The sequence below is a fragment of the Lathyrus oleraceus genome, chromosome 5 (genome assembly GCF_024323335.1).
Source record: "Lathyrus oleraceus cultivar Zhongwan6 chromosome 5, CAAS_Psat_ZW6_1.0, whole genome shotgun sequence".
Classification (NCBI taxonomy): Eukaryota; Viridiplantae; Streptophyta; class Magnoliopsida; order Fabales; family Fabaceae; genus Lathyrus; species Lathyrus oleraceus.
The window spans coordinates 337,282,205-337,354,293 of record NC_066583.1 but is presented as its reverse complement, the minus strand read 5'-3'; the positions used below and the strand labels follow the sequence as shown (position 1 = coordinate 337,354,293).

The following is a 72,089-nucleotide window of genomic DNA, read 5'->3' as shown; positions in this document are numbered from 1 at the left end:
TTTAATAATTCCTTTTTACCTTCAAATAATCATATTAAATAATATTTAAATTATTCTAACGATAATCGGGGTGTTACAACTCTCCCCCACTAAAAGAGTTTTCGTCCTCGAAAACATACCTCAAGCAAATAGAGCCGGATACGACTCCTTCATCTGATCTTCACGCTCCCAAGTCAAGCTCTCACCAGCTGGACCTCCCCAAACAACTTTCACTAGAGCGATCTTCTTACCTCTCAGGGTCTTCTCTTCTCGGTCATCTATCCGAATTGGCAACACCTCAACGGTCAAATTATCCCTCACCTGGATATCATCTAACTGAACAACATGCGAAGGATCCACAATATATTTTCTCAACTGAGATACATGAAACACATCATGCAGATTAGAAAGCGACGGCGGTAAAGCTATTCGATACGCCACTTCCCCAACTCTCTTCAAAATCTGATACGGACCCACAAACCTCGGAGTAAGCTTTTTAGACTTTAAAGCTCTACCCACACCTGTCGTCGGAGTAACTCTCAAGAACACATGATCTCCCTCTTGGAACTCAAGTGCCTTTCTCCTCTTATCATGATAACTCTTCTGACGACTCTGAGAAATCTTCATTTTCTCCTGAATCATCTTAACCTTTTCAGTCGTCTGCTGCACAATCTCAGGTCCGAGTATAACACTCTCACCTGATTCATACCAACACAATGGAGTTCTACACCTCCTACCATACAATGCTTCATATGGAGCCATACCGATACTAGCATGAAAACTATTATTATAAGTAAACTCCACCAACGGCAAATAACTATCCCAAGAACCACCCTGCTCCAACACACAAGCCCTCAATAAATCCTCTAAGGATTGGATAGTTCTTTCAGTCTGACCATCAGTCTGAGGATGATAAGCTGAACTCAACCTCAACTTAGTCCCCAACGCTTTCTGCAAACTTTCCCAAAATCTAGAAGTAAATCTGGGATCTCTATCAGACACAATACTGGATGGAATACCGTGCAGCCTCACTATCTCTTCAATATACAACTCCGCCAACTTCTCTAAAGAGTGATTAATCCTCATCGGCAAGAAATGCGCCGACTTAGTCAATCGATCCACAATCACCCAAATAGAATCATTACCTTTCACCGTCCTCGGCAATCCCGTCACAAAATCCATGGAAATGCTATCCCACTTCCATTCAGGAATCTTCAAAGGTTGCATCATACCTGCCGGTTTCTGATGTTCAATCTTTGACTTCTGACAAGTCAAACAGGCATACACAAACTTAGCAACATCTCTTTTCATACCAGCCCACCAAAACAACTTCTTCAAATCTTGATACATTTTAGTTGCACCTGGGTGGATACTCAACCCACTCCTATGGCCCTCTTCAAGAATACTCTTTCTCAATTCAGACACCTCAGGAACACAAACTCTACTTTTAAATCGTAGGATGCCATTCTCATCAATCTCAAAATTACCACCATTACCCTGGTTAACCATAGTAATATGATCAACTAGAGCGACATCAACTTGTTGACCATTCCGAATATCTTCCAGAATTCCACTAGTCAACTTCAGCATACCCAACTTTACACTATCAGCGGAAACTTCACAACCCAAACTCATATCACGGAACTGTTCAATTAACTCAAGTTCCCGAACCATCATCATAGACATATGTAGAGACTTCCTACTCAACGCATCTGCAACTACATTAGCCTTACCGGGATGATAACTCAATTCGAAGTCAAAATCCTTCAGTAATTCTAACCACCTTCTCTGTCTCATATTTAACTCTTTCTGATCAAACAGATACTTCAGACTCTTGTGATCACTGAACACTTCGAATCTGGAACCATACAGATAATGCCTCCACATTTTCAACACAAATACAACAGCTGCAAGTTCTAGATCATGCGTAGGATAATTCTTCTCATGAACTCTCAACTGTCTAGAAGCATAAGCTACAACTTTACCATTCTGCATCAAAACACCACCAAGACCCATCAACGAAGCATCACAATAAACAACGAAGGACTCACCAGGATTAGGCAAGATCAACACTGGAGCACTGGTCAACCGCCTCTTCAACTCAACAAAACTGGCTTCACAAGCTGCATCCCACACATACACTTGACCCTTCTTAGTCAACTGCGTCAACGGCAATGCCAACTTAGAGAAGCCCTCAATAAATCTGCGATAATAACCAGCTAACCCCAGAAAACTGCGTATCTCAGTAGCAGACTTCGGAGTCTCCCACTGTAATACAGCATCCACTTTAGCAGGATCAACAGAAATTCCACCACTCGAAATCACATGGCCAAGGAAACTCACTTCCTTCAACCAGAACTCACATTTAGATAACTTTGCATATAATTTCTTTTCCCTTAACACCTGCAAAACAATTCTCAGATGTCCTGTATGCTCTTCTCCCGTCTTAGAATATATCAATATGTCATCTATGAACACCACAACAAAATTATCAAGGTACGGATGAAATATACGATTCATATATTCCATAAACACACCTGGAGCATTAGACACACCGAACGGCATCACAGTGTATTCATAATGACCATACCTCGTACGGAAAGCAGTCTTCGCAATATCATCTGACTTCACTCGGATCTGATGATAACCCGACCGCAAATCAATCTTACTGAAAACATGAGCTCCAACCAACTGGTCCATCAAATCATCAATCCTCGGCAATGGATACCGATTCTTGATAGTCACCTTATTTAACTGCCGATAATCGACACACAACCTCATCGTACCTTCTTTCTTCTTCACTAACAATACTGGTGCACCCCAAGGAGAAACACTTGGACGCACAAACTTCTTCTCAAGCAATTCTTCAAGTTGCTTCTTCAATTCAACTAATTCAGTTGCCGACATTCTATAAGGAGACATCGACACCGGACTCGTACCTGGTACTAAGTCAATGGTAAATTCGACTTCACGTTCTGGAGGTAAATCACTTACATCCTCCGGGAACACATCTTGAAATTCACAAACGACAGGCAAATCTACACTCACCACTTTCTTATCCGCTTGCAGAGACGCAAATAAAGCGAATATCTGAGCTTCATCTTTCACAAAATCCCCCACCTGCCTAGCAGATAGAAATCTTGCCTCATCATTCTCACCAACTTCAGAAAACCGTACCGTCTTCCTATAGCAGTCGATAAACACGCCATAGAATTCTAGCCAATTCATTCCCAGAATAATATCAATTTGGTGCAAGGGTAAGCACACCAACTCCACCACGAACTCTCCCTCAAAGATCGTCAAATGACAACCTCGACAGACAACAGAAGTCTTCACAGAACCATTAGCAGGAGTATCTATCACCATACTTCCGTCTAAGGACGACATAATCACACCAATCCTAGTCGCACACTCATACGAAATAAACGAATGAGTAGCACCAGTGTCAACAATAGCAAGCAATTCAACATTATTAATCAAGCAAGTACCTTTAATCAGATTATCTTCCTTAGGAGCTTCAGCCCCACTCAGAGCAAACACCCTACCAGTAGTATGAGCTGCAGTAGCCGCCTTCTTCGGTTTCGAGCACTGCGAACTGATATGGCCTTTCTCGCCACAATTAAAACATGTCGGACCAGCATCCTTACATTCAGTAACTCTATGACCAGCCTGACCGCATCGGAAACATCTCAGCACTTTCTTGGTACAGCTATCAGCACGGTGGCCTGGCTCGCCACACTTGAAACATTTACCAGCTATGGGAGATCCTCCCCCACTTGGCTTCTTCTCATCTACTACTTTCTGTTTACCTTTACCATTCGGAGATGCATAAGGACTACCACGATCCTTATTCTTCTTCTCACTAAGACTCTTGTAATGAGCAGTCCTAGCCTTGCTATCTTCATCAAATATCCTGCACTTGTTAACCAATGTAGGAAACCTACGAATCTCCTGGTAACCAATGCCTTGTTTGATCTCGGGACGCAACCCGTTCTCAAACTTGACACACTTGGATCCCTCAGCATCAGCATTATTGTAGTGAGGACAATACTGCACCAGCTCTTCAAACTTCGAAGCGTAATCAGCAACAGATATGTTACCCTGCTTCAGTTCTAGAAATTCCATCTCCTTCTTACATCGCACATCAGCAGGAAAATATTTCTCCAGAAAGGCCGTCTTGAACCTTTCCCAAGTCATCTCAGCACCTGGTACTTCAATCCTCTGACGAGTGTTATCCCACCAGTGTTCAGCCTCTTCAGATAACATATGCGTACCAAACTGCACCTTCTGTGCTTCAGTACACGTCATCACCCGGAAAATCTTCTCAATTTCCTTCAGCCAAATCTGAGCACCATCTGGATCATAGCGCCCTTTGAATGTAGGAGGGTTATTCTTCAGAAACCTTCCCAAATTCCTAAACTCGTCGACCGGCGGATTCTGCTGCGCCTGCATAGCCTGCGCCATAGCCGTCAGAGCCTCAGCAATCGCACGGTCATTTTCTCCAGCCATACTCTGCACAACACAACCACAACCGTTAAATATCAACAGTGTCATTTACACTAATCGACCAACAGGGAAAACCTCACATTATGACTCGACTGGACTGACCATGCTCTGATACCACTAATGTAACACCCTTCTACCCCAAACGACATATTTAAATAGATTATCAGAGTACAACATGTAGAAGAGTTTACATTTCTTAAAACATAACACCTATCGCATCACAACATAAATCATAATATTTATTTTAGTTAAAACTTCGCAGCGGACAACAACATAATTATTATAAAAATGTTTCAATATTATCTCAACAATTAGTCATCATAAACAACGTAAATAATAATAATAATTTAGCTATCGAATCCCATAATCCCCGGTGTCACATGACCAGAGCATTTGACTCGACTCTGTAGAATAACTCTACACTTATTCTTCGAACCTCAACAATAGCTACTCCACTTTATCTCCACATTGCTCATCATAGATGAACATAAACACATGCAGAAGGGGTGAGAATTACATTATTAAACAATAATATAACGACAGAAATATAAACATAAATATAATTCACACATGCCAACACAATTCATCATAATCATCATAATCCATAAACTCATGAACATCAACAACACAACACATCAAATGCAATGCACGCACCCATGCATGACTCAACACGACTCGGTATACCCATTTTGTGACCAACTACAGGATCACCACTCCCAGATTCATCACCATAGAATCCGAGTTCCCCGCAAGGAACCAAGCCTCTCAACAAGCCCGGAGTCAACAACATCATTGGAACTCAGTCCGTTCATCACTAGGCATCGGCCTTTCATGAATGCATGCACACCAAGCATACATCATAATCAACATAGCAACAACAGCATCATATAGTCATGTTATCATCATCATTAACACATTCTATCATAAGAGCATATCACATCATGCCACATAATCAAACATAGTATTATCGCACTCTACTAATATCTATACCACTCAAGCAACGGGAATTGATCCCTCGTATACTATGCATCAGCTAAGTTACCTCGCTCAGCCTAAACAACCGAAACTGCACCACAACAGCTAGGAAAGACCACAAGTCTGCCCATACGCGTATTGCCCATGCTCATACGCGTATTGCCCACGCTTGGCCAAATCGATACGCGTATTGGCCATTCCCGTACGCGTATGCTACGCGTATCACTTCCCCATACGCGTACCACCAGAGACCATTTCACGTTCAAAATTCCATCTCTTTCACTCATACGCGTATGGCATACGCCATACGCGTACCACTCCAGGAATACGCGTATCACACGCGTATGGCGCGTACCAGCGCCAAAACCCTTTTTCTAAGCCATCCCATACGCGTATTGCCTAGTGCCATACGCGTATGACCAGAATCCAGTCTTCCAGATCTGCTATGGGTTTTCTCTACTACGAACCTGTCCAATTCAACCGTTCACAGTCCCAATTTCACACAAAATCACTCATATCATCTAACACGAATCATTCCCCTATTCGATTTTACAAATCCTAACATCATTACATAAAATCTCTACGAATTCCTTCGATAAAAATCCCAATTTCGTTTATCCAATATTTCACCATTTTCAGCATATTATTGTTTAATAAGGTTCAGACCCCTTACCTCTTTGGATTGAAGGAAGCTCTGAGCAATCTTTGGCCTTTTCCTCTTCCTTCTCTTTCTCTTCAGCCTTTCCCTTTTTCCTCTGACTCTGAGACACAATACGTGAAAAAACCAACTCTGAGTTCTCCTTTGGAATCTTTTATCCACTTTCCACTTTTACCCTTCCACTCTTCATATTCCACTTATTTTATTATTTAATTATTATTAAAATAAATAACACTTATAATAATAATAACAATAATAATTCCCAATATTATTTAATAATTCCTTTTTACCTTCAAATAATCATATTAAATAATATTTAAATTATTCTAACGATAATCGGGGTGTTACACCAATCACTAAGGATGAGGTGAGATTTACATCAACCACTATGATAACTAAAACCTATGAGTAATGTTTTTGAAAAGTTTTAATAAGATGGCCATTGGAACCACAAAACAACTTGAAGTGAGTTGTATTTACAAGTTAAAGTTATTTGCAAAATGAATTTAAAATTGGATTATGATTTATTCACAATGAGTATTGATGAAAATGGTTTTGAAAAGTCAAAGGCTTAAGGCCTAGGTTTCTAATTTGAAACAAAGTCAAAGTTTAGAAAAATTATTTTGGCTTGGTTATAATGGGGAGAAGAAGAGAAGGGCTAGTCCTAAAAGCATACAAAGATAAGAGGGGAAAGATAAACCCTTGGAGTTCCTTTTCTTAAAGTCATAGAGATGACTCAAGATGCTCCTTTCCTTTGGACTTAGCACACAAGCAAGCAATCAAACAAATTGAACTCAAGCTCCTAGGATCTCCATTTGGCTTGTCTCTTAACTTGGCTACTCATGACAATGGTTCTCTTTTCACAATCTCAAAGTGGGATCCCTATCACACACAAGCAAACATCAAAAAGTTCACAACACAATAAAGGGAATGGACAAAGAATGAGTTTGGAGAGAAATCCTTTGAAGTTAACTTTGGATTTTAGCATTCTAAAGGCATGAGGCCTAGTTGCTCTTCAACAAATTTTGCATTCTAAAGGCATGAGGCCTAGTTGCTCTTGAACTCCTTTAAGCATAGGTAAGTCTTAATTGTAAGTCCTTTCTCCTTTTTGCATTTGGTTCACACAAAAACAAACACAAAAACAATACAAAATAGCAATATATTTATATACAATAAATGGGCTCAAATGAGCAAAAGAAAAATGACATAAACATAAAATATGTGCTCAAGTGAGAAAAGTGAAAATCAATATGAATAAATGAGCAAGAAGTAAATGACATTAAAAGTAAATGACAAGAAATTAAATGCTCAAATTAAAGTTAGTAGTTAGTAAAGTTATGTTAGCTTGTCATAAGACAATGTAGCGCTATGTTAAGCAATCGTAAGTGGACTAATGTAGTAGTCACACCTATCTGAGGCCGATCAATAAAAATATAGGCAAAGAAACACAAGTTAGAGATCATGACTAGTAAGTCAAGCTCCATAAACTTGCCATGCCAAACAAAAGGGGAAGGGCCTTGTATTGTCTTTGAGTTATTTTCTTTACCAAGAAGCAACCTATCTTGGACACAAAACAACTCACTTGATCATGGATCAAGTTAAGTTTGGTTTGGATTAAAGAAGTTTAAACCTCTCATTTGTCAAGACCAACCATAAGAACTTAACTCATTGGCCATTGATAGAAAGAATGGGATGAAGATGAAAGGGAGGGGAAAAGAAAGAAACAACCAAATCCAATTGATCTAAGGTGAATCAAATCATCATCAATTAACACCAAACAGAAAAGAAATGAAGATAACAAGTCAACAAGTCAATGGTATTTTTTTGGTATTTTTTGAATTAAAATAAAATGAAAATAAATAAAAGACAAATAAGGTCAAACCTCAAATTCAATTCAAATCAACTTCAACAAGTCCAATTAAATTCTCATAGGTTCAACATGGTCAAGCAAGCTTTGACTAATTTTCTCATCAATTTTTGAAATCAGAAAGCAATTAACAACAATTAAAAACAATTAAAAATAGCACAAAATGGATTAAAATCTCAAATAATCTCAAATCAAATAAGAATTTGATGAGACTATTTTTCATAAACTTATCATGATCCATAAATGCTAGGAAAATATTTTTGATTTTTTAAAAGTCAGAAAGTATTTTAAAATGAATTAAAACTATCAAAAATAAAATAATCCATGAAAAATATCAAATGAAGTCACAAAAATAATTAAAAATCAAAATATGAAACTAGATTTTTCAAGAATTTTTTTGGAATTGGTCTCATATTTTTATGACTTCCAATGAATTTTTTTTATGAATTTTTGAAAATCAAATGAATTAACTGAAAATAAAAGAAAATAGAATAAGTGAAAAAAAACACAGCCGCGTGATCCAACTCATCAATTGACGTGGCATCAGTCAATGGCTCAGATCATGGAGAACACGCTACATCCAAGTCAAAAGCGTAGCAACATGTATTAAATGAAGTAAACACAATGAAGGATCAAGATTAAAACGTGGTATCCAGATCCAATGGCCAGGAAGCAAGACACATTGTGATGGTGGTGGAAACCACCGTCTTCTCCGGCGAGTCAACAGAATCCGGCCAACAGTTGCAGAGAAAAAAAGTTTAATGAAAATGGAAAACAAGGACATGGAAATGAAGCTTGTGTGATGGAGGTCATCACTGTATCCATGGATCTTCCTCACTTTTCCTATATTGAGAGAAATGTGAAGGAGAAGATCATGGAGTTCAAACTGAAAGTTCATGAAATGGAAAATTGAAAGCATCACAAGCTTGCCTCAAGTGTGAGGACTTCAAAAAACCACACAAACACAAGAATTCTACATTTAATTGAGGGTTCTAGATCCAAAAAGTTTGAATGTATACCTCTGAATTGGAGCACTTCAGGCCACGAATCCTTTAAGTTTCTTGCTCCTCTTTGATCTATGGATGTAGAGGAGGTGAAAGGATAAGGAATTAAGCTTTGAAGATCAGCTAATGATGTTGAATTTCAAGCTCGAAAGTGAGAAATATTTCTGAAAAATTCCTTTGGTATGGCTATGGTTTCAATGCTGCAGCAATTCAGATCTCCAAAAGGTTGAAGAATGAATGAGAAGGAGTGGTTATTTATAGCTGAAGGTAGATGAATCCCAAGCTTTTTTCATGTGCATGGCCATTTGAAATTTGCTTGCATGGGCCTGTGAAAGCGTGTAGCAGGCCTAATGATGGTTGCAATAGCTAGCTGAGATCATGTAGAGAGAAAATGGTCGTGTGCATTGGATTGAACAAGCTTGCAAATCAAATTATAGCATGATATAACCAAAATGCACATAAATGGAAAGGTCTTTGAAAATCCCAAATGGTAAGTCCAAAAGAGGATTGTGAGTAATGGTTGGAAAGCCCTTGAAATAAGGAACAAAAGTTATATTGGACAAAAATTCATTTGGATGTGAAAATTAATGAAAACTGGCTTGGAAAATCCAAGTACAAAACATGTTTAAGTCACATTTGAAAAATTTCACCAAAAGCAAGCCTAATCAAACCCCTCTGTTTTCATGATGCAAGCTTCAAATGGAGAAACCTCCAAAATCAAAGTTGTATATATTTTCAAGATGATCAACTTAGACTAAAAGTTTGCATCATTTGTATTTTCTATGACAAAGTTATGGACATTTGAAGTTGGGTACTTTTTCAAATTCAATGAATTAGGTCCAATATGACCTATAATGTTTTGTATTATTACATGTGTTTCTTTTTGAATTATTAAATTTTGTCCAACATAACATTTGAAGTAGACATCTTAAGTTTTCCAATGCATTTGGTCTTACCTTAAAATCATAAAACTTAAGGAGGTTATTCCCTTGGTAAGTTGACCCAAAATTAGGGTTTCAATCAAAATGACCTATAATGTTTTGAAATTAATGATGACCTTCCAAGTTTCAAATGGATTTTTGATGAACATGAAAGTTGTTCATATGGCTGTTAGGAACACTTTTTCTCTTGGGGTCATCTTCATTTGACAAACACATCAAACGTTATATCTCAGTGATCCTCAGTTTAGTCAGGTGACTTGACTGATCAACTTTTCAAGGCCAAACTTCCAATCTTGATGAATAAATGATTGAGAATTCTCAAATAGGCTCATATATGCATAAAATGATGAATGAAAGAACTTCCCTTCAGTGGCGGGGCCAGATAAAAAGATTTGGAATGGCCGCTAACGTAAAATAAAGATTATAAATAAAATGTAAATAGTATTTTAAATAAAACATTAAAGTTAAAATAAATACAAAGTTAATTACTAAAAATTTAAATTACATGACTTAAAACTACCTTAAAGTAATGCTTTACGCATTTCAAGTGACTTGAAATCGTCAATAATTGACTCTGAACTAATGCTTGCACTAATCTCCCTTTCAATATATACTGTCATGTTATCTCCAAGAAACCCATCATCCATCTTGTTTCTCAACTTAGTATTAATAATTTTCATTGCTAAAAAAGACCTCTCAGTTGTGGCCGTAGAAACGGGAAGAGTCATGATAAGACGAAGTAGTCTATCAATTAAGAAGTAAGTTTCAGCCTGTCCATATGCAATCAAACATGAACATAATTCTGGAATAGTTGATAAATTATTCAAGTTTGATGCTTGACGAGCAAAAAATAGAAAATGTTGGAGTTGAAATTACAAATTATTCTTCTCTTGATCACTAAAATCCATAGGATAATATTTTTCAACTAAAGAACAAATAGTATCAATGCTAAAAGCTTTATATCCATCCTTAGGAGATAAAGAACAAGAAAGAGTTAACAACTCCATTACTTGCTCACTGAATTTGCTATTCAACTCTTGTAACTGTTTGTCAATGGTAGTGAAAAAGATTTCAACTTTAAAGTAATGTTGAATTGTGACTTGATTCTCTTCAAGACGGGAGCGTCCAAATCTTGTTGTTGAATGAACATCATTAAGATCAGGAATCTCAATATCATGCTTTTCACAAAAAGATACCACTTTAGTAAACAATATATCCCAACCATTTTCTCTCAAACCTTGAATAAGATGTTTTGTTGAACAAACCAAGTTCATAGCATTAACTACATCTTGATTTTTTTTGTAAGGCTTGACAAAGCATATCTGTTATTCCCATGATTTCTTTCATCAAGAGCAAAATAAATATAAAATCAAATGCCTTCAAGTAATTGTAACAACTATCTGCATCCCCACGTGTAGCATAACTCCCTCAATCTTTTGCAATTTTTTTTAAAACTAAACAAGTTGCTTAATACATGTTTATCAAGCTAGAAATTGAATCGTAATGTAATCCCCAACGAGTATCTCCAGCTCATTTCAATGTACCAACTTGATTTGCACCTTTCCCAGTTACAATCTCATTAATCTTTAACAAATAAGCAATTTCTTCTAATTGGGCAGCTTGTAACTCATCATGACGCTTTGTAGAAGAACAAACAATATTCACAATAAAGATCAGCTTCTCAAAAAATTTATGAACAAGTTTGACTTCTCTTGATGATGTAACTAATGCAAGTTGCAATCGATGAGCAAAACAATGAACATAGTATGCATAAGGACAATCCTTCGTAAAGAGGGCTTGTAAACCATTCCATTCTCCTCTCATATTTCTAGCACCATCATACCCTTGGCAACGAATGTTAGAAACATCAAGGTTATATCGAGAAAGTATATCACATATTGCTTCCTTAAGAGTTAAAGATGTGGTGTCTTTAACATGTGCCACATCAAAAAATCTCTCTTGTATTAAACCAACTTTATCAACAAATCTTAATACAAGAGCCATTTGTTCCTTTTTTGACTCATCACGAGCTTCATCAACAACGCTACAAAATTTGGAATCACCAATTTCCTCACGAATACTCTTTCTCACCCAACTAGAAAGAATTTGCAAGAGCTCTTTTGGAATTTGATGTGAAGTATACTTGCAATTTTGTGGAGCATTTTCCAACACAACTTTTGCAACTTCATCATTGTAGAATGCTAAAAGTTTGTCAAGAAAGTTACCTTGATTTCTTGATTTGCTACTTTCGTCGTGACCCCTAAAAGCACAAGCTTGTAGTGTTAACCAATGAACAATGTCAATTGAAGTCTTGAGTCGTAACCGATTATTCATTCTTTGACTTGAACTTTGCACTTGAATAACATTTCTAGTATGACCATCTTGATTCAACAAGTCTTGACAAGCTTTCATTACATTATTGTGTGGTGAGAAAGGATCCTTCCCTATGTGTTTAAGAAAGGAACAATGTTTTCCATTCCTAACTTTCTTCCAATTTCTAAAACCCATAGAAATAAAGACAAGTGATCCGGGACGTCCACTTAGTTTTTTGCTAAAAAGGTAACATGGTAAGCAATATGAAGCATCTTCAGATGGTGAATATTCTAACCATGATGGAAATATGATAAACCAAGTATGTTGAAACCTTCTCGGATGATCCTCGTTACCGAAAAAGGATAGTTTTCTAAATGAATTTGATATGGATCCCATTTTAGATAAGCTCTTCGTATTGCATCCACTTGATTTGGTGGATATTGCCAAATCGGAGGACACTTTCCAGGATCGCGTTCCAAAGAATTTTCAAAACCATGATGCTCTTCAATTGTTGGATTCTCAAGAATTGTTTCAGATTCGGATGTCGGGATTATAATTTCTTCATCTCTCTCTTCTCTTTCAATTTCACATGCTTTCCTTTTGAAAAAAGAATCAATTTTCCTATTATTCATCTTTACTCTTTCTATAATATCATATTAGATCCAAAAATCAATTTAGAGAACATAAAAATTAAATGAGAAAAAAATTAATCAACTTTAATCCGTTTTCAAATACCGGTAACTTCACTATTACAAATTAGCAGCAACAATGATTAAATAAACCTTATTATACTGTATAATTATATTTGTAAATTATAGTGTTACGAATTGGCTTAATAAACCTCATATAGATTATTTTAACACATCAAGAAAGAAGAACCCTAAAAATCTCAAAAACACAAATCAAGCAATCACTTTAATTTGTTACTTTTTATAAAAGAAGAATGAATAAAGTTTTTTACCTGTTAGATGCCGATCACTTTAATCTGTTCCGATTCCGGTGCCGGTAGCAAACCCATATGAGAAAGAAAGGAAAGGTAGGAGCTTTTTACCTTATCTGTATTTTAACCTAACTTTGAATGAAAAAGATAAAATAAAAATTAATTTTAATTTAAAATAAGGGTGTTTTAGTAATTTAATATATATGAGTTAAAAAAAATAAAAAGTTGAGGGGTGGTCGTGGCCTTCCCACGTCCCCCCTCAGTTCCGCCACTGCCAATGGGATCCATAATGCTAGGAACTATGCCAAGTTCACTAATGAACTTTTTGATCCAAACAGCTTCCTTTGCTGCACTTGAGGCAACAACATACTCAACCTCAATTGTAGAATCAGCAACTGTATCTTTCTTTGAACTTTTCCAGCTCACAGCGCCACCGTTTAAGCAAAACACATAACCATATTGCGATCTAAAGTTATCCTTATCTGTCTGGAAGCTAGCATCGGTGTATCCAATTACAACAAGCTCTTCCTGACCTCCATATATCAAGAATGAGTCCTTAGTCCTTCTCAAATACTTAAGGATATTCTTGACAGCTACCCAATGAGCATCATCGGGATCATATTGGTACCTACTCGTTGCACTTAAAGCATACGAGACATCTGGCTGAGTACATAACATGGCATACATGATAGATTCTATTGCAGATTCATATGGAATCTTATTCATGTGATCCCTTTCTTCCTTAGTTAAAGGGGATTGTATTTTTGATAGACACAGGTCATGTTGCATAGGTATGAATCCTTTCTTGGAATCATGCATATTAAAGGGTCTTAACACTGTATCTATGTATGTATTATGACTTAGGCCAAGCAGTTTTTATGATCTATCTCTATAGATCCTGATTCCTAATATATAGGCTGCTTCACCCAGGTTCTTCAAAGAAAAGCATTTCCCCAACCAAGACTTTACTTGTTGTAGGGTAGGGACATCGTTTCCAATGAGTAATATGTCATCTACATAAAATACCAAGAAGACGATCATGCTCCCACTAACCTTCTTGTAGACACAAGGCTCATCTTCATTATTGATGAATCCATATTGTTTTACTATTTCATCAAAACGAAGATTCCAGCTTCTGGAAGCTTGCTTCAATCCATAGATTGATCTTTGTAACTTACATATCTTTTGGGCTTCTTCTAGTATGTCAAATCCTTCAGGTTGTGTCATGTACACATCCTTAAGAAGATTCTCATTAAGGAAAGAAGTTTTAACATCCATCTGCCATATTTCATAATCATGATATGCAGCGATAGCAAATTAAACCCGAACAGATTTAAGCATTGCAACTGGTGAAAAGGTTTCATCATAATCAACCCCATGAATTTTTTTATATCCTTTTGCAACCAGTCTTGCCTTATAGGTATGTACCTTACCATCCATGTCAGTCTTCTTTTTGAAGACCCGCTTGCATCCTATAGGGTTAACTCCTACATGAGGCTCTACCAAGGTCCAAACCTGGTTTGTGTACATGGAATCCATTTCAGATTTCATGGCTTCTAGCCACTTCTTAGACTCGGGACCAGTTATGGCATCTTGGTAGGTCACAGGCTCATCTTGATCCATCAATAATACATCACCTTGATCAGTTATGAGATATTCATATCTCTTAGGTAGGTGATGTATCCTACTTGACCTACGCTGGTCTTGTTCTACTTGAGCAGGTTGCTCTTCCACAACTACTTGTGTTTCCTGCTCTAATTCCTCCATAGGTGTATCAATGCTTTGTGATTATTGAATTTATTCAAGATCTACTTCCCTCCCACTGATTCCTTTGGAAATAAAATCCTTTTCTAGGAAAACTCCAGTTCAAGCGACAAACACTTTGCCCTCAGAAGGATTGTAAAAGTAATACCCTCTTGTTTCTTTAGGATACCCCACAAATAAGCATTTGTCAGATTTGGGCTCAAGCTTAGTTGAAATTTGTAATTTCACATAAACTTCGCAACCCCAAATCTTCATGTAAGACATAAGTGGTTTCTTACCACTCCATATCTTATATGGTGTCTTCTTAACCTTTTTGGATGGAACACGGTTAAGTGTGTAAGCTATTGTCAATAGTGCATGTCCCCAAAAGGAGTTTGGAAGATCGGCGTGACTAATCATGGATCGGACCATGTCTAACAAGGTTCGATTTCTTCTTTCATATACACCGTTCCATTGGGGTGTTCTAGGAGGAGTAAGTTGGGATAGGATCCCACACACTTTCAGATGGTCAACAAACTCTAGGCTTAAATACTCACCACCTTGATCTGACCTAAGAGTTTTAATATTCTTACCTAGTTGGTTTTGTACTTCATTTTTGAATTCCTTGAACTTTTCAAAGGACTCTGATTTGTGTTTCACTAAATACACATAACCATATCTACTGAAATCATCAGTATATGTGATGAAATACTGAAAACCTCCTCTGGCTGGTATGTTCAGTGGTCCACATGCATCAGTATGTATGAGGGCCAAAAGATCATTAGCTCTTTCACCTTTTCTTGTGAATGGAGACTTTGTCATCTTTCCAATTAAACAAGATCTGCATGTCTCATATGATTCATAATCAAAAGAGTCCAAGAGTCCATCGTTATGGAGTTTGTAAATGTGTTTCTCATTTATGTGGCCTAATCGACAATGCCAAAGGTAAGTTGGATTTAACTCATTAAGTTTCATCCTTTTAGTATTAATGTTATAAATAGGCATTTCAATATCAAGGACATATAGTCCATTGTTCATTTGTGCAGTAGCATAGAATATATCATTCAAATATATGGAGCAACAATTGTTCTTTATTATAAATGAAAAACCAAACTTATGTAAACAAGAAACGAAAATAATATTCTTGCTAATTGCAGGTACATAATAACAGTTCTCTAACTAAATTATTAAACCACTAGGTAAAGTCAATACATGAGTTCATACGACTAAAGCAGCAGCCTTTGCTCCATTGCCAACTCATAGGTCAACTTCACCTTTTTCCAAATCTCTACTCCTTTTTAGCCCCCGCACATTGGTACAAATCTGAGAACCGCGTCCAGTATCTAATACACATGATGCAAAAGTAGATAAATTAATTTCAATAACAAAAATACCTGAAGTTGAAGTCTCTACTCCATTCTTCTTATCTTCCAGGTACTTTGGGCAGTTTCTCTTCCAGTGTCCGGTCTTATCGCAATGGAAGCAGGTGCCTTCCTTTATTATGCCTCCACTAGGCTTCAAAACAGGAGCAGTGGGTTTGGGTTTGGCAACTTCCTTGCCTTTCCCTTTATCACCCTGCTTGGTGGGTCTTTTGTTCTGTCTCTTTCCATTTCCGATCATTAGAATTGACTTCCCTTTTGACTTCAAATTCTACTCAGCAGTTCTTAATATGGCTAGTAGTTCAGGAAGAGATTTGTCCATATCATTCATATTAAAATTAAGGATAAATTGAATGAATCTATCTGGCAACGATTGCAAGATCAAATCAATCGCAAGTTCCTTTCCGAGGGGAAAACCCAACCTCTCAAGGTTCTCCACATACCCAATCATCTTGAGCACATGGGGACCTACAGGGGCTCCCTCAGCTAACTTGCCTTGAAAAAGGGCTTTTGAAACTTCAAATCTTTCATGCCTTGCTTGCTCTTGATAGAGCATCTTCAGGTGTTCGATCATATCGAACGCTGCCATGTTCTCATGTTGCTTTTGAACCTCTGAGTTCATGGTAGCTAGCATGAGGCAAGAAGTTTCATTGGCATCATTGACATGCTTCTTATAAGCATCTCTTTCTTCCTTAGGTGCAAAACTAGGAGGTTCCTCTTCAGGAACAGGTTTCTCCAAGACATACATCTTTCTATCATGTTTGAGGACAATCCTCAGATTTCGGTGCCAATCCAAAAAAGTTATCCCATACAATTTTTCCTTATCAAGGATTTATCGCAAAATGTTGTTAGAGGTGTTTATTTTCATGGTAATATACATGAATATAATGAAAATATAAGTATCAATAACATATTTAATTAGACCTTTAATTAAATATGCTCCCACTATTTTACTTAAAACAAATGACCCTCACCATTTGATTCGGAAAATCCCGTTGGAAGATTTTCTAGTGGTTCGAGATCCACATTTCAATTTGTTTTAAGTCCATGTAGGCGGATTACACAAAACTAGGTTATTTAGGTAGGAACTCCTTCCAATTGTATCTAATACAACTCTCGAATATTTTAGTTGGGTGAATAACTCCTTATTCCAATCCATCACATGGATCATTTCCAAATTTTGCTTCTAAACATATATAATCTTATTATAATTTGTTTATTAAGTTTGACCCATTGTTTTAGCAATTGGATATTAAAATTATCCCACCGCACCTTACTAATATAGAATATGCACCTCGGGTAGGCAAAACCTACATTATTCGATACTAGTCTTGATGAGTGCTAAAACTTGGAAAGCATAAACTTAATATTTAATTTGAGGGAATTTGCAATTATTCTAATCTCACCGGCTTATTTATCATATAAATAGTCTCTCACATGCATCAACATACATACAAAATGAAACAGTTATGGCCCCTAGCGCAATTGTTCTCCCAAGCCAGTGAGAGAACCTAAGCTAACCTAATAACGATCTAAGCTTCTCCAAGCAAGATCTTCAAGGTTGTCCTCGTTTGATATTGTATTCTTCTTTTTCTTCATAACATTACATTACATAAAAGAAACTCGTTTTACATACGAGGGAGCGAGATGAGAAAAGAAGTTACATTAAGTGATTAAAAAAGAGGCACGACACGCAGGTTATATTTTAAAATCTCAAAACAAAATAAAGGAAAACTAAGGCCATAATCGATTACCACAAGAAAATAATAATAAACATATTATTATTATTAATTTAAATTCTGTTAATTAAATAAACCAAATTAAATTTCGGCGACCGATCACACTACGCAGAGTTAGCTGGGGGTTCCGCTGCCTGGTTAGCGGACGGTGGTTCCGACGCAAAATTTTAATGAACAATTCATTTGAAATCGACGTCGATTTTCGCATCAACACTTCAGGCTTTAAAGCGCAACTCTTACGCAGTCAAAATCCTAATCGCCTAACTCTTTAACAGCCTAACCCTTGTACCGTCATGAACCCTAATGCACCAATTTCAAATTGTCAAACACACCTCGATTGTTAATTCAGTATGATTTATCAATGCATCATTGCTTTACCATACTAATGTCGGATCAAGAAGCAAATGACCATTGATCGCTCAAAGGAAAACAACCATTAAGTGTTTGAATGAACGAAACAGAAACAGTATATCATATATACCGTATTTTGCATCATAGTTACTTATATCATATATAAAACTTGATCGATCTCAATTGTGTAACCTATGGACGATCGATGTATCGCTGCTTCACCATACTAACATCGGATTCTTAAGCATAGTCAACATCAATCATCCAAATCATACACACATGATGCCAAATTTAATTACTCGTTTATTCTTTGATTCATTCTATCTTTTAATCATATTAATACAGAAAATACAGAAAATAAACAGCTATCAGATGCATGGTTTCGTAAGTGACTCTGATACCACTGAAGGAGAATAGCGATCCAAAACGCAATGGAATTTAAAAATTTCTCCTTTAGTGATCCTTACGAATGGGCATGATCAATGATAGAATCGTTACCTCTTGTGGTGATTGAAACCTTTGATGCAGATCTACGGAGCGATCACGAACATTGAATGGTGACAACGCCTCTACTCAGTCCACACGAACGGGTTCCTTCAATCTCAGTGCTAGCTGCTACGATTGAAGGCTTTGAGTGAGTGAGAGAGAGAGAGAAACGAAATTACAATTGCACAAATGCTTCTGCACAAGGGTTCTATTTATAGAACCACTTGTGTGGGCTGCAAGCTAAAAAGCCCACTTAAGTGTATGTGGCCCATATCTTATGATATGCCAAAATCACTTAAGCGTGTGGTACCTTACCATATTTCGTATTCTACTCAAGTACATCGTACCTTACGATGTTCTACAATTCACTTAAGTGCACCGTACCTTACGGTGTTCCTCATTTACTCTATCTCTCATCATTCTGTCCTTTTGTGTGTGACCCTGTAGGTTTTCACGACATTAGCAATTATATTAAATCACATATTTAACATAATAAACAGTGAGTGGTATCTAGCAACACATTACTGCTACCTAACACACGAAAATGTCATGTGATCTGACAAATCCTTTTGTGAGAATACTTATGTTGGCAATTACCCTTTTTGCCCTTATGTCTATATTGAACACAAGCCATAGACCGTGTCATCCTTGTCCAGTTCAATATTGGGCCCGTAGACATTTATCCTATTACGCAGGATGGGAAAATTCCATCTAGGTCACTCATGTCCCTCAACATGCTTCGTGGAGTACCCATCAACTATCTTTATGGTCATCAAGTTACAGACAATGTTTGATCAGCAATAAGGCACTTGACTCTACATCTAGGGTCCATAGTGGTTTCAGGTCGAAGGGTGGTATACACCATTATCACCATGAGAATAACTTATGACACTTTGCATAACATTCTGAATAGCATTCTCATAGCGGGTCAATCCAGTATAAATATTACTCTTAATATTCCTACCTATGTTTAAGACTTGATAACTCCTTATCCATGATCCATGAGATATGATCATCAGTCTATATACATAATAGTCTTAATGCTTTAATGTTATCCTACTTCACAATAAAGCTCGACTACGGATACTTTAAGAATAGTGTCCTTATGTTTAATGGGATTTCATGATTAAGTCACACTCGATACATTTAACGGACTAGCTATTTTAGGGACTTTATTAAACAAACATAAGAAAAAGCCTTTTATTATTAATAAATAATTCGATACAAGTACCAAAAGTATTGACCTCTTGGGCTTACACCAACTAAAAGAGCACACAATATACTACCTGAACAAAAAGGTTACCAACTGTGAAATCAAATATTCACTGCTTGAGAAAACTTGATGTGCTCCAGCGTGGGCTGCTCGCCGGCTAAGACAGTACTTGTTGACCCACACTACTCTTTTGATTTCAAATATGGACCTAATCAAATATATTTTTGAGAAGCCTGCTTTCACAGGTAGGGTTTCCCGTTGGCAAATGATTTTAAAAGAATATGACATCCAGTATACAACTCAGAAGACCATTAAGAGTAGTATAATTACTGACTATCTAGCTCATTAGCTTATGGAAGATTACTAGCCAATGAAGATCGAGTATCCTGATGAAGATGTATTGTGTCTCAATGAATATTACAACCGACCAGACCCAGATGAAGGCCCCGAACCAGGATCGTGATGGACGTTCATGTTCGACGGTGCTTTTAATTCTTTAGGAAACAATGTAGGAGTTGTCATTACTTCCCCCATAGGTTTTCATATTCCGTTCACCGCCAGAATTTGTTTTGATTTCACCAATAACATGGATGAATATGAAGCTTGCATCTATGGGATTGAAGCTGCCATTGATTTGAGAATCAAACATCTTGAGGTATATGGGGATTCTGCCGTGGTCATTAGCCAAATTAATGGAGATTGGGAAACTCATCACCCAAATTTGATTCCATACCAAGAACATGTGATGAAGTTAATTCCACACATTGATAAGATCACATTCAACCATATTCTAAGAGAAGAGAATCATTTGGCAGACGCGTTGGCCACTCTAGCGTCGATGTTCAAAGTCAAATGGGCAAAAGAAGCCCCATCCATCAGCATTATGAGGTTGGATGAGCCATCTTTTTGTTATAATAATGAAGAAGTTCGGGATGGTAAGCCCTGGTTTTATGATATCAAGAGATACCTGGGGAGACAAAAATACCCGGAGGATGCGACTATTCCTAACAAGAAAACATTAAGGAAACTGTCTGCCCAGTTTTTCTTAAGTTGTGGCGTGTTGTATAAGAGGAATCATGATTTTGTCTTGCTCAGATGCATGGATAGATACGAAGCAGACATAATTATTGAAGATATTCATGAGGTTTTTTTTGGAACATACTCTAGTGGTCATACCATGGCGAAAAGGATTCTAAGTGCAGGCTATTATTGGATGACTATGGAGACTGAGTGCCACCTTCAAGCCAGGTCATGTCATAAATGCCAAATTTATGCTAATAAAGTGCATGTTCCTCCGTGCCTTTGAATGTTCTAACCTCTCTATGGCCCTTCGCAATGTGGGGTATTGATATGATCGGACGTATTGAGCCTACCGCTTCAAATGGACATTACTTCATCCTAGTAGCTATTGATTACTTCACCAAATGAGTGGAAGTTGCTTCCTACCCCAATGTGACTAAGCAGGTGGTTTCTCGCTTTATCAAGCATAATATCATTTGTGGTTATGGGATTCCCGAGAAGATCATAACAGACAATGGGTCAAATCTCAAAAACAAGATGATGACAGAGTTGTGCAAGAGTTTCAAGATTCAAGATCACAATTCCTCTCCTTACCACCTGAAGATGAATGGGGCAGTAGAGGAAGCTAATAAGAACATAAAGAAGATAGTACAAAAGATGGTAGTGACCTATAAAGACTGGAATGATATATTACCCTTTGCTTTGCACGATTACCAAACTTCGGTACGTACCTCAACTGGGGCAGCTCCGTTTTCATTGGTTTATGGCATGGAGGCAGTTTTGCCTGTCGAACTTGAATTCCCTTCCTTAAGGTTGATGACAGATGTGAAACTTGACAAGGCTGAGTGGGTGCAAAATATATTTGACCAGTTGAGTCTTATTGAAGAGAAAAGAATGGTTGCTATATGCCATGGGCAGCTACATCAAAAACGGATGAAGAAGGCGTTCGATCGAAAGGTTCGTCCTCAGAGTTACCAAGCTAGTGACCTTGTCCTGAAAAGAATTATTTTTCCTGAGTCTGATCTCAGGGGCAGGTGGACTCCGAATTATGAAGGGTCATACGTGATAAGGAAAATTTTCTCTGGTGGAATCATGATGCTCACCATTATGGATGGTACAGACTTCCCACTCCCTGTGAATGCATACGTAGTCAAAAAATACTTCGCATAAAGAGGACCCGCTAATTCGACGACTTAGGCAAAAAATGGGAATCCCGGCGAACCAAAAAAAATGAATAAGAAGGTTCGGGAAAAAATTAAGGATAAAAAAATTGAGTACACCCGCTAAATTGAAAACCCGAAAAGGCGTCTTAGGAAAAAAAAAGGGTATCCTGGTGGATTGAAAACCTAAAAAGCTGATCCAGGAAAAAGTTAGGGATTTAAAGTGAACGACTACGTCTGGTAGTGAATTAGTTGATTTCATCATACTACTACAATTGGTAACCCGAAGGGCAGAAATCAGTTCGAATCAATTTCTTTAGAAACTCAAGGGGATGAGAGCGTTAAGGTCATAAAGAATTATAGCAGAATCAGAATCTGATGGGAATCCTTTTTTTTAACATTGCCATTCTTGTTATAAATTTTTTATTGTTGTTTTTTTCAAGTGTCTCTTCCTAGGAATTTTCTCCCAATGTAAAGGCCTACTTACAGGCGAATTCTCAATCAATAAAAGTTTCTTGTCATTCAAAGTGTGTTCTTTATTTTTCTTTTATCCGGTTTTGTTTGCAAAAACGTCCGAATTTTTTGATAATCATTGCTTTTGGAAATTCCGGGCCTTATAAAATATGATAAAAAGAAATTTGAATATGTTTGTGATTTTATGCGTGGTCGGGTTGGTAGACAAAGTAGGCATGCAACACCTGGGACATTTTGGATGTGATTTATATTGCAAAAGAGATGTTCACTCGCAGGTATACGACAGACCAGTACGAAAGCAAGAATCAACAATGATGACTCTTATTTTTGCCTTGTTTCCCCCAACAGCTGGGCTTATTGAATTGCATATTCTCCAAAGCAATGTTTCCTCATTTCCCCAGTAGGTTTCATTGTTGATACCTATAGATCAAGACTTCTCATGTCTCCAACATAAGGGATATTTCTTTCCTGTGCAAGGTTCACCTCATTCCCAGCAAGGGCCCACTGAGTTTGCAATTTATTTTTGCAAATCTTCTCCCCGCAGAGTTCAAGATATTTCAAAGATATTTCTTCAACATACTTTTTGTGGTTTTATCTATTCTCATACAAAATCATGCATCATTATACCACATCCATAAAATTGCGTAGCATTCCCATTTTACATGGAGCATTACGCCATAGAAAGATTCAAGCATGCATCATAACATAAGCCAATGATGTTCTCATTGCGTCCCTGGAAAAGTTATCAGTCCCTTGGTATATCCCCGGTTTCTTTTTATCCTTAGAAGATTCATTTTGACTATACCGACCAAAATCCAGTTCTATCCTTGTAATCTTTGTTGGTGATCCAGTTCTTTCCCGACGCAACATCTTATGTTCATATACGTACCTGTTTAGCTTGGTAGTCTTTGTGATTGTTAAAACCAATTCCATCATGCTAAACCTTTTAAATCCAGTTCTATCCTGGTAATCTTTGTTGGTGATCCAATTCTTTCCTGGCGCAACATCTTTTGTTCATAGACGTGCCCGTTTAACTTGGTAACCTTTGTGATCGTTAAATCCAGTTCCATCATGGTAAACCTTTTAAATCCAGTTCTATCCTGGTAATCTTTGTTGGTGATCCCGTTCTTTCCTGGCACAACATCTTTTGTTCATAGACATACCTGTTTATCTTGGTAGTCTTTATCATCGTTAAAACCAGTTCCATCCTGGTAAACCTTTTAAATCTAGTTATATCCTGGTAATCTTTGTTGGTGATCCATTTCTTTCCTAGCGCAATACCTTCTGTTCATAGACGTACCCGTTTAGCTTGGTAATCTTTGTGTTAAATCCAGTTCCATCCTAGTAAAGCTTTTAAATCTAGTTCTATCCTGGTAATCTTTGTTGGTGATCCAGTTCTTTCCTGGCGCAACATCTTTCATTCATAGACGTACCCGTTTAACTTGGTAATCTATGTGATTGTTAAATCCAATTCCATCCTAGTAAACCTTTTAAATCCAGTTCTATCCTGGTAATCTTTGTTGGTGATCCATTTCTTTCCTGGCGCAACATCTTTGGTTCATAGATGTACCCGTTTAGCTTGGTAGTCTTTGTAATCATTAAATCCAGTTCCATCCTGGTAAACCTTTTAAATCCAGTTCTATCCTGGTATTCTTTGTTGGTGATCCAGTTCTTTCCTGACGCAACATCTTATGTTCATGGACAAGCCCGATTAGAGTGACAGTCTTTGTGATAAACATTATTGCTCACTTACACGATAAACTTCAGACTTGCATACTTCCCTCTTCGCCTCTTCTCCAAAGTTCTAATTCTTGGGTTCTTTTGGTATTCAATCCTCTCCCACCTTGAACGGTTGAAAGCTGCCATTTTTTTTAACCTCTCGGGTGCAAGAAAATTGAATAGGGGCAACTGTTATACCCCAAAATTCACCCTCTTCCTTTTGACGTTATTATCTTATGTTTTATTATCATATACATTTATGCATATCATTGGTTTCTATGGTTTTAGGGATCAAGGCATCTCTTATGATTTTTCTTCAAGCTTCAGAAGGAAGAAAGGTGATAATCAATGAAAAGGAGGTTGAGTTATCCTCAACTTCATGATCATTCAAGCTACAAGGGTTTTCTTATGACTAAGGGCATCTCAAATGGTCCATTACTTCGTCAGTTGAATGAGAATTGCAAGAAATTGGAAGTGGATCACACTTTCTTATCTCTTGATCCCTGAGCTAGAAGTGTTGATTATATCAGTATGTGGCATACTCGTAGACCAATTTTGGATCATCTTCATCATATCATTATACAAGACATCTTTGTTCAAAAGTTTCTCCATTTTCCCTAGAGGAATCAAGGTTTTGAAGATGTGCACTCCTATCTTATCCTTTTGGACTGAAATTAGGGTTTGTGATAAAATCAATTTATTTCTGATCTTTTGAGAAATACTTGATTCTATGGTATTCTATGTGTTCCTAAGTGTCTATGTGTAGAATATTGGCCATAAATTCCATTCATAAGAGGTTTAATTGCTCAGATGATTACTGGTTTGGTTCAATTGGGGAAAAGTCAGTTGATCATGTAAAAAGTCAACTTGGGATTCCTTGGGTCAATATTGTGTTCCTCAAGTCAAATATGGTCTATGGTTGAAATTTGAACAAGAAAAGTTAAGAGATTCATCAAAAATCAAGAATTACGGAAAGCTGCTTAAATTGGAAATTAGGATTTTGGGAACTTGCTACTTTTGGCAAGTTTAGTGTTAATGAGCAGCTACTTTCATGGCCTTTGTTCTCTATGATCAAGACTCTAAACCAAATTGACCTTAACATGAATTTTGTTCTCCTTTCTTCAAGATTTAAGGAGGTACCAAGATTGAAGCATTTGGATCATCATAGCTCTAGTTATGGTTGTTGAAAATAAGGTATTTCAAATTCCCTCAATTGGCCTAACACTTAGAAAATTTCTATGTGTCCCAAGTCAGGATTCCCAAGCATGTTCATGGTAGTTTTTAATGATCTTAGGGGCTCCATCTCAAATTGTTTCCAACATGAAATTTATAGTATTAAGTCTCCCCTTTCCATTGATTCCAAGAGAAATTCTTTTGGATAGTCATAACTCAAGATATCACTCTTACAAGTCATGACCTTGGATTGGTTGATTGGCCTTTATGCTTAGTGAATTTTTTTTAAGTATTTGGTCATTCCAAACCACCTACTTCATGTCCATTTTTCACAAGGTTACAAGTTTCATTTGGATTCGATCTCAACATGAAAGTTGAAGGGCATTATCTCCTCTCCATTTTTGCTTCAAACATTTTCCTATTTTGTAGCTTGAGGAGCAAGTTATGGACATGGCAAGTTAGGTCCTTAGAATGACCTTTAGGTGGTGCTTTGGCATGCAGTCATGAGCAATCATCTTCGTGCCTACTTTTGAAGGATCTCTACGTTTTGTTTCAATTTTCCTCCAACATCAATTATGCTCCCCTCTTTCCCATCTTTCCAAAATGTCATATCTCACTCCATTTGGCCAAGAGGCCATGGAGTTATGTTGGTTCAAAGAGACCATGTTTCAATCTACATTACCACTCTTTTTTGGTTGAAATTGTCCATGATGTTGCATTCCCTTGCAGTAAGTTCTGTTCCACACGACCAACGCACATTCCCTTTGCTTTAAATGGACCATCAACACATGATTTGTGTGATTACATATCATCTCCAAACTTGGCCAAATTGGGAAATGTTTGTGATTATATTTTTCTCTCTCCATTGAGTCACAATCCTGAGCTCTCTCATTCCACATCATGCTTCCAAAATGACACAACACACACATTCCATATAATCAAAACGCAACCTTGCATGCCAAACTTCATTTTGGCATAAGCTGACCAACTTGCCCTCCAACGGTTTTGTCCCAAAGCAAGGCGTGACACCTCATCATAAGCATGTTATTTAAGCTAACTTTAACCTAATTGTGAAGGAGAGATCATTGAGGAAATAGAACTCAGGAGCTGCAACACTGAACTTTAGGAATTCGTTTTTCATTTCTGAGTTCATCTTCACTACTCACTCAGCATCATTTTGGTTTCCAGAAGAATACCAAACTCCATTTGTTTTATTTCTTCACCTCCTTCAAGCTCAAGAAACAATGGATCTTCTCCACTAGGTAAGGCATCCTCTCACTGTACCTCCTTTATTTTTAAGATGCACATGCCATGAACTGTTTAAGAATGATGTTTGAAGTTGGCCCAACATGTTATCTTCATTTGATTACTTGAATATATGATGTTTGAGTTTGCTGAAATTTTTGAAATCGTGTGTTTACCTCAACTTTCACACCATATTTCTTTGTGATCCATCCATGTTTTTCAGTTTTGTTTGGGATATTATTTTAGTACTCCACGAGATCTCGATGTTTGTTTTTATTCCATTCATTTTCATGCATTGTGGGAGGAGTTATTTGGATTGGAAGAGGACCTATTGGATTCGTGTTTAGGGTTTATTATTTGCATGATCAGAGGTTGAAGATGAGCGCTGGCAAGTCGTGATTGGTTGGACCAATTTTTTATCCGCTAGTGACTTAAGTGGAACATGACCGGTTGAGGTCATGTTCACATGTTTTTGGTACATTTCATTTTCTTTTTTAAATGTCACGTTTCAAAAAACAGGTTTTGGATTGGTTTGGACTCTGGGCCTGAGGATTTCGCTTCCCCCCCCCCCCCTATTTTGGACTCATGAGCGTATTTCAATTAGATTTAGTTCATTTTATTTTTACTGATATGCCCCCTTGCTATTTTCATTTATTTACTTTATTTTGTCTTTTCCTAATTTATTTAAATTACTTCCCTTATGTCAAAAATTCCCAATTAATTCATTGTTGTTAGTATTATTTATTTTTCTATATTTTAATTTTTAATTTTTAATTTATTTTAAATATTTATTTTGATTATTGTATTTAATTAGGTTTAACTAATTCAATTTGTTCATTAGGGTTTGGTTATTGATTTTTCCCATTTGAATCTTGACCTATTATTTTGTACACTTTTAGCCACATGAACATAGGTCATTTGGGTTTTCAATTGACTTAAAGATTATTAATTTTAGATTATTTTTTAGCCTTATCTTGAAGTTGGTTAGGTTTGATCAACCATTGATGCATTGCTTGAATGGTGATTTTGTTTGAACACTCGTGTACATAATTTTGAAAAGATCTTTGGGACATTTTTAGTCTATGGTTTTATCTTGCTTTGCATAAATTTTCATAATTTTTATATGCTTTTAACCATTTTTATTGAACTATCCAATCAATCTTGTTCTTTTATTATATACTTTGCATCTAGTTAATTATTTTGGAATGCACTTGTGCAACCATGTGGGATCTCTCTCTCATTTTCTCTTGACCTCATCATCATCATTTAGAGGTATTAATTCCATCCATATGACCCCTTTTGAATATTTCCAATTGATGTTCCTTTGATTGATTGCCTTGATTTCTATTTGCTTGGTTTTGAGACCATAATTTAGATTGTGTCTTGTGCATTCCAATTTGAGTTCTATGAGTCCATTAGGATTTTATTTCTTATTGTATACACTTATGATTTCTTCGGTCTTGATATCCTTATACTTTTCTCTTATGATTCTTTGAATGGTATTCCATTACCATTCATCATGATGACACTTTAGGAGCTACATTCTTCTCTTTCTTCACCTAGTTTTGAGTTTGATGGATGGTGAAGCTCTTAGGAGCTTGGGATCCATCCTTGTGTATTTTGATTTTGTTCCTATTTCATTTCTTTATGTCTCAATTCCATTTTACATTACCCTTTTACTTTGGTTGGGCAAAGGACTCCTTGCTTGGGTGATTTCCACCTTTTGACTAGTTAGTTGTACATGAACTTTAAGTTTGTTTGTTTGTTGTTACCTCTCGAGGTTTAGTGGTTGTATTTATTTCTTTTAAGAGTACTTTTCTATTATCCCATGAATTATAAGCATCCATCTTTTAATCTTTGTTCATCTTGTTGATTTTTGATAAATGATTCCTTTTCTAGGATGATATATTTACATGTTTATCAAGTTATTTAGCTTTGATGTGTGTGTGAAGTTTTGATGAATTACCTTGTTATTATTGAACCTCAACTTGAGTTAACTTAATGTAAAAGTCACAACACCCCTTGATGGCATGTATGTACCTTCATTGTTTGATTACTTGTTACTTAAGCTTCTTTAAACTTATCTGATTGGTTGCCTGTCTTTTTGGCCTATCTTGAAGCATCTTGAAGCATAACTTATGTGATTCACTCATGATGATTGAATTAACTTGTATGTGAAGTTTCATTTTCAATATACTTATGGCTTGTTTTGTTTGATACCATTTTCCCATGATTCTATTTCATCTATACTTGATTGAAGTTCATTAGCCTTAGGAGCATGACTAGGGTGTGAATTTGATTATTACCTGTCTTAACCTTTGAGTATGTTTTGATATGGTATCTTTATAATGTATTGAGTTTATTTATGTATTGATGTTATGTATTGATCTCAAATTGTCCACACACTTGTGTTCATTTCACTTTACCAATTTACAAGATGATTGTATGCTTTGATGCTTAAACCATGTACGCATGACCTTTAGAAGTAGGAAATGTACTTATGTTTATTTGGATGTGACGGTGTTGCTCATTTTGATTTGATAACTTGTCATTTGCTTGTATCCTTCTTCCATGACATGATATGGATTACTCTGTCTACCTACTATATGTTCTTCTATGACTTGATATGGATTGTTATGGCTTGTATCTTCTTTTCATGACCTGATATGGATTACTCTGTTATCTTTCACCTATCCTTTCATGACTTGATATGTTTTTTTTAGTTTCTATTTTTTGTTCCATGACATGATATGGAGTACTTTGTTTACCTTTTATTTATTCTTCCATGACTTGATATGGATTAATATGGCTTGTATCTTCTTTCCGTGACTTGATATGGACTACTTTGATATATTTCATCTATCCTTTCATGACTTGATATGTTTTGTTTAGTTTCTATTTTTTGTTCCATGACATGATATGGATTACTCTATTTACCTTCTATTTTTAATTCCATGACTTGATATGGATTGTTATGGCTTGTATCTTCTTTCCATGAATTGATATGGATTACTTTGTTATCTTTCATCTATCCTTTCATGACTTGATATCTTTTGTGTAGTTTCTATTTTTTGTTCCATGACATGATATGGATTACTCTGTGTACCTTCTATCTGTTCTTCCATGACTTGATATGGATTGATATGGCTTGTATCTTCTTTTCATGACTCGATATGGATTACTTCGTTATCTTTCATCTATCCTTTCATGACTTGATATGTTTTATTTAGTTTCTATTTTTTGTTCCATGACATGATATGGATTACTCTGTTTACCTTCTATTTGTTCTTCCATGACTTGATATGGATTGATATGGCTTGTATCTTCTTTACATGACTTGATATGGATTACTTTGTTATCTCTCATCTATTCTTCCATGACATGATATGGATGACTATTACTTTTTCTTTCACCATGACTTGATATGGATTACTTTGTAAATTTGTTTCTACTTTCACTATGACTTGATATGGAGTTGTCTTCTTCTTTCATCTCTTTCCCTTGTGTGAACAACATGCTCCCTATAAGATTTCTTTGGTTCATTCTTGGTAAAGTTTTAACCAAAGTAGACCTTAATTCTGTGAACCAAGCATGACAACATTAGGTAGACCCCCTTTATCCCTAACTCTAGGTCAATCTTTGTATGCTAACTCAAGAAGATGTTTCCCTCTTTCCCTAACTTTAGGACCACTATTGCATGCCAACATTAGGGTTTATCTTGAGAATTCGCTTAGATTTTACATTTCTCTTTTGCATTCATTCTAAAACGAAAACATTTTCTCAATCAAAATCCAAAAACATTATAAATACTATTTGAACTCTTTCAACAATAAGAGAGAAGTACCCAGATGCCTCCTGCTTTGGATGGATCATTTTATGTATTCTTTCAACAAAACACTCAAACAATCAAATTTCTTTTTCCGCTTTGCTTTTTCTATGAAAATTTTCAATAAGGGTGGTTACCCATAAAAAGCACCAACAAACCAAAATTCTTAAGAAGAACTACGATGCTCTGAGTCTTTATTGATACGTAGGCACTGGGTTGCAAAACCTAATCGAGCGCAATAATAAAAACTTTCTTTTTATTTCGTAAGTAATTCATCCTTTTGCATGCATTCCCTTTAGTCAGTAAGTTTTAGAATAAACACACCCTTTTGATTAGAACAACAAGAGTGGATCCTGTAGAGTACTACATACGTGAAGGGTGCTAATACATTCCCCTTGCGTAATCGACTCCCTTACCCATATTTTAGTTATGAGATCATTAGATTCATCCTTTTGTAGGTTTACTCATTGATTCATTTCCCTATCTTGGGATAAATATCATTGGTGGCGACTTTGTTTTGTGTGCACATTTCTCCGAGATGCGACAAGGGGGAAATCATCCTTTGGACTAGCTTTGTTTAGATCCCTGTAATCAACACACATCCTAACCTTGCCATCCTTTTTAGGTATTGGCACAATATTAGCTACCCATTGAGGGTACTTCGCAACTGCTATAAAACCAGCATCAAATTGGAGTTTCACCTCGTCACCAATCTTTAAGGCCATGTCGGGTGTTGCTCTTTGGAGCTTTTGCTTCACCTGCGGGCAATCTGGTTATAGTGGCAGCTTGTGGACAACAATATCAGTATCTAAACTTGGCATGTCCTGATATGACCATGCGAATACATCTACATATTTTTGTATAAACTTGATAAATCTTCCTTTGATGCTTTCCCCAAGTGTAGTCTCAACTTTGACCTCTTTCTTCTCTTCTTCGATGCCAAGGTTGATTGTCTCCACCAGTTCTTGATGCAGCTAAAGGGCCTTGGACTCGTGCTCGAGCAGCCTTGCCATTTCTTTGGGGAAGTCACAATCTTCCTCAATATCCTCTTCCGTTTGGTAGATGGGGAATTCAACGTTATAGGAAGTAGTAGGGTCACCGAATTCAACTGGTTTCTTGATTATTTTGCATGTTTTTTAAATGATATTTTTTTTTAGAAAAGTGGAAAAAAAAAGAAAAAGAAAGGAGGAATATTTTTGTATTTTTTGAAAGGATTTCCATTTTAAGGAAAGAAAAACAAATAAATGAACGACAATAATTTGAAGAAAATGCTCTTTATTTGTCATAATGGTTTTGAAATTTAAAGTGGCCCTACAAATGATCCGTTAGCCTGGGGAAGAGTTAAGGATTTTGAAAAAAAAAACACAATTACTTTGACACGGGAAAAACTTCTGGAATCTCCATTGCCTCCCAATTTGTTAAGGTTGCTTCACAACGATATATCAGATTTGATGCTTCTCCAAATTCAGTTTCATCTTCAACTGCACAAACTTGACCCCCATGGATAAAACTTGTGATTAGGAAGACTTCTTAAATGCTCCGTATATGGTCCTTTGCATGTAATATGGATCCTTCCTTAGCATAGGGCTTGTACCCCAAACCGAAATGATCCTTTTTCTCGGTAACATTGATGACTTGCCCCCAACCTCCAAGGCCTCCACTTTCAACTGCTGACTTCACGCTCTTCAAAGAGGCGAACGACAAACTGGCTTTCTCAACAAGATCCTTTACTTCCGCAAGTGTGACATTGGCTATTTCAAGCGCTTGGAAAGAAGTCTCCAAGGCATCTTCATCAGCCTCGATATAATGGAAAGAGGAGAGTTGACTAATGATGAAATCTTCTTCACCTGAGACAATGACGAGCTTGTTGTTGACAACAAACTTCATTTTATGATGCAAAGTAGAAGTCACTGCCCCAACAACATGTATCCACAGACGTCCCAAAAGGAATCTATAAGCGGGATTGATGTCCATGACTTGGAAATTGATGGGGAATACATGCGGTCCGATTTGGATTGGTAGTTCTACCTCCCCAGCTACTGCCCTCCGGGAACCGTCGAATACTTTTACCACAAGCGCACTAGGTTTCATCTCCGACCCTTGGTAAGATAATTTAGCAAGTGCCCTTTTTGGCAGGATATTGAGGGAAGATCCAGTGTCAACTAAGACCCTAGCCAGAGAAACTTCTTGGCACTTTATGGATACATGCAAGGCACGATTGTGATTCTGTCCTTCCTTGGGAAGCTCCTCATTGCTGAAACTTAGAGTGTTGCAAGTTGTGATATTAGATACCACCCAATAGAATTGGCCAACTGTTATATCTTGAGTAACATGAGCTTGATCAAGCACCTTCAATAGAGCCTTCATATGAACTTGGGAGTTCAGAAGCAAGTATAAGATAGATATTTTTGATGGTGTTTAATGTAGCTAAACGACTATCTTGTAGTCGCTTTTCTTTATCATTTTCAGAAATTCAATTACTTCATCAGGTTGCACCGCTGGCAGTACCCCTCTAGATTCTAGAGCAGGAACTGTAGTTGTAGCTTCCTTTGTCTGTTCTTGAGGGATTACATTGACATTGGGAGTGTAAATCCAACCACTACGGGTCATTCTGCTCGTCCCTACGATGTTCGTGATATTGGCATCAACATCCTCCAAGCCCTTCTCACATTCGACGTCTTTGGATTCTCCATATACCATTCCCTTTACCACATTTATGTCATATTTCCAAGGCACAACCTTGGTGATTTCGAAGGGAAAGGGGGTAGGCATACAAACTACCACGGGTGATGGATGAACAACATCTCTTCTTTGATAGGTTATCTCAATAGGTTCTGGTAGATTGAAAAAGGGTTCAATTACTGAAACTTCCTTGTTTGTTGCAGGACCACAAACTTGTAAAACACCATGGTCCATTAAATTTTGAATATCGGGTCGTACCAATTTACACCCTCTTGGACAAACAACACATTCTTCACAGTTATCATGACAGGTATCGATCAAACTAACTCCTACCAATCTTGCATGGAGTGAAAGCAAAAGATTTTTAACATCTTCAACATTTTCGATTATACAAACGTCATATACACCTTCAATGGCATTAACAACACCATGCGTAGGCAGAGGATTACTATTTACGTTGGGTCCAACATCTCTTAATGAAAGGACCTTCTTCTCAACCAACTCTCGTACAATATACTTCAAAGCATAACATCCTTCCAAATCATACCCAGGGGCACCCTTATGGAAAGGACAATGGGCATCTTGATTGTACCATGGAGGCAAAGTATTTGGTGGAGGACCCAAAGGTATGGGAGTCACCAACCCTTTTTGCAGCAATGATGGGTATAACTCAGTGCACGTCATAGGGATCGGAGCGAAAGGAGGCTACCTCTTTGTACCCTATTCTGATTTGGATGATTTTGCAGACGTGGAGCTTGGGGCCTTGGTTGTTGATAAATGGGTGTCGTAGGTGCTCGTTGGTATACTGGTGCTTGTTGAACATGTTGATAGATATGAGCTTATGGTTGGTTGAAATTCGGTGTGATTGTTGCCACATACGGTTGTTGGATATATTGCACTGGATAAGTTGGTTGTTATTGAGCAATTTGTTGTTGCTGCTTCTTCCATGAGTGACTCCTTCTTTGACTGGTTGACAATGCGTTTGTTTCACCCTCTTTCTTTTTTTGAAAACCTCCGGAAAATCTTTTGACATTGTTACTGGATGTTTCAGTGGTAGTTATCATTTTGTCATTCTTTTATCCAAGCTCTACTTTTATGCCCACGGCAACCATGTCAGAGAAACTTGCTGATACACCACTCACCATCCTTTCATAGAACATAGGCTTTACGGTATCCAGGAACCAATCTTCTAACTCCTTCTCAACAAGGGGTGGTTCGACTTGCGAGGCCACTTCCCTCCATCGTTGTGCATATTCCTTGAAAGACTCGTTATCTTTTCGGGACATACTGAGCAATTGTCTCCTATCCGGGGCCATATCCATGTTATACTTATAGTGCTGGATGAAAGCATCAAATAAGTCTTGGAAATGGAGAATCCTACTTTGATCAAGGCTTAAGTACCACTTAGAGGGAGCACCCCTCAAGCTGTCTTGGAAGCAATGTATCATAAGTTCATCGTCCTCAACGTGCGCAACCATTTTCCGATAGTACATAATGAGGTAAGTTTTATGGCATGAGTGGCCCTTGTACTTATCGAAATCTAGGGTCTTGAATTTCGCGGGGATCACAAGACCAGACACTAGGCACATCTCCCTAGCAGCAGCACAAAAGACTTGGTCACCTTCCATAGCCCTTAACCTTTTGTCAAGAATCTGAAAATTCTCCTTCACTCGTTTTATGTCTTCATGCCTTTGATCATCTTCGTCAGAAAAATCTGGAGCATGTTGTTGGTCTTTAAAATAAGGTTGCACATGTGCATGGACAAGGGGTGGTGCAAATGTGTTGACCACGGGATGAGCTTCATTGATAATTGGTAGAGGAACTGTCTACTGAGTGGATTGTACAATGCTAGGGGCGCCTTCAACTGGAGGTGTGAATCCGGGAGGTAAACCGAAGACTGGCCAAGTAGTAGGCATTACCCTTGAAGGTTGAGGTTCAATTATAGGACCGGTGATTTCTGAAATGACCATCGTTTGGGTGTCCAACTTAGCCTTAATGACTTGTAGTATCTCCATGACTTGACCCATATTTCCTCGTAGGTCCTCAAGCTCTGAGTTTACTCTCTCCAATTCTTATTCTTGATCTGTCATTCTTTGACGAGCGATGGCTCTGGTGTTGTAGTGGTGTTAGGGACTGAGTGTGGAACTAGAAGAAGACACAAAATGAGTTATTTTTTTGAGGAATGACATAGATGCATGTATAGGTGGATTGATGGATGCATTTTATTCAAAGCTCTTAGTTATCTTTAATATTTATTCCAACAATGTTAGAACATATTAAATAAGAATAAAAGCATAATAAGTAAGACCCAAAATGATAACTTCCATTAAGTTAAAATTTAAATTCGAATACAAAGTGATTTAACTTCAAGTACAAATGATTCAAATTCAAATACAAAAGATTTAAATACAAGCAATTCAAATTCAAGTACAATGAAAAATAAGACTGATTATGTATTTTATGATATTGTTTAGATAAAATGCAAAATATTTCTATAGTTGATGTATTGTTTGATAAATAAGGCAAACACTAACTCATTTGAGTGATACATAATGAGATAATGATTCTGATGAATAATTGACTGTTGACCTGAACTTGTTTTAAAATTATACTTTGGTAAAGAAATTTTTTATCTTCATGCTATAGTTTATGGATGCTTATGTGTTGAGCATGAACTTTCATTTTAAGAAAAAATAGTTTCATAATTCAAAGATCTTTCAAAAACTTCTTGATCATGTCTTGAGACCTTACATGAACATTCCATAGTGAGATTTTCCGAATCATTTGTATTAATTTTGTTTGAGGACAAAAAAAATGATAAGTTGGGGAGAGTTGATAAGTTCTAAAAATATACAAAATACATAAGCACTTATTGACTTATTTTGAAAACAATCAATGACCCCCCTCCCCCTCCTTATTATTAGGAGAACATGATAAAACACATGTAACGAACTTTTAACTATGTATTTACTAAGTTAAATTACAAAGAACCAAGAAAGTTCCAAAAACAAACAACATTCACCATTGAAAAAACCAAGGCTTTCTTAGTCAAAAATAGAGCCTTGCTAAGCGAGTTAAGGCGATAAAAAGATGATTATAAGCCAAGTAAATTCAAAGCCAAACAACAAAACTTGCTAGCATGCGCACTAAGCAATTAATGGTGGCACTGAGAACTTAGGGATAAGTTACTTTAGGAAGAAAAAAAAGGTTTTCTCACTAAGCGAGATTGAGGAACGTTAAGCGAGGAAAGGCGACCAAGACCAATTGCAAGATGAGATGGAATTTATTAATGAAGAAGAAAATATATTCTCTAAGTGAGCTCTGAACCTCGCTTAGCGAGAATGGTAGAACATGACCCTATAAATAGGGATTCAGGCAGTTCAGTTGGGAATGACTTAGTGTAATTAAGTAGATTTCTTGGTATGAAGTGAGAGAAGTCCATTGTGGACAAGTAACACAATAGGAGAGGAAAAGAGAGGAAGATTGTGGGTAGAAGCATTATTCAAGGAATCAACAACAAATGTTTTTTAACATCTTTCTTATAGGGCTTAATTGTAAAGCTATGATAAGTAAGTGTAACTAATTTATCTTTTGTTTGGGTTAGATGTAGTCGTCCTAATGCTCATGTAATGATCTCGATCATGGAATTCTATGTTGTTCTTCTGAAGATTTAATATTGATGAATTCTTTATTCTTAATGCTTGTTTTGGATTAGCTACCGAAAACATGTTTTCATGGTATGACTTGATATTTGAAAGGTACTGGTCATTACTAGATTCAAGCTTTTCATCTATTGGATATTCTAAAGTCTAGGCATAGATATGGTTTAGATACCTGTACAAAATGTTGAGTCTTAATGTTGTCAAATTGGTTAATAGGCTGAGAGATCAGTTATTAGGTAATACGATTATTTCACATCGTTGACTCAGACATGAGCTATGATGAGAGCAACAAGAGGTAATGTATAGATAATTAGAATTTCATATTACTGATCAAGGATATTACATAAGAATAGGTCGCTGAAATCTAACCCTAATAAATTTTCTCAACTTTTAAACACCAAAGTTCATTTTACTTTCTGTTATTTTACTTTCAGTATTAAAAAAACAATCAAACATCTAATAAATCATTCTTAAAGTTATAGAAATTATTCAACCGTCTTTAAAATATAACCACTACATGTGGAGATGACAAAACACTTTCACTTTTATGTTGACAACAGGAAGTCAGTCGAAAAAATAAAACACTCGCCCACATAATTCTTGGCATCGAATTTTGTGTTCTGGATAGAAAGTGGTGTCTTGTTCTTTGAAGGATCTAAGGAAGTTGTTCCCTTTAGGGGAGATCCCTTGAGGTCCAAACTATTTTTGTCGTCCAATTTTATGGTCACATCAGGACATAAAACTTTTCCTTTTCTACCCTGAATTGGGGATGAGGCCCATTTGGCCAAGCCAAACGTGAAAGTCTTTAGAGGTCTAGGAGAAATAATAGCCTCCCCTTGATCTGATCTCTTTTTCCCTTGACCATCAAGTTGCTATAGTGGCTTTTGGGGTCATCTAACCACTTCTCATCCCACTTAGCTTTCTTTCTAGCATGGAAAGTTTTCCTATCAACAATGCTCATTAGGGTCATTCTCCTTGCAAATAAAGAAAAAAGTTAGGAAAGTTAAATATTCCATTCATCATTTTGATCATGCTCCACCATTTCCTTGTAGCTCATAATAGGAAACTCCTCCCAAATAACGACAAACTCCCTCTCCATCTTGCTTAGGAAGCCATAGTTGAAGTCGTCTATGGTCATAGGGTCATCTGTCCAGTATAGAGGAAAATGAGTTTTGTCGTCCTCCTCAAACATTACCATGGAATGGTTATCTCTCCCTCATAGTATCACAAACATATCTTTCTATTTTTTTAGTTCTTTGAGTGAGGAGTGAAAAAACCCTCCCAAGCATGGCGTCGAGGTTCATCCAGCTGCCTTTGATCGTTGTCTTAGTACCATAAAACGAAAATAAGATGCCTATTATAGGCGTGACTTCTAATTTACTACAAATTATTTCAAATGCTCTTATGAAGGCTTATATGTTGGGATATATTTGATATGAGCTAAGTTAATGGTCTTAACAACCTCAAATTTAAACAATATGAAAAGAATTAACACCCTTAAGTCATAAATGATGGGGAAATATATATAAAAGAACTCGGCTTCTAAGTCAGAAAGGGATGCTTTGCTAATCCTTTCCTCTTCAGAAAAAAGTTCTAATATAATTTTTTCTTCATCTCCGGAGCCAGATAGGTTTATGATCTTGCGAAAAGAATACACATTTTCCTCAATTTTATAAAGAGTTTTGAAGTCTTTGACTATAAAATGTTTCTAAGAACTGGTCTCCATCAGTAAGCTTTCCTGTCTGGAAAAAGAAAATGATAAAATGGGATAACTATCACAACTAAAATCTAAATTGTTATTATAATTCCCAAACATTCCTAATTCTACAAGTATATATTTGACAGTCCCATCCAACCACCTTGCATTATCCATACAATTTCTCCATGTCTCTATAGCTCCCCGTGAGTATAAGGTTCCATGACATTTTTATTTTTTTCTAACTCCCTAATAATTACTATCCCCGAAAAAATATAAGATAAATGAGAAGGAAACATGCAAATACCTAAGTGTATGGTTTGGTGATGATGACGAGTTGATGATGGTAGAACCAAACTTGGAAATGAAGAAATAAGAAGAATATTTTCTTAGAAGAATATATATTATGTGTGAAGAAAAAAGTGAGAAGATTGATCAACATTTTCACATTTATAAGGCCAGATATTTAAATCGAATATGCATTATTACTAAGCAATAAGGTTGCTCGTGCTAATGGATGGCAAAACATCTACGGCCTAAATTTAACGCATGTAGATTAATCAGCGACTCATAATATGTGTGTCATTCCAAAGCAAATCCATCATAATCATGCATTAAATACCTCACGTTAGGGGTGTTTGCGGTGCGGTTTGAGAATCTATGGCGCTAAAAGTCATCTGAACCACAAGAGAAAAAATTTGTGGTTCAGTTTAGTTCAATTGACTTTTAAAAATATAACCAAACCAAACCAATGCGGTTTGGGTTGATTAGAAGATTAATATTGAGTCATACATACGCATATAAAGGATAACATAACTTTATGTTTAGTCATTCATACATTACTAAATAACAAATAATAGTGTCAATGTGTATAAGTGATAACACCATTTCATAACCGAATAACAAAATAACTTAAATAACATAATAACAATGTGTATTACAAAGTACAGATCACCTAGAACAAAATTGGGTTACCCATCATTTGACACAACAAAGAAAAACTTCAATCATATACTAGACCTTAAAAATATAACACTTTCTTCCAAGACTGCAAGAAAGCATCTTCTTCTACTAGAAAACTCAGTCACATCAACACCGAACTCTTTCATTAAAATCATGATATCTAAGTATCCTCCATTAGATCTCCTTACATATCACAATCGAAGAGGTTAACATTTAAAAACAAATGAAAAGATTTAAAAATAATTAACAAGATTTAAAAATATACCTCATTTAGTTGTGGAATTGGAGTCATTTATAAAAATGTATCAAATATATTAACATAACGTGGTTCAGTTTGGTTTGGTTTGGTTTGTAAAATACAAACTGCAAACTGAACTGAATCGTGTGGTTTTGTTAACATATGGCCTAAACACATCTGAACCAAATGCGATATTTTGCGGTTTTTGATTTTGTTTTGTTCGATTAGCGGTTTTCTATTAGGTCTGTTTGATTTTGAACACCCCTACCTCATGTGTTTCCCACACTCGGGGGATTCTCCCTTTAAATCTCACTTGAGGGACTCTCCCCAAGTAATGCTTGACGGATTTGTCTTTTAAGCCTCACTTGAGGGACTCGCCCCAAGTAATGTTTGACGAACTTGCCCTCAAGCCTTGTTTTAGAGACTCGCCTCGAGGTAACTTTTGAGGGACTCGCCCCCAAGCCTTATCTTAGGGACTCGCTTTGCCAATTCTCGCAACATCAAAAAAGATTGTCTTCTACCTAGTTTAAATCACTTTGCCCTTCCTAAACCTCATTTTTGAAGGATTGGATTAGGATAACTTTAACTGGACTTTGGAAGAGGCCATCCAATAACCTAATCTATTTAAAAGCAATGTAAGTGGTCAGAGGATAATTAATCAGGCAATGTGACATGTAAGACAAGGAGATCACCCAACCCGTGCCTGACTCAATCTAGAGTGGTTAAATGTTAATCCTTTGACGTAAGGACACAAATAAAAGTAGACAGATGCTACTCTATATTAAGAGAGGAAAATGATAAAAAAATGTGATGTGTGTCATGAGAAGTATATACAATTTTTACAAAATTAAATTTATAAAAGGGAAATATTTTCAAAAAAAGAGAAGTGCAACAACATTAACATAAGCATGTGTAATAGTTACCTCACAAATAAAGAAAAAATGGTTAACCATCAGAATGCAATGAGAAGAATAGTTCTCCCACTTTGACGTATATCCACTCACAAACTTCTCTATCGATGTGTTTCTCTTTTCTCTCTCTTTCAAACATACGCACACCCTTCATAGTTGATTTTGCATGCGCGTGATGAGTATTATAAAATATAAACTCACGCATGACTCGAAAATTCCTTGTAAATGGTTTGTCGCAATCACCAAATAATGATTGGCAACAAAAACATGAACATTCTATTCCTTCTCGTATTCTACAAGAAAAAATGGTGAAACCTACTAATCATAAATCATTTTCTACCTATGAAATTTTGTGTCAAGTACAACCAAACATTCACCCTTCTGGTATCTTTTATGGTGACAACCCCTTAGGTCATGCATTCTCATTACTTTTGTTTCACCTCATTCTTGTCTATACCGTCACACGTATTGCTCGTTTCATTCTTAAGCCTCTCAAACAACCTAACATCGTTTCTCAAATTATTGTAAGCTTCTTATCATATATATATTCATTATTATTATGTCAATTCTCATGTTCAATTTTCTCTATAGCTAATGAGAGCTTTTTATTTTCATGTTTGATTTCTTTGCTAGGGTGGTGTGATTGTTGGACCTTCATTTCTAGGAAGAAGTAAATGGTATCATCGAAACATAAAACCGGAAGCGGCGCAATTTCTAATGAGTAATCTTGGTGTGATGGGGTTCATGTTTTTTGTTTTTATCTATGGTGTGAAAATGGATCCAAGTCTATTGAGAAAATCAGGAAAGATGCATATATCAATTGCATTGATTAGCATAACAATTCCAACAATAGTAGTGTTTATTATAGGACTATGTTTTAGAAAAATGATGGACAAAGAACTAGGTTCAGTTTCATCAATAGGAGTATTATCAGGGTACTTGGGAATAACAGCATTTCATGTTCTATATCATATTCTCAAAGAGCTTAACCTTCTAAACTCAGACGTCGGTCGATTCGCATTAGCAACCGCGTTAATCAGTGACACGTTTGGAATTCTTAGCATTCTAATTTTTGAAGCATCAAAACAAGGAGAAACAAAAACTGAGAATGCTTTGTGGTATTTGATTTCTATTGTGGTTATATTTACAGTTTTATTAGGTTGTTTTAGGCCAGTAATGATATGGATAAATCATAAAACACCAGAAGGACAACAGGTGGATCAATCATTGGTGATTGCACTTCTTTTAGGAGTTTTTGTGATGGCATTTATAACTGATATGTTTGGTATAGCAATTGTTAATGGGCCTTTATGGTTGGGCTTGGCAATTCCTGATGGGCCTGGTTTAGGTGCAACATTGGTACAGAAAAGTGAGACTATTATGAATGAGTTTCTTATGCCATTTTCATTCATTTTGATTGGACAACATACTGATATTTTTGCATTGGCTTCTTTTGATTGGAAAAATTTGAAACCTTTGTTTCTCATGGTTTTGACTGGTTACTTGTTGAAATTCTTTGTAACTTGGGTGGCTTCAATGTATTGGCGTATGCCATTCAGAGATGGTTTAACTTTTAGCCTCATTATGAGTTTAAGAGGACAGATTGAATATATCTTGTTTGTGCATTTGATGGACAAAAAGGTAAGTAATCTCCAATTACATTTTGTACACACATTTTATGCCGTCAGCCACATCAATCGTGGTTGGATTGAGTTTGAAATCAGCATTTTTCAATCTCGATCCAACAGGCATGTATGTGGCCGACGGTGTAAATGCAGGAAACCTAAATTTATGTTTTAGAAACTTGACTAATCCAATGATTGTGGTTTGTGTGGATCCATATACAGATCTTGAATGTACCAGAATTCACAATGTTGGTGATAGTGACAACAGCATTGACAGCAACCTTCACTCCACTAGTCGCCATATTATATGATCCAACAAGACCCTACATATTAAACCAAAGGAGAAACCTTCAACACAATCCACCAAGTGAAGAACTTAGAATAATTTTATGTATTCTAAACACAGAAAACACAAATGGACTCATTCATCTACTTGATGTCACAAATCCAACTTCAGACAACCCAATTGCAGTTTCTTCTCTTAGACTATTCGACCTCGCCGGTCGCGCTACTCCTTTATTGATCGATCACACGAAACAAGAAGCTCCTCACATATATAAATGGACACCCACCATAAATGCACTTCGAAGTTATCAACAAATCAAACAAGAGTGTATGAAAATCCAATTCTTCACTGGCGTGGCTCCCAAGCAATCAATGTTTCAAACCATCTGCGAACTCTCCCTCGAACAAGAAGCGTCACTAATCATTTTACCTTTCATAAATAGAGGCTTCTATTATCATGGAGTAAGAAGGACGTTGAATTCACAAGTGTTGGATAACGCTCCTTGTTCTATTGCAATTCTTGTTGATAAAGGTCTTCTTGAAAGCTCCCTGCCTACTACCGGGAATTCAATGAGGCATAGTACACATCAATTCGCCCTGTTGTTTCTTGGAGGTGCAGATGCTAGAGAAGCACTTGTTTACGCAGATAGAATGGTCGCGAACGAGGAAGTATCGCTTATGGTGATAAGGTTTCTATCACACAACAATGTAGGAGACAATGAAATGGAGAAGAAGCTTGATGATGGAATAGTGACATCCTTTTGGGTGAAGAATGAGAGGAATCAAAGAGTGGCATATAAAGAGGTAGTGGTTAAGAATGGTGAGGAAACAATAGGAGCAATTCAAGATATGAATGATGGTGGATTTGATCTATTGATAGTTGGAAGGAAACAAGGGATAAACCCTAATATTCTTACAGGGTTATCAGAATGGAGTGAAAGTGATGAGTTAGGGCTCATTGGTGATTATGTTAGTTCTCAAGATTTTAATGGCTCAGCTTCTGTTTTAGTGGTGCAACAACAAGTTCTAAGAGGTTAACTTGAAATGTGTGAATGTGTGAATATGTAAGGTTTAGTTTTTAGATTAAGGCATGTTCAATGTACTTTAGAAAAATATAGATGTTCTAGTTTATTTATAGACACAAATCAGTTTTGCATGTGAATTTTTTATAAAGATAAAAATATTATTCAGCAGAAGAGGATTTCTAAATTTAACAATACAAAAAAATGACTTTAAGAAAAATTAAAAATAAATTAAAAGCACCTACCTTAAAGCCACTTGCTCATCTTAAGTCGTCGGAATCAATTCCACGGTCTATCGTAGTTCACGATGTGACTTTCTGTCATAACATAATATATTTTTTCATTCATTCTTCAAAATTACTCATCTCTGACTTCATTAGGTTAGACATTGTAGTAATAACCTTGTTGATGCACCCGTGCAATGTTATATTGGAAAGCTTATACAACAACACATCACCAATCTCATGTTCCACGCAAGAATGGTGGGGCCGTATGTGGAAAGCCTTTTTCTTAGCGTCATGAAATTTCACATCCAATCCATCATGTTATTTTTGTTACGTTGACGCAACTGTTTTTGTTATCTAGGTTAATAGATAATTGAGCATGTCATGACGTTATTAAGATCTCATATAGACCTTTATGACTCTGACATGTAAATGAACTTGTAAAGACTTCTAAAATATCTTTTATACAATGATCAACATCCTAGTTAGTTCTATATATATATGATCCACAATGAGAAAAAGAATTGCAATAGCTAAATGATGATGTGCAATATCACAGTCAATCATAAACCATAATTAGTGGGTGTAATCCTGCATGAAAAGTAAGAAAGTCTTCGTATTTTGACTAACTTAATGTAAAAAAAAATGGAGTTGCTCCCTCGGTAAAACTTGGATAAAGTTGTCCCAAAAGATCGCGATTCAAGATAAATTCATGAGGAATTAGGATCTCTTTGGGATCTACTCCAGCATTTAGAAATTGATTAATTGGTAAAGATACATGTACTTGATGTCCCGCCTAAGAAAGAGACTCAAGTCCTAGTATACCTGTGACCTTCCAAATGGTGATTCAATATGGAATATACATCTTGAAACCATACCAATTTTAGAGCAGATTTGTGATAATGAAACCAACCAGTAAAAAGCATTAAGGCTGCAAAGACCAACGCAACGATTGCGGTACAATAGAGTTGTAATTTGTAACGCCCCAGACTGCTTTTAGGAGTATCGACTGACCCTACAAACCAACACGAATCTTTTCAGCATGATTTGTCCTCACTCACACACTCTCCGGAAAACTTCCCAAAAGGTCACTCATCCAAATACTACTCCAAATCAAACACGCTTAACTATGGAGTTCTTATCTATTAGGCTACCGAAAAGATCCGATGTGAATTCGGTTTTTCCCTTGAAGTTACTAGAAGTGTCTCATTATCATGTCTCGTGCACCGACAACCACTACCTCGCCCTCAGGTGTTACATGTAATCATTCTCCACCCTCTCTGGCCTCGGCTGTTACATGCCCATCAACTTCTGCCTGGTTCATCCCCAAACCACATCGTATTGGGAGAGGTCTGACTCTGATACCATTTGTAATGCCCCATACTGCTTTCAAGATTATTGACTGACCCCACAAACCAACACGAGTCTTTTCAGCGTGATTTATCCTCACTCACACACTTTCCAGAAAACTTCCCAGAAGGTCACCCATTCAAATATTACTCCAAGTCAAGCACGCTTAACTATGGAGTTCTTATCTGTTAGACTACTGAAAAGAAGATGCATCTTGTTGGTATAGGTAGTACTAATTAATCATTATAATTCTTCCTTCAACCATGCAGTCCCATACCGGCACAGTCTCAGGATCTCTCTCATTCCGATGTGAATTTTGTTTTTCCCTAGAAGCTACTAGGAGTGTCTCATTGTCATGCCTCGTGCACCGACAACCACTCACTCGCCTTCGGGTGTTACATGTAACCACTCTTTGCATTCTTAGGCCTCGAGTGTTATATGATTCACTAATGAAATCTGTTTTTTATTGAAAAATAATACAATTTTTTGAATAATTTATTAATTAATATTTATTAATGACTATTACTAAATTTACATTAAAATTAATGTTAACAACGAGCTCTATTATCATTTTTCACAAAGCCTCGGAAGATTAGAGTAGGTGAAAATTCTTCCAATTTATGGTCTACCATACGATATGTTATATAAATAGATAAATGCTCTTTTTCATTATGGACAGCAATGATATGCTCAATCATTGTAGGTATGTATAATGGTAGATGTTTTTGGATCAAATTATTATTATTTCCTTTTCTCCTTTTGTGTTAAACTTATTTATTTTTCTTAATAAATGATTTGCTACAAAAGGATTTTTTTCATAAACATGTCATAGTTAACTATTCCTCATATAATTTTTAAAAAAGTGATTTTTTTCTCATATATTTTATATTTCAAATTTTAAAATATATAATCTCTAAAAAAAGAAAATCATATAAAGTCTTAGCAAATTGATCTTTTCTTTTGTAAAGATGAAGAAAAAATTGTATTTTCTATATTCTCCATTATTTACTATGGAGATGAAGAAACAAATTATCACAATATTTATTCGTTTTTCTAGTTCTTCTTCCAAGTGCAGGATAACCCCAAGGAGTTGAGGTTTTTTTTCTAACAATTGGTACGTTTGATCATCCCTTATTTCATAATTGTCGATGATTGACATCGTCTAAACTGACTCGACCAATGGCTTACCAAGGTTCTACCACACCAATTTTGACCCCTACCACACCTTAGCCTTCATTTATTTCCACGATCCCCGGAAAAGTATCATCTATTTGAAAGAGTCATCAGAGAATTCCATCAACCTCCATTTGTTTCCTCAATCCCCAAAGAAGTATCCTACTTGAAAGAATCATCCGAGAAATCCATGAATAGGGGAACCTCTAGAACAGATGCAAATGAGGATAAGTAAAGTTCGGGGAATAAATGTCCCATCCTACGATTTCGAGATAGTAAAAAAGGTGGATGGTGTCTCTAACGAATTGCTTCTCTTTTTGATAAACTCCGGGATAATTAACCATAAAGTATCATAAATTTCTAACTAATGGAGATATGGAGGTTGATCAAATAGGGTTGATCAAAGAGATGGGTCGTGTCTCCAACGATGTGTTTATTGATATCATGTATATCTGTCTCTTTGAAGAATTGGGGTTGAAAATAGAGAAGTTATTGCAATGGTGGAGAATCTGTCAAAGGAAGAATTCATGACTGTTTGATAGGGTATTTTTTAGAGATATGGAGGTTGATCAAAATCCCTAAGTTTGAAACAAACAAAGAGTGAGAGTCTCAATGAGACTACCAAAAGACCTGTTGAAGTTAACAACGAAACTCCATTGATACACAAGAAGAAAAAGATGAGGAATAGTTGAAAAAATTGAAGAGAGAGGGAGAGAAAGAGAAAGAGAAATTATGTAACTAACTTTTCTATCTCAACAAATCTCAATTATGTTACAATTGTAACTAACTTTGGGCTTAGATACACTAACCCAAAATCAAATTTAAATGAAATGAAAACTGAAACTAAAACAACTTGAATTTGAATTACATTTAGCATCATCCCTTAATTCATATTCAAGATTAAAAATCAACAACACCAATTTCATCCCTCAAATTGATGAAGTGTTAAGTTTTGATTGCCTTGGTTAGCACATTTTCAAGTTGTTTCTTAATGTTGCATTGAGCAACCTCAAGCACTCTATTATGAACTTGATTTGGCAGAAAATGAAACTTAGTATCAATGTGCTTGCTTTCTCTATGCAACACTGAATTCTTGGCAGGACTTATGGCTAATTTGTTTTCTATCATCATCCTGGCTGGTTTGCTCAATGTGAACTTAAGTTCCTGCAGCAAATTCATATGCCAAACAGATTGGCACGCTGACAAAGCACCGGCTATGTACTCTGCCTCATAAGTTGGAAATGCAACCACTGGTTTCTTCTTGGAGCACCGTGAAATGGAAGCTCCTAGATACATAAACATGTATCATGTAGCGTTTCTTCTGTTTATTATATCCCTGCACTAGTCTGAGTGTCACCGCCATTCTTTTTCTTATTCTCTAGCCATGCTTGCTTCTTGTTCTTATTGACAAAAGAAGCTTTTAGAGCCTATTAGGTTTTCCTTTCATATTTTCTTTCAATCAGACGCAATTCTTGTTCCTCTAAAGTACTCTGAAACTCTGCAGTTATCATTGTGCTAGTGTCTTTCGAATGTTCTATGACTACAACTATTTAATCAAACTAAGGAGTAAGTGATCTTAGTACCTTTTCAAGGATTACTTGTTCAGAGAATGTTTCTCTATAAGACTTCATCTCATTTGTGACCACAATCACTCTAGATATGTAATCAAACACCTTTTCATAGTTCTTCATGCTGAGATTCTCGTATTGCTTGTGTAGGGACTGCAACTTTACTTTTTCATGGATGCCTTGGCACCATAGCATTGCACAAGTTTATCACACACCGCCTTCACTGTCGTCAAGTCAGAAATCTTCTCAAACACCTTCGTATCCACACACTAATGGATATAGAACAATGCCTTATGATCCTTCTTCTTCGATTCATGTTATGCATTTCTTTGCGCTTCTGTTGCATCTTTTGCCACCAGCATGGAACCATCAATGAAGAGATCTATAATATCTTGAGCACCAAACAACACATGCATATGAATCAACCACTGATTCCAATTCTTTTCGTTCAATACTGGATGCTTTGTATTCAAGCTACTGTTTCCTCCATTCATCTTTTTCTTGTGCAAATCGCTCAATTCTCACTAACACTTGTGTTTCCCAATCCATGAGAATCAAAATTGTGATTCTCTTAGATTTTGATCTTCAAATCAATGTGAATTTGAGGAACGACATCAATCACACACCTCGCGTACACTTGTGTGTCCCTGTGAACATAATCGGAGCTTTGGATACCAATTGTTGAAGTTAACAATGAAACGCCATTGATGCACAGGAAGAAGAAGATGATGAACAGTTTAAAGAATTATATAGAGAGAGTGTGATATATATATATATATATATATATATATATATATATATATATATATATATATATATATAGATAGATAGATAGATAGATAGATAGATAGATAGATAGAGAGAGAGAGAAAGAGGTAACTAACTTTTCTATCTCAACAAATCTCAATTTTGTTATAATTGTAACTAACTTTAGGTTTATATGCATTATTCCAAATCAAATGTAAATGAAATGAAAACTGAAACTAAAATAAATTTAAGACCAAAGTCATATTATCTAAGCATTTGAAATTAAAGAGAAAAAAATATACAAGTACAACTATGTAGGTAGAAATTTTAGCATTTACTAATTGATTATATACACACATCACATTACACATGTATACTTATGAATAATATGTGAAATGCCTCTTGCACTTCGCAAAGAAACAGTTTTTTAGTCTACAATTGCCTTTAAAATGCCTTATCAACTCTATATGTACAATTGTAGAAAGAAAATGATATTTTACAAATTGTTGTGCTAATAATTGGGGACACATTTCCATTTAGTTAAAACGGGTGTATGTATATCTAACAAGCTTAACTGATGACATCAAAAGTAAACAGGGTCAGAAATTATAAGAATAGTCTCAACTGTCACCAAAGAATCAATAGCATCAAGCAAGTTTTGATCGAGATAAAGTGAATACCACCACCAACTGAATAGATTCAGGTTAATGTAGACGGTGTTGTGAAGAGTGTAACACCTCAGTTTTTAAATTGTTATTTTATGTCTTTACTCGTGAATTAATTTTATTTTAATTTAATTATTATGTGAGATAATTGAATTAATATGGGTGTTAGAGATGTGTGACATTAAGGTGGGAGTGGAGAGTGATTAGAGATCGGTAGAGATGGGTTAGAATAATTAGAGTCTATTTTAATGATGAAATAATAGTATTTTAATTGAATTATTTAATTAAGATGGGAAAATAGAAGGTTTGAAGCCAAAGTGTCAATTATGAGAAATAAAGGGGATGAAGGAGAGAGGATGTTAGTAAGTGAGAGTCGAGTTTGTAATTTCAACTAGATTAACCCTAATAATATAAATTATGAACATAACCTAAGTTTAGGAGTTTTAATCAGTGCGTAGAAAATTTGGAAAAGAGACTAGAAGACCAAGAGGAGAGGAAGAGCTTAGAATTAGAGGAAGAAGACTCGATCAAATCAGAATTTTAATTGCTGCTAGGATAACCATGTAAAGGGGAATGGATTCAATAATGGGTATATGCTTAATGGTAGAATTGAGGAGTCCTTAACCTCCAATAGGTTTGTATGACTATGCATGTTTTATTGTGATTATATGTGAATCTGAAATTTGATAATTAATTGGTGTTGTAATCTGTCTTTCATGATGAAATTTGTGTACATGTGTGTATGAGATTTCTATTTTTATTGTGTTATCATGTCTTCACCATTAATGCGTTTTGAAGGTTTTGGGATCATGATAAAAATGGGGAATAATTAATAATTATACTTTCTAATTGATAGATATAGGTTTTGGGATCATGATGAAATTCGTGTACATGTGTGTATAATATTTTCTCTAAGTGTTTTTTCTCTTAGGCTTAGTTTTTTCTCCTTTTTCGCTGTAATATCTGAAGTTTTCCTTCTCGTCAATGAATTTATGAATTATTTACTTTTTGAGTTTGACAAAAAGGGGGAGAATTAGATAGAATTCTTTTGATGAATTATTTTATCTAAATCTCAGAAATGCACTGCTTACATTCTGACATAAATTTATTGCATAGTTCTAAGTCAACTCTCAGGACCTATCTGAATCAAGGGAAATTGCAAGTTTATCTGAGAAACTACTAAATCAAGTCAAGCAATCTAAGAATATCTGGTAAAAAAATTTCTACCCCAGAAACCCATATGGAATACTAAACATCTCTAAAACTTTTTAAATATCAGACTTAGGGGGACATTGTTAATCTCAGTGGGAATCACTTTTCTATCTGACTCTGATCTTTTTCAAATTAGTATCTCTGAAAGTGCTTATTGTTTCATCAAAATCCTAAGTTTTATCATCATCAAAAAGGGGGAGATTGTTAGAACAAGATTTTGATTCTGTAATATATCTCTTAGTTTTGATGATAACAAAGAATTAAACAATTTGGTACCCTAACAATTTTCTTAAGTGTGTAGGATTCTAAGTTAAAATGACTCTGATAAGTCACCCTCTGATGATTAAGAAACGAATATATGGCATCTGAATCAGTCCAGAAGCGCCGACCCAGCACAAAGAGAAATCACATCTAACTTTGAACATAATGCATCCGAGGAGCAATCACCTAAAGAATTTGACTCTGAAGTTCAAGCTCTAATGATTTGATTCTAAGAACTTTATCTGAAGACTTTACAAGAGATATCTGAAGACTCTAACTCTGAAGACTCTGATAATGCTCACCTCACTCTGACACATGCTCAGAAACACGCCATCATATGTCACCTGGCCAGAAACTTAAGCTGGAAGCATTCAAATTGTAGTACAATCCTTTTAAGGAAACAATTGATTATGCTTCAAGACTGCTATGGAAAGGACAAGAAATTTACTACATTTATCTCCCACAGCTGACACGAAATATTTATTGATTCCCCCTCCAACGGTATCATCTCAAGTGCTATATAAGGGCCTCCTTACAACTTGCTGAAGTACACAACTATGGCACAACAACATTATCATACTCTAATTATTCTTCACCATTATTGTTGTAAGAAATAGTTTCCATACAAGAGTTGTTGCTCAATATTATGTGGTGGTCTTTCACTGTTCTTAAATTGTGTCTATACTGCTTATCTAGAAGCATCTAGTGAAACACTTTGTAATTCTTGTAAGTGATTTTGATTCCTCAAGTGACTTGTTTAGGTCTGTAGACTTGAGAGGGGTAAGAGGTTGTTGAACTCTTAGACGCACTTTGTAATTTGTTGAGATTAGTGGATTAAGTCCTTATTGAAGACAAAATCACATTGGTCGGGTGGACTGGAGTAGCTTTGAATTTCAAGTGAATCAGGATAAATCGTTGTTTTGTTATTATTTATTTTGTGTGTGTTGTTGCCAAAATCTTTTAATTCATCTGAAAACAATTCAAACCCCCTTTTTTGTTTTACTCTATCTTTAACATTGGTGAAGTTGTTTGACGCGAATTCTAATGTGATTGGATGCGTGATTTCAAATCACACCGCAATTACGGCATGATGCGGATGCGGAGACTACCGCATCAGCAATATTGCAACCGCAAACGCAATTGCGGACCACAATTTAAAACCATAATCTTTCTCACCAACTTATGGCCATATTAAACCAAACCAACTAGATTAATAATTGAAGTATGTTTAAACAAGAATTATTAAATCACTCGTTAGGAGATATGCATAAACTTTACTAATTATTATTTATTAAGTTTAATTAGAATCATTACAATAAGTTTCCTGTCCCCTTGTGAAAATACACAATAAAGAGAAACACACAGAATATAAAACTCAAGAAGTTGGGATTTGACTATATCAATCCAGTCAAGTATGGAACACATGTTTGAGGAATCCAATCATCACCACTCACAAAATTAGAGACTGTGAAATTTGCTGCATCAGTAGCATTAATAACATGGTAACCAGACCATGTCACTCTATTTGCAGTGCTTGAACCACCTCCTCTATTATCATATTCTGCATAATACAGCGTACTCAATGCAAATTCACCATCCCATATATGCCAACCAGAAGGGTTTATGAAACTATCCATGAATGATTGCATAAATACCGTCCTTGAATATTGCTTCCATGGCCTCCCTAAATATGTTTGAACTGTCCCAACATTAGGAGCCAAATCATCTGCTGCTTTAATAGTTGCATTTTGTATAGAAGTTCCTGTGTTTTGATTTGGATCGGTTCGGCCTTGCGCTGTGATGGCATTGAATTGTCCATTAAGAGGAAGACGAGGATAGATGTTGCAGTTTTGTAAAACAACTGCAGCATTTCCAAATATGAAGTCAACTGTTCCATAGATATCACATTCTCTATAGAATTGCCTCAAAGAATGTGTGTAGAGTGTGTCTTGATACCCTTCAAAGCTGCAACTGTAGAATGTGGACATGTCTGCTCCACTTCTCATTGCAACTGCTTGATGTTTTCCAGGTCCGGCCGTGTTGCGAAATGTTATATTAACTGCCACAAACCCTTGACCTACCACAGCTGTAAATCCACGTGAAGCATCAAGTAAGTTAGTGAAATCTTTGATATATAAGATACGACATAATATAGATTTTTCTTACCAAATGTGGCTGAATTGAATGTTGTGAAACCATCATCAACATTGTGATTGCCTGTGATAACTGTTTGATTGATTCCTTCTCCAATCATCATCAAGTACTTCTTCTTTTTGTCAATAGATACATACTCTTGATACACACCTTTAGTGATAAAAATGAGAAAGTATCCATCACTAGCAACTGTATTATTTGGTGCAGCGGCTATTGCTTCATTGATAGTGCTAAAGTTTCCACTTCCATCTTGACTAACAACAACAATATCTCTTACCACAACACTATCTTCATCAGTTTGAAGTAGTTTTCGCCCATGGCGTCTGGCTGAATCATAAATAGTGCGTGCCTTATTTGACATCTTAAATGGTAAACGACCATTTTTGAAGTTCAAATGTTTAGCATTTTGTGGCCATGATGTTCTTATTTTTTTCTCAGGCATCCAACCCTTCAAGAACAAAGCTAGGGTTACACTATGAAGCTTTATCTCATCGGAGAGTGATAACGACAAATCGTTCTTCACTCTCTGTTCAGAAGAAGCTATAGTGTTTAGACCATCCAAACATGTTTGTTGGTTAGTCAAAACTGCACTAAGGAACGTTTCAAAATCTTCTGCTTGAGAAGTTGGAAGAACATTACTGTATGTATTTGTTATGGCATAGGTGTTTGATAAGTATTCAAAACTCAGGCTTGCAAGGAATCGACAATCTTCGAGAGCGTGAATCATGGATTGAGACAAAGGCGAGCTACCTTGAAGATACGAATCCAATAAGTTCATGAACTTACGCGATTGTGATAACGATTTTTGAATCGAAATGCGACCGTAGTCATAGATGTTTCCATTTTGATTACCAATAACGGTTTTACAATAAGTAGGATTTACAAGAGAGTTGCAAATGGTTTCTGGTGGAGCACCATTTGCTACACACAATGATACAAAGAACAAGATCATGGAAAGTATATAGGAGAAGTTCTTGAAGGCCATTGTTTTTTGGATTAAGGAATGAAGGAAGGATTGTTATAGCTAGATGGATTATGGATGAATATAAGGTGCATGGCTCGTAGGGTTTATATAGAAGATGAATATTTTTGGTGGCATTATTATAATCATTAGTGAGAATGATTGAAAGTCAACTATAGCGAGAAGGAATTTGTCTTTGTATTTATCTTTGATTTTGATAATGGCAGCCGTGAATGCATTCACCTACCAACATTCTTTTGTGAAATATTTAATTTTATTAGGAATTTAGGATGAACTTAAGCATTCATCAAGTTCAATGTAATCGTATAAGGTTAGTCTCGTACACGACTTATGATCAATATATCCGTGGAATATAAAATATTATAGTTTGGTTTGTCAGTTGTGGGGTTGGTTCTCAACAGTCACAAGACACAAATCCAAAATAAAAGATTTTCGAGAAGATAACATAAACGTGGATGCAATGTAGTTTTTCTAATTAGAACTAAGACCAATAAGAGCTTCTTTCCTTGTACTAAGTTTACTAAAATAATATTGGAACTTGGTTTTAAAGAATTTTCAGTTCTTTTTGAAACTTTGCAAATGGTAAAAGTGATCGTCATGTGAAAAAGTCTTGAGAAAATTTATTAGTAAAACTCATACTCAGCTTGATAAATCTAATAGATTTTGGGATCAAGAAAAATATGTAAATATTAAAGTTATGGAAATGGTGGGTCATGCGAGTGGTTTTGGGATCAAGAAAATTGTGTAAAGAATAGAAGGTCAAAGTTGCGTATCTTGAATCTCAAGTTAGAGAATATTAAATAAAGAGTTTTTATGTTCGATTCGAATAAAGCAAATGACTGAATTGAAATAATGATTTAACATGAAACTTGAATTTTGGCTCTATATTTTTTATTTGAATAAAGAAAGTCCATGATTCGAATCAGAAGACACTTTAACTTGAATCATAGTTAGACATGACTCGAATCATGACTACATTTGGATGTGTGGCTCGAATCATGAAATTGATTAATTCAAATCACATGTTTCAAATCATAATTCGAATCAAATATGACATTTATAAATTTTATCACACTGATTCAAATCATTATTTCCACTAATTTGAATCATAATTGTACGATCTCACTCAAATCATTTGTTCATTTTCTCGCCTATTTTATACTTTACCTCTAACACCTTTATAAATCACTCTTGCCATTTCTTAAATGACGATGAAAAAAGAATAGACACGCATTACCATAGATATATCAGATGTACAATTGCGTATTGTGAAAATAATTTCATGCCATACTTTTCATAGATTTACAAAATTATGAGTGTTATTTATTTCACACACTCTATATCAAGTAAGACCTATAAAAAATTTCATAGAGTGTTGTTTAAGTTAGACCTGTTTAAAAGTTGTGTGAGTTTCTTCATGATATCCAATCACATTCAACCTTGAAATCAAGAAATTCCATTGTTGTGGTGTTGAACTCTAAAGATTGAGTATGAGTGATAGATAGATACAAGGTATATTAGGAAATATAACGTTTTTGTTAAGTTTTTGTGAATGAATCAGATTGAAGAATTGATGTTTTTATGATATTTGTAAAATGATTTCTAACAAAGAAGAGATTATTATGTACTCCACCAAAGACTTCGGTAGCATCAAGACAAGGTAGTTATGAAACAGAGTAGAGAGTTTTCAAGATCTTTGGGTTGAACAAGGGCTCAGACAAGAATTGGTAGGATCGGGTGAAGATCCTTGTGGAATCAAAGCTTGGAGTGGAACTTTGTGTCTAGCAAGATTCTCGAGTCAATATTAAAAGAAGATTTTGTGATTTCGGCAATTTTTTAGAGTGTTTTACTATAATAGAAGGTATATCGGATTTAGACTTTTTTTTTGCTTAAGCATTAATTGGGTTTAAAGTGTTCAATGTTCTCTATTATCAGTTGTAACCCAAACTCTACACATTTATTTTCAAAATAATGTAAGACGCTACGAATTTTCAATGATTTTCCATTAAAGATTGAACTAAGTGCAAAGTGAAGACGAAAACGTCGAACCGGTATAAGTCCAGTGTATAATCTCTCTCTCTCACACACACATTATATCATAGACTTGCATGACTTAAGTTTTACTACTTATTCACATTTCATATTGATATATGTTATCTACTTATAGTGTTTATTATCTAAGCATAGGTATGTGATATATTCAATCATTTGAGAATTTTGTTTGAAGGGTATAATTGAATGAACTCTTATGTTTAGATTGATCATTAAATTAATCTAAATTAATTTGAGTTGTGTGTTAAAATTTAATTATGATCATTATTTAATTGCTTGTTTAAATAATGATCATTTGAATTGCATATTCTACACCCAATAGTCAAGATATTTTAAAGCTTCATAGATCTTTTAATTTGGGTGAAAGCTTTCTTTAAATTATAGAAGTACAATCTTTTGTTAATGCCAAGTTTTTACTATCACATTTCTTTACTTTATTATTTTGCAACAACTACTTCATGTATTTACCATAAGCATGAATTTTTATATTGCCTCAACACATAGAACATTGGCTTGAAGTTTGGTAAACATTTGCTTGAACTTCTCAAAGTATTCATCCTTGGTCTTTTATTCTTCAAGTGAAGGTAGGTAAATATGACGTAAGGTAAGATAATTCATGACAATTGTCATATTTGTCAGATGTCAAAGCTTGATAATTCCTTTGTCTCTCGTTATTGTTAAGGTCATAGAGAAAGGATGTCTCAACAACCAAAAGAACCTATGGCTTCACGAACTGAGCACCAATAGGGTGTGACAGGCTTTGATATCATGGATCCCACTTTGATAGCCTATTATTTATACTATTCGGGTGTTATTGATGCATACCACATATGCATTCTTTCTATTAATGAATCTATGAACATATTGCAGTTAAGGATGCAGGAACCACATGTTGCATATCAGCCAATACCCACTCAAGAAGACTTCACCAACTACCTGTAATAGCCTACAAATGTGTCATTTTAATTTGAGTGGGGAAGTGGTAATACTAGTGGCACTAGTGCAGGAGAGGAGCGGAACCAAGGTACTAATGAAGAAGAGGAATATGAATATGAAGAAGAAGAGGAATAGAGTGAAAAGGAAGATGATGAAGAAACAACTAGTGAGAGTGATGATTAGACTGGTGCTACATTTTTCTTACATCATTGTTGTTCAATTTTAGAACCATAAATGTGAAAAGTTGTAGAAGTTACGACGAACGAAAGTTTCTGGTACAACATTGGGGGTGTACCTGTAAGGTTAGCACTCTAACGATCAAGTCAGTTTGTGAATAATGAGAGAGTATTCAAATTGTGTTTGAAACTTTTTACATGAAATGGCGCCATCCCATATATATAGGGAAGATGAATAACTGCCTCTCTATATTTCAAGCGTAAAAAGAGGAAGACTGGTGGATATGCTTAGGGCTTGGATCTCATGTGGTTGGGTACATGATATTCAAGTGGACAAAAGAATATTCTAGAAGTAAATTGAGTGATTGGGTGGCACTTATGAATTTGGGTTGTTCCGTCTCAGGGTGACCGAACCAACACAGACGTGGACGAGTTGAAGAGGATATGCCTGACCTAGAACGGTTGCCCCCCAAGCCCTCAAGCTTGGTAATTAGTGCGAGGGTTTGAAGGATTTCGGTCCTCGGTTATCAATCGCATTTTCTACACTCTTACTGCTTACAGTGCCAAACGTTTATTTAGAAAAGTGATTATGATCTTTCTAGGGAACCAAAACACTCAACTATCACCTACGAGAGAAGTGATTGTTGATATGACAACTTTTTTTTTTCATATGGTAGTTCATAAATACATGAAGAACTAGAGTCACTTTTCTTTTAGCCTCTCCTTTTTCTTTCCCTATTCTTGAGTGGTTACCTTTTTTCTTATATGAAATTTCCCTTTTTGTATATGAGATTATTAACACAATATGGCCAAGAAATCATGGCAGAACGTGAGAAGGGAACGGGTGAATCCATAGTCAACGTGGAAAGGGTCCATATATTTTTCTACTGTTTCTATATTTTCCAAAAAGGGGAGCATGAGTAAAGCCTTTTTTGAAGTGCGTGAATCTTCACTTTGAGGTATCACGATCCCTGGTGAAGATGATAGAATTTGCATTGAATACGGTAAATGTACCATCCCTTTGTATGACTATCTCTTCAAAACCTTGGGTGTTCGTCTGCCATTCCCCGCTTTTGCGGTAGGTGTTTTTAACTACTTAATGGTGGCCCCATCCCAAATTCATCTGACGAGTTAGGCGTACATTAAGGCATATAGTATTTTTGCGAATATTTTAAGGGGAGTCTCTCTATCATTTTGTTCTTTCATTTTTATCGTTATAATTGGGTCCCCAGGCTCGACCATGAGGGCAAAAAAATTTCCTATTAGTGTTGGCGGTACGAGTTTTTGAAGACTTTCTAGAATTATCACCTTTTGCGGACCGATTTTTTTTGGTTACCCCCCTTTGCTCTCAGAATCATGTAATTGTATGTGAAGTCGAGTTAGGAGTGAAGGGTAGGTGTAAACCTATATTTCCTCATTGTTGGTCGATGAAGCACTTTCTTCTGGGGAATGGCTCTTAAATTTATAAAGAAATTGAATTTTCTATAGAGGATTCTTTTAAGAAGAAGAAGTTGATGGACTTTGTTGGCCATTTGGGTTACATCATGGGTGTGGTCCCTTCAGACGAAGCCGACAAAAAACATATGAAACGCATAATAGGTATCTCCCTAATGGTGGGGTCTGGCTCTCGTAAGATTCGTCAGGCCGCCTTTGGTAAACTTGAAAACTCCCTTGTTATTTATTGCTGATTCAACCCCTTTTTGTGTCCGTGTTAGGATAACTATTGTTTTTACATGAAGATGTAATGGAGGACAAGGTAAGGGTTTGGGTTCTAAAGTGTGGAATACAACCACCTGGTATTGTTGTGGGTATTCCACTTCCCCCTGGACCTCCTCGCAATGTTTTTATCTTATTTATTCCTCCGGGCTCAGATATGGATCTTTGTTATCTCCCCGGTCTTTCACATGATAACCATGATTCAGTCTTTGACGATGATTGGGAATTTTTTTTCCAATATTTTTGGACATGTCCTAGGAGAAGAGTTGACCACACTGGCCCATTCTACTAGGTGGACTTCTATCACATTATCCCTAGTTTGATCTGGCTACTGTGAAGCTCTTTGGACAGGACGAGAACATGAAGAAAGAAGTCAGTTAGAGAAGAGCGTGAACAATTTAACTTCTCAACGAGATACCTATTTAAGGGAACTGCATAAAGTTTATGCTTCTCTACAAGAGGTACATAAAGTCTTATCTCCATTCAATCTTTCCAGCACTAAGGATAATCAGGTGTTGTATCTGGCGAAAATGTTGGATAATAGGATCCTAGTTCTTGATTCTACCCAGGGGAGTGGGAGTTATTACGAAGCGAAAATGCTTCTCTATCCCAAAAATTGAAAGAATGTGCTTTAGTGAAACTTGGGGTTGTTGTATAGTATTTTGAGAATGCACTACAACAAGTGAAGCATTCCTATTATCCGCTGGTTGTTTCAAGGGAGCAAGTTCGTCTGGGTGAAATTCTACAAGATATTAGGGTTGTCTCTATTCTTGACTAGAACCCTTGTCGCTGTCCATTTATTTTTGTGCGCTCCTCTGGAGTGTCTGTAGTTGTACTTTATTTTTGTTGTTAATTACGATCTTTCCTGTTCATGTTTAAAGTATGTTTGTTCCATCACGAATATAATTATGCCCCGTGGCGTAGTGGTTTATTTATATACCTATAATTTATGAATAATATTAAAATATAAATAACCTTGAGTTATTACCACTCTTTCCGTGCAATTGGCGTTAAAAGTTTTTCGGGTTTTGTATCCCAGCTCGTAAACATATTTTTTTAGATTGTTACCTTTTTCTCGTAAGTTTTATTTCGTGCTCCTTTATTCGTGAATTTCCATCTTGTTAAAGCTGGAAAGTATCAGTGTTCGATTTTGAGCTTTTAATTCTTTTGAAAAGCTAGGTTTGGTTAACTTAATTATGAGTATGCCACATGAAGATGTACATGTGTTATTCATGAGATATTGGTCAAGTTGAATGTAGTCATGCTTCGATTCTACATTCACAATAAAAAGAGGGAATGAATCTGTCTAGATGCGGTCATGCTTTGAACTATGCTCCATGTCATAGAGGACCATTCTCGACCAAGGGTAAAGGATCTCCATCTCTGGCCACGAGGTAAATATCAGATCGAGGTGGACGTCTCTAGGCTCCACCACTCTCGCCCTTAGATTGGCTAGATCTGAAGGGGGTGAACTTGCTACACGTAAATGCATGTATGTCTTTGACAAGGGTTTTTGAATGTTGTATTTGGATATTCAAAGTGTCTCTGATAACATCCCTGGAGGAATTGGTTGTTGTAGTCAGACGTGCAAACCATCACCGATAGCTCCCCTGAACCTTTGAGCCTCACAAGGTGTTGTTGTGAATTGATTGTTGTATTCGGGCGTACAAAGCGTAACCGACAACACCCCTGAATTTTGGAGGCGTGCAAGACGCTGGGAATTGATAATTGTAGTCAGGCGTACAAAGTGTATCTCAAAGCACCCTGAACTCTGGAGGCGCACAAGGCGGTGTGGAAAATTGATTATTGTAGTCGAGCATAAAAATTTTATCTGACAATACCCATGAACTCTTTAGGTCGGGCATCAACTATGTTGGTCGTACCCTAATTTCATCATTACTATTATAGTCACAAAGGAACAAACAATTCAGAATTGAAGTGACTTTATTTATACGGAAGAATTAGATGTTTGTACTACATGAGAGTTTACTCACGCGTATACAAACATGAGCACAATAGAAAGTAAAAAATGAAATATAACCAAGCAGGTATTTCTCTACTTATTTATCATGAAGGTATTCTCTTTGCTCAACCAGGTTTGGGAGTGTGGATATCCATACTTTAGAGTTGTCGTAGGAGGGAGGTCATGTTGATCTCCATAGTTGTACTTTCCCCTTGATCCTGCTGAAGCGCATTGTGTATCATGTTGGCTGCTTTGAGATCAACACGTAAGACCGTCGACTCTCCATGAAGGTTATGGTACATGAGCTTTAGGTGATCAGGTGTGGCTACGACATCTAACGCCGCAGTGAAAGGCTTGCCTAAGATGCAATTATAAAGACTTCTGCACGAGATGACAAACAAATTGAGTGTTGATATAGTGTATTTATCTACCCTCATCGCAGATACCATTAACTCTATATATCCTCAGGGACAAATGGTCATTCCATTAAATGTTTGCAAATCCAAGTCATCATATGTTATTAGGATTCTTCGGTCTAAGACCATTTTTTGAATAATGGAGAGTAAAGGATATCACACAAACATCCTATATCAATCAAAATTTGTGAGATCTCAAATTGTCCTACAATGGTTGTAATTACCAAAGGAAACTACTTATTTGAAATTCCATAATCTTCTTCCGAGTACCGGAACCCGAGCATGGGTCGGTAAAGAATTATGGGCGACAAGTTATCACCATTCCTATAGATGGCCATCATCTCAGAGGTTTTCCTATTGACCTTCCCTTTAGAAGGGAGGTTTACACGAGGTCCTACGCGAGCGATGGCGGCGATATATGGGCACTTGCCCTTGCTGGTTTCACCCTTCTCGCCATCGGGGCCAGATTTTGAAACTTTTGCAGGAGATGTGGTCTTTGAGTTTAATATCCCATATTATTTCCAATGTTTAATGTTTCTAATTAATGGGAATTATGCTAAACATTAGAATTAGAATGCTAATTTGATACTTTTGACTTAGTTAAGAAATTTAACTAAGGAAGGGTATTTTGGTCATTTACCCATGGAGCTATATAAGTCTTAGAGCTAAATGTTTTTCACACATATGCATCTTATTTATCTTACAAAAATTTCATAAATTGGAGTCTTGAGAGATGAAGGAAGAACACGTGAAAGGAGGAAAAGAATAAGCCAATTAATGTAGCGTTTACATGCACCCTTGGAGGACTTGATCATCACCTCTTCACCTACAATTTTGGTTTCTAGTTTCTAATCAAGTGGGGTTCTTAGATAATAGGAATTTTCTATAAATTATTTTGGGGATTTTTGTATGTGGGAAGAAAATTGGGGTTTTATGAGTTTTCCAAAATTACGTGTTTGAATGTGTTATTGTTGTGTTCGTGTGTGCTAAGTTGTGTTATATTATGTCAAAATCATGTTGCATGATATAATTTATGTGTGTATACTATTCTAATATGGGTTGCATAAGTGAAGTGTTAGAAATCATGAAGTTTTAGGGGTTGTTTTGCGTTTTTGCAACAAAAAACACTTCTGGTGCGTCGTGATGGCCATCACCACTGTGATGGGCTGGCCGCCACGCCTTAGGCAAAGATGAAATTTTCCATATTGATAACGGGATGACATACATCTCCCTCAAACTTGTGACGGGTGTGGTAAGTAGCTGACGACTGTCAGCATGCTAGCGTATGACCCCCGTTGGGCGTCACCTAGGTGACAATCGTCATGGCCAGGACAACCTGAGTATTACCCTACCCATCACCAGGCCCAATTTGTATCAAACTGGTTTTTCCGAAGTGGTTTTCATCCTTCCATCGATTGGTACGCTGACATAAATTCGAAGAATAATTATTGGCGCATAATACCAATTAAAGTTAATTCTACCGTGCGGAGCCGTAATTAGTTATACATTATAAATTCCAATCGGGAGGGTCGTAATTAGCAATTGGTATGCCATGTGTTAAATCCAACCGATAATGGTTGTAATTAGAACTATGACTAAGTTCCAATCGGAAGAATTGTATTGAAGGAAAGTATTGTGTTCCTAATTTGGAGTCATAAGGATACGTCGATACTATTAAGGGTATCAAAGAAAGATTGACTCCATTAATATGTTAACTTATTTAGGATGTTTTATGTGAATAATGAATTAATGTGAGGGAACCATAGAAAATAAAACGAGACTCGATGTTGAATGAATATGAGTATAATGGGCGTAAAGGATAGATGATTACACACTTAGCCCGAAAATGTAACCCTAAGCCTTTGTTGCTACAGATGGTATACATTGGCCATAATATGTCGTAATCGTAAAATCATTCTCTCATGTATGGGACTTGTTCCCTGGTACCAATGGATTATTGAAATCCCGTAAGGATTAGTTCACTAGAGTCGTAAATAATGATTAGAACACCTTATAGCCAATAGGAATCCTAAGATAGGAGAAATCAACTAAGATAGATGTTTCTCACCCTATTTCTTATTATAATAATTGCAGGTGGTCGATCAGTTGCTAAAGGAAAAGGCAATAAGAGTTTAGAATACTACTCGAAGACCTTACTTTAGAATATTTTGATGTGTTTCCGCTGTACTTTATTGTGATATTCAATTTCCATTATGTTTGTACTGTTTTGGCATACCTTATGATGGATGCATAACTTACGTACTGATATTATTTCTTACTATTATATTATATTTTGTACCATGTTTATGAACTAAATTAAGTGATTCTAGACACATATGTATTTAGTTGTTACAGTTGGTATCAGATCAAGTCGATCCTCGACCTAGCTTAGAAACATGAATATTATAATATTTTTTATTTTTTGAAAGTATCTTTATGATACTTATTGTCGAATTACCTAGCATTAGGCTTGATCAACTATATGTCTATGTATGTGAAGAGCCACTCGTGCCCAACCCACGAACAAAAGTCTTGGGGAAGAAGTTGGTGGTAACTAGTGGGAGCAGTTGAAGAAAATGCAACAACAAAATCAACTGCAAACGCAGTAGCAACAATAGGAATTCATAATGCAGATGATACAACAAATACGGGGTACCCAATCGCCTCCCCAAAGTAATGAAGGAAGTCGAGGTTTTCGAGAGTTCTATGGGACGAACTCTTCAAAGTTCAATGGTGACTTGACCTTATTAAAGCTTAATATCACCTCACCAACATTGAAATAATGTTTGAAGTGACCCCATGTTCTAAGGAAGACATGGTATTTTGTGCCACTCATATGTTAAGAGGACATGTACCTCGGTGGTAGACAAGTGCTTCAATAGGATGTCTAATTTAGGACTTGCTAATACTTGGGAACACTTTAAAGCAGGTGCGTTAGACAAATACTTCACATATAATATAATAGCTCAAGAGGAGCTAGAATTCCAGTAGTTGCGCCAGAGCTTCATGATAGTTGCAGAATTTGCAGAAATTTAAAGACATGGAAATCTACTTAAATCAAGCCCTTTATGCTCTAGATGAACGTTGGAAGGTTAACCAATTCAGGATACGACATTGGGGAGAGATAGACTATTGTGTGGTACAACATCGATATTGTCGCAACGCGAAAAAACAACCGGCGAGAAAAAACAGAAGAGTCGCCACCGTTCGTTATTTATCCCGAAGGAGGGAAAGGAAAAGATCGAAGAAAACCTGAAGAGAGGAAAAGACAAGGTCTCACAACCAAATCTAGGGTTCGGGAGTCGATTATGCGAAGGGAAGGTATTAGCACCCCTACGCATCCGTAGTACTCTACGGTATCCACTCTTGTTGTTCTAGTCTAAAGGGTGTAGGTATATCTAAGGTACTATCTGCTAAAAGAAGGTCAAAAGAAAATGACTCGCAAGGATGTCGCATCCACTGCCTACGTATCTCACCTGAGTATGAGAATCAGAGTCTTCGTAGCTCGGCTACCTATGGGCGAAAGAGAAGTGTGCTCAATAAGACATCGCGGCTTATGCCTACGTATCTCATCTGGAATGAGAATCAGAGCAAAAACGTAGTTCAGCTAACTACGGGAACAAGGGTCTCGATTTCAACTAGGGAAAGAGAAAGGGAAGGTCTCGATCGTAACGAGGGCGAGAAAAAAGAATTTCAGCAAGGGCGAAAGCAAGCAAGGATTAGGTGTTAGTCGTCAGTCAAACTCGGAAAGACATCACGTCTCGTGCCTACGTATCTCATCTGAACATGAGAATCAGAGTCGCCGTAGTTCGGTTAATTAGGGGTTAAGGATTGCCATCTGAACATGGACTTACAAAAGAGGACACCAACTGTGTCAAAGGAAAGTGGGCAATGTGTTCAACGTCCTAGCAGTAGGTGTCGCAACTCGCTGAATCAAGTCTTAGGCAGTTACCTCTTTGCAATAGAACGGACTGACATGCCACAAGATTGGAGACGCACGGAAGGTCTATAAGTGGGGAAGCTCTGCCCTAGAGTTGTCATGCAATGTGGACCTATGGGTTAGGATTTACAAAGGGGAATATCTACCTAATGTTAGCATGCAAACAATAAGGGAATTCTACCTATGTTATCATACAAAGGGTTCTATCTAATGGGTGCTACCTAAACGAAACAAAAGTCGACGAACGGAGCAAGGAGAGGAGCCACGGATAAGGGTAGTTGGCGATGCCTGAGGCGATCGACTTACAAGAGGATGGATGAATGTGTGCTGGTTCTGTTAAGTTTTGAAAATGATTACTCGATGTTGGATCGAGCTTTTGATTTTGTTTTGAAATGATTATCGGATGTTCGTTTTAATTCATGTATTAACAGATGAATAAAGAATGAAAGAATAAATATTATACACTTTATGGGATAGGGGTACATTTGTTACGAATGGGGATGGTTCATGGCAATCAAACAATAAGAATATATGCCTCAATCATCATACAAGTAGGCAACAGTTATCAATCAAATCAGATAAGTAAACAGGTATATAATCAAATCAAAGTATCAAAAAATGAAATAACGGAGCATTAAACAAGGCATGGGAAGTATGAACATGTTAAACAATCAAGCAATAGTAAGCATGGATGAAAGAAACAAGTATAACAGATAACAGATGAATCAGACAGATGAAAAGATGCACAAAAAGGATCCACTGAAATAATTAAATCAAGAAATGAGGTAAGGATCAGATAAAATCAAGATAAAAGGCCTCTAATACATGGCCTATGAGATGAACAAGGGAGGATCAAAAGATCTCTTCAATTGCCATAAGCAATCCCTAAATCAAACATTGATCATAAAGAAGTCAATTGAAAATTCGAGCCAACTTAATAAGTATCAAATAAATAGCAAATTAATCAGGAAAATTATGAAAAATTAAACTAAGTAAGGTGGGGTCAGGACATCGTCATCCCCCAAAAAGATTTTAAAAATAATGAAAATTAGTACATGAATTAATTGAAATAAAACAGAAGTCAAACCAAAAGTCAAACCAAAAGTCAAACCAAAAGTCAATCAACAAAACTAGGTTAAAATTAAATCAAGAATAAATTAAAAACGTAAAATAAAAATCTAAGAAAAAGTCAGGTTGACCATGGGGCAGTGGTCAACCTTCATCCCAAAAATCAGAAGCTGAAAATAATTTTAAGTTATAAAAATAAAATAAAGAATCAAATGTATGCTAAAATGGACCACTTAGAATGAATAATTAAAATAAAATAGTAATACTAAATAAATGGGAAAAGAAAAATTAAATGAAATTAAATAAGGCATCAAGCAATATGGAAAATATTTTTGAATATTTTTATGAACAAAGAAAACATTTAAAATTAATTAAAATCAAAACAAAAATAAATTGGGAATTAAAAAAAGAACATGAAAAGGGAGGTGTACTAGCATTTTATGGCTGAACTGGAAATAAGTGATATGCACTGATGGGCCATAAACGAGGGGTGTTAAAAGCAACTAGTGAAAGCCCACGATCCAAACCATAATTAAATCAGGGCGTGACATCTTAAAATGACCATTTTAATTAAAAAAAACCATGTGAACATAAATCAATCGGTCACTTTCATTTAAGTCACTAAAAGACAAAAACAAAATGGACGGACAAGATTAAAACAGAAGCGATGGATCCAAGGGCTCTCAAGACGACACACAGACGTCTTCTTCCTTGAGCCAAACCCTAACCACAATCATGCAAAAAACGCAGGAAATGCAGCATGTTTATCTCAACTTCAACACAAAAATACGAACACTATAGTGCATCAAAAAACATGAAGCAAAGCCCAGATCTCAAGTACAAAAGGCGATGATTAACGTGGTAACCTTTTTTAGGTGAAATGGTAGCTTATTCATGGAGAAAAGTTAACAGCAAGGTGTCAATATGAACACGGACGTGAGCAAAAAACCAACAACACAACTCAACACCATGAACAATGCCTCGTACTGAGGGCTTCAAAAGTAAGCATAAGTACATGATTAGCATTGTAAACAGTAATGAAACAAGCATGATAATGAGCATAGATGTATCAATAAAATGGCTATGGAAATGGAGCAAGAGAGTTACCTAGTGGAAGTCTAGTCCACTGCTTCTTGACTGTGGAGAGACTAGAAGAAAATGATGCTTCCTTGGTGCTTCAAGAGCTTCACCTCGAGAACTTGCTGAGAAATAAAAGCTGACCTCTAATGAATCTTTCCCTTTCTTGCTCGAAAATCCATTGTCCGCCTTTCATGCTTACGGTTTCTTGCTTTAAGTACTATGGGTCAAATACTCCTTAATGGGCTCTAAAATAATCTATTTATCCATGGGGTGAGCAAGTGATGCAAGTTAGTTGCATTTGGTGAGGTGTATTAGAAATGGGAAAGAGGGCACGTGAGGTACTGCGGTCAGGGTTTTGTATGGGCTCCCATGTTTCTTATTTTAGCAAGACTTCTAGGTGAATGGAAATATGATGTATGGCCAAATAAGGAAAACAAAACATTGGCTGTGTAGTCTTGCATTTGTGCAGCATACATGGCTTGGTTTGGCAGCAAGCAAGAAATCAATTCAAGGTGGTGACTTTGTGGCAACATAGCTTGAGGAGCAAATCACAAATTGAGGAGATAATGCAAATAGTAGAGAGATAATATGGAGTATGGCATGTTTCATGTTGAGAATGGGTGGAAATAATGAGTGGAAGAAGATGAAAAAGGGACCTCAAGCTCATGTCACACCATTGCAAGATTGGTTGGGCAAGTTAGGCATAAATGCTAGGCACAAAAATCAGGTCTAAGTGATGATTTTAAAGGTTAATATCTTGCAAATGAAACATCCTATGAATCTCATTCCAAAGGCATATGAAAGATGGCATATTGGAGAGTATATTTGATGTTCAAAGTTAAAAGAAATGGTAAGTAGACGTAACCTAAAAAGAGGCCTAAAGTTGAGCAAAACTGAAAAAATGCAAGGCTGGCCAAGGTAACTCGAAATCTGCCTAGAAATTTCAAGTCATGGTACCGACTTTAAGTGAGTGTATCTCTCAAACGATGGATCCAAATGAGATGAATCTAAAGGGAGGTGAAAGAGGACATGACAAGGTATAATTGTTGTGAATAAAATATTTTCAATTGGTGCCTTGAAGTGCAAGAAAACTGGCCAAAATGTTTTGACAAAATTTAAAGATTTTTAGACATAGAAATATTTCTAAGTGTCCTAAAAATAAGCCCTACTTTGACCGAGCATAACTTTCTCAATTTTGATCCAAATGGAGCAAACTCTATATTTCTAGAAAGCTTGGAACAATATGAACAACTTTCATGTTGGAGAAATTTACAAATGGAGCTTTTATCTTGATGGAAAATGGGCTTAAAGTGAGTGCAAAATCATAAAAAACTTGCCCAAAATGGAAAGTCAACCATTTCCAAATTAAGTAACTTTTCCAATTCCTGATTAAATGATGAATCCATGATCCAACCTTGATCAAATTTCACATGTAGGCTCCCCTAGGCATGAATTTTGAGATTCCACTCTCAAAAGGTCAGGAGTTGACTTTTCTGGCCCCACAGTTGACTTTTCCCAAATTGTCTGATTCCCGATTCCAATGATCAATTGAAGCACTTCTGGCTCAAATTAAAAAAACTGATTTTTTTGTATGTAGACCCTTGTGGACGTATGGAGGGCCATGGAAAAGAGTTTCACCCAAAGAATCAGAAATAAACTGATTTTACACCAAACCCTAATTTTAGGGCAAAATTGATCGGGAACTAATTGCACTGCTTGCCAATGGATCTTTCTGAGATAATTGTGAGTCTTCCTAGGCCAAGATGCCTCTCCAATCATGACATGGATGAGCTCCTCTACTTCCAACCAAACATTGCCTGTTGTAGGTAGCCATGAAACCCTAATTTCCTGATTAAATCCAGATGAACACTCTGATAGCTCTGAATCCTTCACTGATGAACTGAGGACCATAATAAGATACCTGGAGCCCCCTGAGACCCTTGAGACTTGTATACTTAGAGAATGAAATCCAATTCTCAATCTTGCTTTGTGTAGGCTCCTTCTGTTAAGGAGTGATCAATCAAAACCTGATTTCCAAGTCACTAATGCAGTATGCAATGAGTATGACCTAGTATGACGCCAATGAAGTGTGAAACATAATCCCATGCTTCCAGGAAAAATTGTAGGGTAAATTTTGGGATATTAAAGCTGCCCATATTCTCTCAACTGGAAACCCGAAATGAAGATAGCAACGGCTTTCGCACTTTCGAGGTATCAAGGGATTAAATACGATAAAAGCCCGAAAATTTACACTGAAGTAGGAAAGTGAAAAATAAAGTAATAATGCCTATCAGGATCGGCAAAGAGGTGGTCTTGAACACCGAAAAAAAGTGGGAAATTGATTTGAGCATCAACAAAGAATTTGTCTAGTACGGTGAGAGTCGGTTTGAACACCGAAAAAAGAATGTTAACCTGAATTCCAAAACAAATGGTAACACAGAAATAACCATGGCCTGAATGCCGCTCATCAATCTGAATATTGGAAATGACTTCGATCTGAGCATCGGAAGATACTAGATTATCAAACATCAGTCTGAACACCGGGAAACTGGCCTGAGCACCACTTCGGTATGAATACCGGAAAACTGGCCTGAATGCCGCAAGTTGCATCGACCTGAACGTCGTAAACTTCTTTGATCTGAACATCGGAAAACTGGCCTGAATGCCACTTCGGTCTGAATACCGGAAACTGGCATGAATGCCACAAGTTGTGTCGACCCGAACGTCAGAAACTTCTTCGATCTGAACATCGGAAAACTGGCCTGAATGCCACTTCGGTCTGAATACCGGAAACCTGCATGCCTGTCAGCATCGGCAGAAATAGGGAAAATGATAACTGAGGCAGCGCGTGGGCCAACGACCCCTACTGGGAATAATAAAGGATAAGTCATGAACAACCTTTAGTCTGAGTACTGGAAACAAACTTCCGGCTTATCACTTGGGATGCCGAGAATGTCTTATGCTTTACATGCGCATGTTTGAATTTTTCAATGGCGTAATGCTCCATGAAAATGGAAATGCTACGCGTTTTGGGAGGATGCAATGCAATATGATTCTACATGCAGGGATGCGAAATGCTAGGTTAGAGAGAACGCCAAGCCGAGGCAAGGAATTCTGTTGGGGAAATGATCACAATCTTTTGGACCCTGGCAATGCTGTTGGAGATACACAGCACAATGAACTCTATAGGGAAATGACCAGCCACGCGGTGTTCTGGCAATAACAAAATACTGAGACTCTGATGGGGAGAGAATGGCATTGAAAGCTTGTTGCTGAGGAACGCGACAGTGGTTCTGGCAACCATAATCTGCGAGAGAGACGACTCAGCAGAGGAAGCAAACACCGATACGGTACCGAGATTCGGCTTCAAGGAAAGAGACCATGGATCTAGCGTCGAGATCATCGATCTGGCATCAAACTCTGAGGAGCATCCGCTTCTGCTGGGAAGATACAGTCTGACACTGTCGACTCTACTAGGGAATGTATAATCTGAAACAAATGCTTGGGGAAGTACAGTAGTGAGAACCTTCCGGGGATTGAAGAATCCAATGCTTGGACCAACTTTGCAGGGATAAGATACCAAATACCAACTATTGAAGAAAAACGTCCGCGGTCATCTGCTGGGAACCTTAAGGAAATGCCCCGAGTGCACCTGTTCTGAATAGACGATCCAAAGCACTTAAGATTTACAGCAATTTTAAATGTTTATTAAGCATGTACCTTTCATGATGCAATGTTTATCAAAAATTCGGACGTCATTTTTGCAAACAAAACAGTAAGATGAAAATGAACACAGATATATACTGAATAACATGATTTTATTGATTGAATGGCCTTTGAATAGGCATTTATATCAGGAAGCAGTCCCTGGAAAGAGGTAAATGCACAAAAGATAAAAACAGAAATTAATCTAATGGCAATGTGAAATGGATTTCTATCGGGTTCCAATTCTACTATGACTCGCTCGTCTTCAAGATCCTCCAAATGATCAGCTTTCTGAAAAAGGTGATTGGACTGTTTCCTATCCTTCGAAAGTTTCCAGTTATCAACACGAGATGAGATTCAGAACTACTAAGAACGCAGTCATTCGCTTAATCCCTAACTTTTGCCTGGATCGCCCTTTCGAGTTTTCAATCCACCGGGATACCCATTTTTGCCTAAGTTTCCTTTTTCAGGTTTTCAACTTACCAGGTGTATAATCTTTTCATTTTTAATCCCTAACTTTTGCCCGAACCTTTTTCATTTTCTTGGTTCGCCGGGATGCCCATTTTTTTCCTGGACTATTCTTTTTATTGTCCAGCGGGTCTATTTTATGCGAAGTATTTTTTAACTGCGTCTGAGTTCACAGGGGAAGCGAAGTCTTCACCATCCATAGTTGCAAGCATTAAGGCTCCACCATCAAAAATCTTGGTGACAATATATGGTTCATCATAGTTAGGAGTTCACTTGCCCCTGTGATCTGTGTGAGGAGGAAGGATCCTTTTCAACACCAAATCTATGACTTGGAAGCATCGAGGATGCGCTTTCTGATCAAAGGCACTCTTCATCCGACTTTGATACAACTGCCCATGACAAATGGCTGCCATTCGCTTCTCTTCGATAAGACTCAAC

The 72,089-nt window shown here is 36.5% G+C and overlaps 2 protein-coding genes and 1 pseudogene across 2 annotated transcripts; 1 reads left to right on the top strand and 2 right to left on the bottom strand.

Annotated features, from left to right (window-relative positions):
* The first annotated feature begins 40,993 nt into the window (after positions 1-40,993).
* LOC127078399 (cation/H(+) antiporter 24) lies at positions 40,994-43,856 on the top strand. Its single transcript, XM_051018860.1, has 3 exons — positions 40,994-41,387; positions 41,497-42,504; positions 42,711-43,856. Exons 1-3 carry the CDS (start codon positions 41,067-41,069, stop codon positions 43,809-43,811), a joined length of 2,430 nt encoding a protein of 809 aa, XP_050874817.1. The 5' UTR covers positions 40,994-41,066; the 3' UTR covers positions 43,812-43,856.
* Positions 43,857-44,401: 545 nt separating this feature from the next.
* On the bottom strand, positions 44,402-46,067 carry LOC127080531 (photosystem I P700 chlorophyll a apoprotein A1-like; annotated as a pseudogene).
* A 6,192-nt stretch (positions 46,068-52,259) lies between these two features.
* LOC127078397 (probable pectinesterase/pectinesterase inhibitor 20) lies at positions 52,260-54,134 on the bottom strand. Its single transcript, XM_051018859.1, has 2 exons — positions 53,162-54,134; positions 52,260-53,081 (listed from the first exon to the last, which is right to left on the bottom strand). The coding sequence occupies exons 1-2, from the start codon at positions 54,132-54,134 to the stop codon at positions 52,390-52,392; spliced, it is 1,665 nt and encodes a 554-aa protein (XP_050874816.1). The 3' UTR covers positions 52,260-52,389.
* Between the last annotated feature and the right edge of the window lie 17,955 nt (positions 54,135-72,089).

Bases quoted from the DNA above. Each gene is read 5' to 3' on its own strand.
- LOC127078399 (XM_051018860.1), top strand. From the start codon at position 41,067: ATGACTCGAAAATTCCTTGTAAATGGTTTGTCGCAATCACCAAATAAT. The intron at 41,388-41,496 runs GTAAGCTTCTTA...TTTCTTTGCTAG, and splicing joins ACATCGTTTCTCAAATTATT to GGTGGTGTGATTGTTGGACC. The intron at 42,505-42,710 runs GTAAGTAATCTC...ATCCATATACAG, and splicing joins TGCATTTGATGGACAAAAAG to ATCTTGAATGTACCAGAATT.
- LOC127078397 (XM_051018859.1), bottom strand. From the start codon at position 54,134: ATGGCCTTCAAGAACTTCTCCTATATACTTTCCATGATCTTGTTCTTT. The intron at 53,082-53,161 runs GTAAGAAAAATC...GTGGATTTACAG, and splicing joins ATTCAATTCAGCCACATTTG to CTGTGGTAGGTCAAGGGTTT.